Source organism: Nelumbo nucifera, chromosome 2 (assembly GCF_055504915.1).
Source record: "Nelumbo nucifera cultivar China Antique chromosome 2, China Antique-T2T, whole genome shotgun sequence".
In the NCBI taxonomy this organism is placed as follows: Eukaryota; Viridiplantae; Streptophyta; class Magnoliopsida; order Proteales; family Nelumbonaceae; genus Nelumbo; species Nelumbo nucifera.
Window position 1 is genome coordinate 15,428,555 of NC_142650.1, and position 72,089 is coordinate 15,500,643.

The window sequence follows — 72,089 nt, forward strand, 5'->3', positions numbered from 1 at the left end:
TATCATCTTTTAAATATTTAATTATATTTAGTTATACATATATATATATATATAACAATGTCTTAACCATACATAAATCTTGAAAAGTTATCCAAAATAAATATATATACATATATATATATATGTATCAGAGGTCAAAGTTTTAACCTATGAAAATTTGCATACATGTTTAATGTAAACTCATGACCCAGTCATTGGATGGATCAACAGCCCAACTAGATGGCTTTTGATAAAATTCAGGGTTTTACTAAGCCAGACCCAAAATTATGGCCAGGTGACGATTCAAATAATTCAACTGGCCGGGTCAACGAGGGGCTGAAAACAATGGTGCATAGGACCAGCTAAGGGACAAGCAAGTGTGGTTCCAGCGGTTAATTGGTCAAACTTTCGAACATGAGAGTAGATGGGTATGATAAGAGATGAACTTTGACCAATGTAAGGCTGCATTTAGCATTCCTTAGACTTACCTCCTTTTTGCTTGCAATTAAAGCTTAATGATCAAAACGACATTTTAATTCCAAAAAGGAGATAATTCCTTAAAATAAGAAATGTCAAATGCAACCTAAACCCCACAGTGGGGTAACCCCTCAATGGGGTAGTGGGTATTTTCCTGCTGTCGAGAAAACCGAGACCCACTCTTTCAAACAGAGGAGTGGATTATTCTTTCTGTGGACCGACTCCCCCGCAAAAGATGAAGCATTTGATAGTATGTCTCATTTCACTGTCAATGTTTGGCTGATTTAGCTCCAAACGAATGATTTAGTATTCAACATGCATGCATTTAAACCTACTGATATCTATCCTTTTACCTGGACCGATCCAAACCAACCTATAATTTTGCACAGGTAATATTTATTTGATACATGAAGCGTAATGGGCCCGTCTAGGCTTCATTTATCAACCCAAGTCCAGCCCGGACCCGGACCTAACTAAGTAGTCAAACTTTAGTTCGGGCTAGGCTCGAATTGGACAGATTGAGCTTGATATTGGGCTCAGGCCATGGCCCACTTCCTAGGGTTGGGCCTATTTTGACCTTAAACTTGATCCAGCCCACCAAATTTTCACTCCAAGTGGACTATTCAAGCCAGTTCACCAAGAAGATCTCAAAATGCCCCAAGATCTCCACTATTTTCTTCTGAAAAACTTGGCTGTCCTATTAGGCCATAGGCATTCAACTTGCCAACAAGCTGTTGGTTTCCTGATGCATGCATGGAGACAGATTGTGTTTCTTTGGTGACCAATCTGTTTAAGACGAGGCTGATCACCTCCAGCCTAAGATACTTGGTTTCTTGTTGATGATATTTGATCTGAAATTAAAAAGTTCAGCAGTGTCATTTGGAGACAATGTCAATAGAGAGCATAATGGCACTGTTCACTTTTTTTTTCTAATCAAGCCAAGGATGCCAAGTTGAAGGGGAATCGTACCATCTTCTTCCTTAATGAGTTTTTTGAATGTAAACTGTAGTAATCGTCTGGGGTTGGCTTAATGAATTCATCTTTTAACCAAAAATTAAACACTCCAGTATTCTCTATCACCCACATGCCATCATACAACATAGGCATTCTCTTGAAGATTCTACTTAAACGATGGAGTGCTTGATCCGGATTTTCTGCCCACAACTATCTACCCACCTTGAATTGCAAGCATACATCCCATCCCCATCTTGTATTGTGAGATGTACAGGTGCAGTGTACCATGGACCCATGGTTAGGGCGTGGGTAAAGAGAGTGACTACGAAATCTGATGCCATGTCTAACTGGTTGTTCTCTGCACATGATATACGTGTACACTGTACAAAGTGTATTACACATTCGTTTACATACTCCATCAGTCAAATTGTACATCCGATTCTTTTCTAAGGCATAAGGGAATGAAGGGTGGGGCACAGTCAGGTGCACGTGAGTCACAACTGGGGGGTAGTCCAACCCAAGTATAGATGGGATTCAATCCTAAGTCGCTACTACGATTATATATATATATATATTAAAATATATTTAAAATTTTATTTATAATTTAAAATATTTATTTATTTTTTCGGATTGAATTGGATGGGATTTACAAGTTGGATCAAATTTTTGCTAGGTCTAAGAGTGGGATAAAATATTAATTGCCTCGTATTTTATTTTGACCAACAAAAAGCTAGATATGGGCTGAATGGGCTAACGTGGCGAGCCAAAAAACACTATCAACAGCATATAGGCTGGCTGTTGGCCCCAAACAGCAAAAGTTCTCCTTTGACCCCTATTGTTCACAAAATTTATGTTCAGCAACATGAGTCCCACTTTCTCTGTGATCGGCTTCAAAGGTGGTATTGATTATATGTTTGCCAGACACATCCGGTCCGGGTGGTGGGTCAAAGTTGTATTAGAACTCATAGGAAGCTAAGCTCGAGTTTAGGAGTGTAGCTTGATTTAGACCAACCCAAACCCAAGACGGGCAGTCGATTCCAGTTCAAGATGAATTGACTAATTGAGGAAAAGAATTCGAAAAAAGTAGAGGAAAGCAGAAAAATTTAGATTCAAAAGCAATTTTGTTCATCCTAATTGAAAATGAAATTAACTTTCCTGTCCTTGCTAAGGATCAATCCGAATGAGATTTTGGCCGTGTTTAGCAATGTTCCTCTTGTTTATGTTCTTTTAGAAATTCTTATGTTAGAATAAGAATTTTATATCTTGTTTCTCAGGATAAAGACATTTGGCAAATTGTCTTTAAGAATGGATTTTTGTTCTACAAAAATAGAAACAATGTTTGGATTATGAAACTATCACATCATAATCATGTATTTAAAATTGATTGTTGGAGATAGTCTTCCAAGAGGAGATGATCGTTGCAACAGTTATTGATAAAAAAAAATTATAATTTTAAGATAAAAAAACAGATCATCCAATGATCCAATGTAAAAAACGGCAACAAGGAAGACAAGCTTACCTATGTATGTGATTCTTACCAGAAAAGATGATTTTTCGGAGATGAGTTCTGGTCATTGTCCAGTCCTTGGCACAGCCTCAACTTCTGGTTCCCTTGGTTTGCAGCGATAGAAGGTTGAACAAATGAAGATTTGGGGTTAGGGCTTATAGAACTGGAGTTTATAATTATGTGTGAAATGACAATGTTGCCCCTTCTTTCACGCCGAAATACCGTGCACGTGTTCAGAAATAATGGGAGACGTTGTGAGAACGTGTTCTTTAAAGTGTCAATTTGTTACTCTCTAAGAACATGTTTTTTAAATGCTATTCTCACCAGAAGGTTCCATGTCTTCATTGTCATCCAGCACAGAATCCAGATTAGCTGCACTTGTGCAGCCCATCCGGACTCCATCCACCGATATTGTCTGACAGAAATATACAACAGCCGACCAACCGCCCAACCAAGGTAGGGTTGTTCATAAGAAGGGCTAAATCAATCAAACCGGTCCGACTTAAATCGATATGGTCAATATATCGGTTCAGTGTCGGTTTATAGACATGCATAATCCTGATTGGTTGGTTCGGTTTTAATTTATGTATTTGTAAACCAAAAATAACCCAAATCAAACCGAACCGACTAAGTTAAAAAAGGCAAAATATTCAATTTCCAATGTTCAAAATTCGCAATTTTCCAATTTGTCCTCTTTCTAGTTTCAAAAAGAAAAGTTAAAATTTATATAAAAATTGTATTTTACAAAATTTCTTTCCTAGTTTCAAGAAAAGAAGTCAGAATTCATTCAAATTTCAAAAGCTGTCTCACTCCTTTTTGAGGATTGAGCATCAATAACCTGACAGAAAAGAGCAGGAACGGCCAAAGCCAAGTCTTGTACTGGACCCCAAATGAAGGCTGGTATTCAGGTGGTGCTCCTCCCCTGTCACCGAACGGCCAAAGGCAAGTCTTGCACCGGACCCTAAATGAAGGATGGTATTCAAGTGGTGCTCTTCCCTTCTCACCGAACGGCCAAAGCCACGGTATCCATCACGATCGCCAAATCTAGGTCAGTCTCCCTCAAAACAAGTTGGGCAACATGGGCGATCTCCGGGATGTCCCATGGGCCTACCGGCGGCGTAACAAATTTCTTCAATGTGGCGGAGACAATCTCCGAAGGTAGGTTGAGGTTGGTTTGGAGGATTTCAATCCCATCGTTGGTGAGATACGAAGTAGTAGTGCATCATTTGTAGCGGATTGAGAGTGTAACACCCAAGTAATGAGGTCCCACCAGATAAGAGAGGACTGGAAACGGTTCCAAACCATTGTTAGTTGTATGCATTAACTGTACTGTAGAGAGATATTCTTAAAGTTTCCTACTGCATCCAAGCAAAGGTCTCATGCACGTACTCCTTTGATTTGAAGCTCTGCATCAACTTGATTACCTGCAGATTCGGCACATCGATTTTCGGGTGCTTCGCAAGGTTAAAGCCTTTCTTTGCATAGCAAACATCCTCTTGGAAGAGGTACTTAGAGATCTCTCTGCAGTTCTTCTCTGGAATAATCATGGTTGCGAAGGTGAGAGACGGGCGACAAGCGAAAACACCACCTCCGTCGTAAGTTTTTGAAATCGGTTGGATTTAAACCGACAAACCCGACTGTTCAAATAATAGGTCAGTTTTTATACTCATTCAATCGGTTTCGGTTGGCTGAAACTTCAACCCGAGCAGTTCAGTTCGATTGAAAAAAATAAATGCAACCGAACCGACCCATGTACAGCCCCTACCCAAGGGCCCAGCCACAGCCAGCGAAAAGCGAATACAAAATTGGGCATGAGCTGAGTGTGGACAGGAATGTTTGGTCCTTGTATTGTTATTGGTCAGAGTGTGTGGATCTCCGCCTTTAGTTTAGCTATAGTAATTAGATGCAAAGACATGTATTTGGCATTCTTTAAGGCTATGTTTGTTTTGAAGGAAAATGTAGAGAAAAAAAAAAGAGAAAATAGGAAAACTTATACAAAATTTGTAAAGGTTTTCTTACCTTTTCCTTCCTTTCCTTGCTATTTCCTTTAAACCAAATATAGACTAAGCTTTAACTAGGCTTTGGAAAAAGTCGGATTAAATATGTAGAGGAATTAGGGGTGAGTAATCGGGTTATTCAGTTAAAAAATCAATTGAATTAATCAAAATTTTTAAAATCTAACTTTGAAAAGAAAAGTCGAAATGGAAGCCAAAATTCTTTAATATATTAATATGTATATATATATATATGAGTACGTGTATATATTATATAAATAATAAGTTTGATTAATTCAGTTTTTTTCAATTAACTGATTTTTCCAACTTGTCAAATGAAATTAAAACTAAATTTTTCATTTTAACCAAACAATACATTAGATCGAAAAATGCTAGCTAGCTCCTCACGCAATTCATGAATTTGACGTCCTATATTCTCTCATAATGGGAAAATGCAAATCATCTGTGTTCTATAGGCTCAGTTTGGAAGGAGTATAAATACAAATATATATAGTGCAAAACTGAGCCGTGGTATATATATTTGTATAAACTGAGCCGTAGGAACAATAGACATTGATTTTTTGGTACTAAATGAACCTATGTTATTAGTATACGGATTCTCCTTTTAGCCAATATTGTCCCGCAAATTGTTCTTGTGCCAGCATGTTACGTTGTCATCACTGGTATCATATGCATGATCGAACCAAAATTCTTTGACTCTTGTCGACAGAACCAAGAAATGGGCCTGCCCATATCACTACAATTTTAGGCTGTAAATCCAAGTCTTATTTTTGTTTACGCAAATTAGTGGAAGTACAAATTTTTATTTATTTATTTTTGTTTCAGGATTCACTTTATTTTGTTTGTTTGGGTGGAGTAAAATTAGAAATAGAAACATGTTGTTCCATTTTAAATGAGAGAAAGTAAAAATAAGAAAAAGCTTATCCCTGCTCTAAATGAGTATTAATGAAAGTAGGAGGAAGGTGATACAAAATTTGCATTACTTTTTGGAGTCGTTACTCTTTTCAGGAAGAATAGGATCCCAGGGCTGGACATCTGTCACCAGACCATTAGCATTCATTTATTTCAAGTGGGACCCTTCCTTTCAATGCCTTGCATCCTTCATGGAAGGAGCAAAAGTGAGTGAACTCCAATTTTTGGGATGCAAAAGCTCACCACAAATAAATGTAAATTTTGCATCAGACAGATCAATAATGCGAATCATAGTTACAAATACATAGATGCATGAAATTTATTAATGGCCTTTATTGGTGCCTTGGTAGTCAGATAGAGAATAAATTAGAACCATCAATTGTACTCCATCCTCACCGGAGACGAGGATTTACTCCAATTTTTGGCAACAACGCTTAGTGCAATCCTTGTGATTGGCTAGAAAGAAGAACTATTCAGGCTAATCTGTCCAAGTCCAATCGTGGTTACACTTGGATGAATTAGGTTAGGTGATCAATTGAATTCAGACTTCCGGTCCACACGGTGGGTGGGTAGGGTGGGTCCGCAGTAGTTGATGATAATTGATATGAACTTCTCCGTCCAGGTCGTATAGTTGGATGGTTTTTTATTGAATCCCTCAAGATCCAACGTACGTATTAGGAAATCCCACGTACGTCATCTCTTTCTAGCAAAGCAAATGAATGTCCACACGACTCAACTCTTCCCTTCTTTCCTTCTCTCTCTCTTCCCTCTTCGTCTTCTTCTTACATTCATGAACAGGAAGACTCTATCTACTTCGAAGGTTTTAGCTACAAGAAGCTCAAAAGGGCAATAAAGAAAAAAGATAAGAGAAAATTATCTAACAGATGCAAGAGTTGTTCATGGTTTCACTATTGAAACACCGGAAAATACAACAAAAAATGAAAATGAAAACCGGATAAGTCGCAAGATCATCGAATTATACATAAGATGGTAAGAGAAATAGGAAATTCTGTTCAAGTCAAGAATGTTAATAGAATTTTCTGTGGCTAGCCTGTACAATCCAATAAAATTAGGGAGAAGCACTGAAACCTACGATGTAGTGGGGAAGTAATCGATGTTTGAGTTGAGTGAGATCAAACACCATCGTAACCACCACCGTCGCAACTGCAACCGCTGCCGCCACTCCCGCTGGCACCATGTTGGGCAGGTTTAACGCTAAGGCAACAGCACATCAGACCTACCAGAATCATGAAACCCCAAGCCGAGGCCAACGCCTCTGCCCAATTCAAGTAATGCTCCATTTAATTCTCTGTGATCCTCCTCTCTCCTTTCAGGCCCATTCATCGTCTCATTCTCCGTATATCGATCTGCGTGTTATAAAGCACCAAAACGGTTCATCAAATGAATTTAATCCACAGCCGAAACTCCTCTTTAGAGTAGGACCAGTTAATATTATAGCTCTTGGGCGACCACACCAGCTAAATTCATCGCTGTTCCTCCTGTACTACGGCCGTAGGAGAGAGAGGTGCACATGGACTACTGAGCTTTAATGCTTTATGGAGGCTAAAAATAAGATGGGCCAGCCTGTGAATAGAAGAGCCAAGCAGAGACCAGAGAGTTCAGTTTTGCTACGACATTGGTTTTATCGTAGGGATAATCATAAAACCGTAATTCATGGCCTCAGATGTGTTGCTGTGGCCCCATCACGACGTCACTTGATGCAACTCAAACATGGGGCCACGACATTACATGGAGAAGGATCTGATTTCGTGGTTAAACCGTGTTGTAACAAAAGTGGTTTGAATTGTTAGACGTAGACCCACTGGAAGGCCATAAGCCAAATGTGATTCCTGCAGGGAGAGGCATCTTATTTAAATAATTAGTTATGAATATTCGTTTTGACTAATAAATTAATGAAAATTAGCGTAAAGTGACTGGAAAGAGGGAAAAGAAAAGGAAAAGGAAATTTCAGTGGAGTTCGCTTTGTTTTGACACATTGGCTTACTCTAATTTCAGTTCACAATGACCAAGACATCCTTCATTACGCAATGAAATTGCAAGTATAGTCAAAACCGCTTTTCAAACATGCATGTTGCGAAGAGATGTATACCTCTGATGAGTCATCCTTCGTTACGCAATGAAAGGAACCGGAACCGGAACCGTTTTGGCTATTTGATCGTTTTTGGTCACCTATTCGGGAATCTCCGGACTAGATTGTTCATTGTGATTTAAAAAATGGTTAAAAACCATTGCCCGATTTGATAGTTTGGCCACCTGAGTCAACGGATTACAGACCAAATCAACAATTCTAACAAAAGACTGGCTCAGGGGTGAAATAGAATTGGTTGTCTGTACAATTTCCAGCAAACAGTCCCACCGTACGGGTCAATGACAGTTTGAAAATCATATTCCTACCTACTACTACATCCCCCTCCCCTCCACCAAGATAAGATTGAATTTGCTACAAACAAGATATGTAATACAGGCTACTAAACTCAATCAGAAATAAATATATTAGCAAAAAAAATTAATGTACAATAACATCACCAAGATTGAAAATCATAAGTAAAGAAAATGAGAATTGAGATTCTCGTTTCTTAAGAGGTAAGGGTTCCCATGCACAAATCACTTCCTTAAGGGAATTTGAGTTTAGAATGGATTAGTATTAAACTATTAATCTATATCTATACTACTTGTAAAAGTGTGAATGTGTTTGATTTACCCCTTGATCTTGAATTATCATGGGGCAAATTCGTATTTTAACAAAAAAAAAATTAATTAAGACAATAAATCAAATGAACAACATTTGGTTTTTGGAATTCTTATTAACTAAAATACCCCTCCTCTTGAATTCGGTTCATCTTCATTGAGGGGGCAAAAAATGTAATCAAAATAATACTATTAAGTACACTCAATTACCAATCATTAAGTCTCATATTTAAAGCATTAAATAAATCTCATTCTTAAATGTGAAAATAAGAATTACTTTTATTAATGATGAAAATTGAATACAAAATTTAATATCAACTAAAAAAAGCAAATTGGTTTTTCCATCCAAGTGGTGGGTTAGTAGTTCAATTGTCTATGCCAAATGGATCAACACATGATGTTATAATTAAATAATAAAATACATAAAGTTCTAACAAATGTAAGGATTTATAGAGAAATGTGACACATTCTATTATATTATATGTTTATCATATAAAAATAAGTGTAATAAATGAAAATTATTTTCATTAATTATGAAATGGGATAAAAACTAGGAAAAAATAAAAAGCACTAATGTCTAACACATGACCCCATTAACCATGTCAAATGTTTCAATGGTTTAATTAGTTACATTATTATAAATAAGTGGTTTGGTGGTAAACAAGCTTACAATCCTGAATTGGGTGATAAATTAATCAATCTAATCAATTGTTTTGACCATAAAATTAAAAACCAATAATCAAACAATATATTAAAATTGCATTTCCTCCCGGTCAATAAGTAGCTTTTATTATATCATAGGTTAAATAATAAAAAATAAAAAATAAAGAAATATTTGAACATGCCATTAATATTATATATTTTTCATATTAAACAAAAAAATATGTTTGAAAAAATAAGAATTATTGTTAGTAAAGATGAAAATGAAAAAATTAAATAAATAAATAACCGAATTAATGTTTTAACAATGGTTTATTGACTTGGTCAAATAAATTGGTGATTCAATCAATAAGGTCATTTAGTTATTGACATTTTTGTAAAAAAAGTTATTTATGTTAAAACATACTCAAAAAATATGATCAAGTGAAAACATCCAATTTTTTTATTCAACCACGAGTTTTAGGTTGAAAGACAATATTGTCAATATATCCACGAGTATATTATGCTTTGATTACATTTCTTCGTTAAATGAATTGTAATAAAAACACTAAAATATTCTTTATCTTCGTCATATCTTTGAAACTGACACGTCCAATACAAGGCACGTGCACATTTACTAATAACTAAGATCGCATTTCTTTGAAAAAAAGTCCTGAAATGGGTCCATTTATGATCTTATTAATACCTTGTTCATAAATGCATGGTAACTTTATTTTAGATAATCCTTTTCAAATTATCGAAGCAATTGAAATTGATAGGAAGATGTCATTTCAATTCAACTCAGTACGTAGAATGCTATCCTATTCTCAAACGCATTTATGGTGCGAAGCCATGATATCAGCTCAAGGTAAGGTGGGCTTCTCGCACCCCACTACAGGACCCAAAAAAAAAAAATTATTTCTTATATTCACCATTTCTGAATTTATCCAGCGAAAAGCACAGCCTACCAGACCAATTTAGCCACCTGGATCTTCTCAGTTTTTGACAATGCCAGCTCTTATTTGTTCTTTATGAAAAATAAATGTAAAGATGAAAACCATACAGAGAAATGAGAACACCAGAATCCATAAATAATAGACTTGAAACAAAACAAAAGAGTCCATTTCACATGTTTAGTATTTCTAGGGTTCATGCCAATATTTTTTTGAATTGCATCACCGAGACTCATGTCATGCTTATATAGATTAATAGTTGTGATCATCAACCAACACCGCCTAAGAGGGTGTGTAGGATTCGTGGATCAAATAAAAACACTGAATTAAAACCACTACCATTTTCGAAAGGAAATCCAAACCGTTCGCCTTGAATATTAATGCAGCCCATAAACTCCGCCAGGTGGGAAACACCATTTCCATTTCCTATCATGGATGAGAAGATAGAATTTATGCTTTCATCCATTTTTAAAGTGTCTCTTAAAGTGAAATGGACTTCAAATTTTTGCCACTGTTTGGAACCGATAATCTGAAATTTGTTTTTTAGGTAAAGTCTGATGCTTGGTTATATATTTTTCTAAAAAAAATGTTTTCTCAGACCACACCTTGAAAATTAGAAAGGTGTAGTATTTTCTCGTTTTTTTGCAGTTGCTAGGACAACAGTATAGCACTGAAAAATGATTATGTGGCAGCAGCATCAATGGTCCCAAACAGGAAATAAAATGTTTTCTGAAAAAACAGCATGCCAATGCAGCACAGTTTTTTTCAAAAAACACCTTTCAAGAAAAAACAGTGGTTCCAAACATAAAGATAATTAGCAGTTTTCATTAAGACCCTCAAAATCATCTTCAATTAAGGCCATCTAAGAATTCAATTTTTTATCCAATCCAATTAGGTTGATTTGAACATCCTTTAAATTCATGGAATTGGATTGGGTTTAAAAAGCATATTTATTGGATTGAAGTGGATAATTCAATGACCATCTATAAGATCAAATACAACAACGAAGAGAAGGCTTCGGTGGCTGAAGGATGGTATTTTCTTTGTTGTTAAAATAAAATTGTGAACGTACAAAATTTACTCCAACCAGTCTATTCTAATAATAATTACGAGGCTTGCTAAATAATATCACTTTGGCACTACACTTGGTCCAGCTATGACTTCAATTGTTCACTCTACCTTAATAATCATTACTTGTACTAATGTCCCCTTGATGCTGAAATGAATATTGAATTGAATTTGACTCAATTGGATATAAAGTCTTGGTAAGGATCTGCTGCCAACAAAACACTTCCAATACTGTTCGAGATATTCCCAATGTGCAGTTGCAATGGTCTGTTTGGACAATTTTAAAAGTATCGTATTGGTAACAGATCTGAACTCACAAGGGGGATATCTGCTTTCGCTTGAATTTACATCTCCACCCCACAAACGTCCCACAGCACGATGATAGTAATCTCTTTGGCTTCCTGCAGGTCATAAATACCACTTATCATTTGGTTAATACTTAATTGCACAAGTACCCTGGTAATATTTAAAATTCAGATTGAATTGGATCGTTGTACTTCACATTGTAATCAAATCAGATTGGATTATATAAAAATCTAATACATTAACAGCTCTACTTCAACCCGTATTTAAAAAAAAAAAAAAAACTTCAACCCGCACTTTTACTCTTTTAGTTTAACACTTGCCACATGTCACAAAAAGATAAACCCCCTGTGATTGGTTTGGCCTCCCATCATCAGCGGCGAATCGCATTAAAAGAGCCAGCCTTTGCCTTTGCACTTACAAAAGAACCGTCAAAATCTGTCAACAATACCGACAGATCATTTATCTAACAAAAAGAGAAAAAAAAAAGATACGGATCGAATGATGCTTTTTATCCATCCTTGAAAGTTGAAATCACTGTCCATATTTACTTTCAAAAAGTTTATTTTACGGAAAATTCCGGATCAGTACATTGTACTTTGGCTCAAGTGACAATTTGGTCTTAAACTTTAAAATGCAATAATTTAGTATTCAAATTTTCAGAATGTGACAATACAATATCTACCGTTAATCAGTCTGTTAATTAACCGTTAATAACATTTGAAAAGTCAAAAATGCTCTAACAATGCCATCTAATTCTCTTTATCAACCATCCAAACATTAACAATAAAATAAACAGTCCCAAATTTTAGATTCTTATAAACAATCACCAATTTTTTTGAATAGAAGAATCTAAAATTTGGGACTATTCATTTTATTGTCAATGTTTGGATGGTTGATAAAGAGAATTAAATGGCTTTTGAAGAGCATTTTTTATTTTTAAAATATCACTTAACAACTGATTAACGGACTGACTAATGACAAGTACTGGATTGTCACATTTTAATAGTTCACGTACTGAATTGTCATATTTTAAGAATTTGGGTACCAGATTGTTACATTTAGAGTTTGGGGACCAAATTGTCACTCAAACCAAAGTACAGGATACTCATCGGGAATTTTCCCTTTATTTTATAAGACTTCAAAAGATCTGATTGGGCTTTCAAAATCCACCGCAGAGCACTGCAATTCTTGACTTTTGGACAACTGGACAAGTGGTTTTCCGTTTTTCTGGTAAATACTATGGGTGTAGTTAGGGTCAGGTTGGGTTGGGGATTTGTTACATTTTCAATGGGCTTTTAGCCTAACCTTATGTAGTTGAATTTCTTGCACCATGGTAAATAGTTAAACCTGGTTTTTTCTTGGCAAGTACACGTAACCTTAGGGGTGGCAATTTTTCCCATAAAACCAGGCCCCATTCCGCCCCATCGTCGATCTTAAATGGGGATAAGGAACACAGTTGCATCTATAAATCAAAATTTATTCCCACATAACAAAATATAGTCAACATATACCAAATCTAAGAACAGATAATCTCCTGGTGAACAAGAAAAAGTACCCTTGGCTGGCCAATATTTCTTACAATTTCAATTTATAAATTCTAAGGTGATTACCAATAAAATTGGGAGACATTCAAGTTCTACAGAAATAAGTTCTCCGAAAGATTTACAACCAGTGGCCTATACAGATATGTAGCTTCCACTTACAGGAGGGAATCTTCTACAGCAGCTTTTTGTAAGAACATCAGAAGCAGCAGCAGCTGTTAAGTGCCTAAGCCCAACTTCAGAATACCAACTCATAGTTCACAACCAATTGGAAGATTCCTAGGCAAGGGCAAATGCAATTGGTTAGACTACAACATATAGTAGCCGGAGAATGAGTAAAGAGTACCACTTCTATCTGAATGCCAGTTTTACATTCTCAACAGTTTCATCCAACACCCCAATTTGTGCAAAGCAACTTAACTCTTAAACTATGGGCCCGTTTGGGAGGGTAAGCTTAAGATTCAACTAAGCTAGTTCAGCAGCTTTGAAGCACTCCAGATAGGATGTTCAAAAAGGCTGAAGCAGACAGCCTTTAAAATGACTAATAGGCGGCCAATTTGGGCTCTAGATTTTCACCAAAGAGAGCTTATAGGCTATCTGTGTGAGGCCCACCTCAGAAAGCCAGAATCCGCTGCCCTTGACCCCTCCCAAATGGGCACCTCGCCATTGTATGAAAGGATATCCAGTACTAGCAACATAACCTTGAATTTTATTTTTCTCTGCTATTTTTGCTTAGGTGAACTTGGAGGTAGGACTGGGAGAAGACGTAATGTGATAGTTTCCATATATATCTAGGCCAACTATACCCTATTCTTTGTACCCATGTGACATGCAATGCAAAAAATATCTAGAACATAAATGCAATCTGTATCAAGGATATATCCATGTTCAGTCTTGCACCACAATAATTCCAATAACAGATGAATGGAAAATGGTAACAAGAAAATTAAAAAGACAAGGAATATTTGTATTGGTTCTTCTACTCATCAAAAAATAAATACATGCCGGTGTTTGTTACTAAGCAAAAATAAATTGATCAAGAAAAAGCCAAGCTTAAAATAAAAGGCAAAGGTTTTGGACTGAATTAAAACTACTGAATGCAGAAGGCAAGAACACGGGCTACAAAAAGCAATGATGTAAGGAAATATTTTGTCCCAATAATGTGAATCAACTAGAGAAAATTGGTTCAGCCAAATTCAGATCTCTCCTGGCACAGATGTATAGAGCAGAAATATATCAAATAAAAAATGAATGAATGAAGAAATGAAAATTATACCTGTGAGATCATAAAAGGTAAAAGACTGAACATATAGTAACTGATAGGGACAAAATGAACATAGAGTACAATAAACAGAAACCAACATATAAACAGTGTTTTACAAGTGAGAGGCACAAGAAAGGTGCAAGGACCTTTAGTGCCCAAGGCACAAGGACAAGCCTGAATGAAGCAAGGTGCAAATTTAAAAATTAAAAAAAAAAAACAATTAAAACAAGAAAATGAAAACTTGAATTTTGAAGGAAATTGGATGTTTTAAAAAGCTTCTTATCGCTAGTCAAACTACACAAGCATAATATAAAAAATAAAAAAAATAAAAAAAAACAAAGTGAAAGTGAAAGCAAATAAGTGTGGATTGTACCTAAGTGCTTCAAGCACTCGATAATTAAAGCATGAAAAAATTCCAATGTGTTGTTTTTATCTCCTAGTTGCGTTACTTCAAGTGGCTACTGTCATGTTAGACTTCTTGTATTCCTAATCCTAGGAGCTTAGGGCCTTTTACACTGATAGACCTTAAGGCAAGTCTAAACAAGCCTCTGTGGGGGGTTTAGAAGCAATGCCACCAACCCTTTTTTTCTTGATTGGTAACTTTACTGACTGTGATAAAAGAGTAACATGCACAAAGATCTTGATTGGCATTTTAATAGGCTAACACAAGTCACTTGTCCCCAAGTTTCTTTCAGTACAACTAGGTCACCCCCAAGAAATGGTTGTGCCCCATTTTCTAAGGATGTCAGCCTTAGTGAAAGATGTAAAAAAATACACTAATATTTTTATAATTTTATCCAATTGACCACTTTTATAGAGATATTTTCAATGATTGACTCTTTAGCCCAATCTATATATAAAGGGTTGGTTTTATGATTATTAACCGCAGTCCATTATATTTTAAGGTCAAGGATAAAAAATCAGTTGTATTGGTGTTCCTTCTTAAGTGGAAAACTTTCTTAGATCCTATCCACAACCAAAGCTTCAGGTAGTTAAAAGGACTTTGTTTTTGTTTTTTCTTTGAAAGGTTAATACACCAATACTAATGCAGAAGAACCAAGGTAATTTGGAAGTTAATAAACCATTACAAAAGCGTAACCATAGAAACAAACTTACAAAAGGCTCACACCTTGGCCAAAGCACAAGGTGCACCAGGCACACACCCTCTGAAAGGGGCTGGCACCTGGGTTGAAGTGAGATGCACTCCTGTCCACCTAGGCACACCATATAAAACACTGCACATAGCAGTTATGGTGGCAAGTCCATTTCAAGGCACAACTGATATAATGGATGGTCAAAGATAGCAAATCAACATAAAGACTTCAACAAGGTTTTTGTTAAGAAACTTAGCTGATTATCAATAATTCCTGGTCTATATGAACAGGAAAAACGGGTAATTATCAAAAAAAAAGAACGGGAAACACAAGTTTGCATGTCAATGCTTCAGGAAGGAATTATGCTTTGGCTACATGGTGATCTATGCATGTGTTACACTTAAACTAGCACAATGAAAATCCATGAAGTCCATTGCAACATTTTCTCCATCACAGGTTAATTTCACCAAGGAATAAAAACTTTATATGAACACCCAAACACTGCAAGGCTGGGTTTGGATTTGGAGTGCAGAATGACACAGAAGTGGAAAAGAAAGATGGAAGCCAAAAAAAAAGAGGTTCCAGGATTAGTTTTTCAATCAAAACCAAAAAAAAAAAATGAGGATAAAAATCTGCTGCTCTCCATATTACTTGGACTACTTTTGGGGGTCAAACCATTGGTTGCAGAAAGTATCAGATGAACTTTTGATTTACATCACTCGTTTTCCAATCCATCCCAACGCAAACAGTCTAAGTTTAATAGTTTTGATCTTATGACACAATTAGATTTTTTATTGGTATGACAAAAACACATCTTTTTTTATGGACAAATACCTTAAAAACAAGAAGCTTTAAAACAAGTAGGAATAAAACAGAATATATGCCATGTATATATAATATTACTAGGAATGCAAACCAGGGTACATTTAGGATTGGAGACCATAGATAAGTTAATGTGAACCTTTTCTAGTACCTTGGTTTGATAACTCATAACAAGGAGGCATTGAGTAGAGGTGTAAATTGGGCCATGCCATGCCGGCATGACACGATTTTGCAGGTCACCCATGCCTTAGCGAGCCACAGGCCTGGGTGGACCGTGCCTGCCTAGCTCAGAACCCCTAAAAGGTCAGGCCCGGCATGGCCCACTGTCATTCCATGTGCCAGCCCACGGGCCTCAAAACCCAAGCTCAGCACGGCCAATATCGTGCCAGGCCATACCAAGCCGTGCCAGCCCACAGGCGGCATGGCCCACTTTACAGCTCTAACATTGAGGAAGAGGATGCCCATAGAATTAGGGCAAGAAAGACAAAATGGAGGGGTTCATCCGAAGTCTCAAGTGATAGCAAATACTACATAGATTAAAAGGAAAATTCTATAAAACAGTTGTAAGGCCAGTTATGTTGTATGGAGCATAGTGTTGGGCAGTCAAGAAACAACATGTCCAAAAGGATTTGTATGGGAAAAATGTATATACCGAGATGAATGAGTGGAAAAATTATATAGTATAGGATCAGAAATGAAGCCATTCAATGAAAACTAGGAGTAGCTCCAATAAGTGATAAAATGAGAGAAAGTAGATTAAGGTAGTTTCGTCATGTGCATAGAAGACCACCTGCGGAACCCATAAGAAGCGATCTGTTATAAGTTTAAGCTAGAAGGGCTAGGGACAGACCAAAACAGACATGGATCAAAGTAGTAAGAAATGACTTAAGCACTCATAATTTCACAATGGATATGACATTGAACAGAATGGAATGGCAAAACAGGACTCGTGTAGCATAGATGATAATGCTTGGATGATGATTATGAAGATTACAAACAAAAAGTAATTATCAAAAATAAATTACAAACAAAAACTTTGTTTGATGTGCAGGCTTTACTACATAGAAGCTCCTGGAAATCAGCATCTAATTTCATTTTTTATTAAATATAAAATTCTTAACTTAGCAAAAAAACCTATTTAACTGTCAACTTAGAAATTAAGCAGGACCATAGTACATCCCACTAGAAGATAATTATTGGGAATCCATCAGAAAATATAGAACAAAAAAAAAACATCGTAGATTCACAACCAAGAAATCAAGATTGTTATTTCCCCTTGTCCAGGGAAGAAGGAGGAAACACCTAGAGGGGGGAAAATGAAAGAATAAGATACAATTCTACATGCAAATATCAAATTAATAATCAGAATAAAATGAGGAAGGTTCTAAAATATATTACTTACGTCTATGAACTCCACAGGATGCACAACCAGTTACAGTTCACTATAATTGCGCCATACTGCACGGAATTCCTCACGGAATGTGTTAAGGCGTGCTTTCAGATTAGGTGTTCTAAAGCTTGCATGAAGGAGAGTGGCTGCAAGAGATGGCATAGTTAGATGGGGATAAAAAAATTAAAAAAGAAAGTTGAAAGAATTATAAAGAAAGCCAAGTATACCATACCAAGAAGGCCAATGACAAATGCCCATAGAACTGTAAGCAGACCACAAGAAGTGATCCATAGGATGCAACTGGCTGGAAGAGAAAAAGGTTATCAATTAATCAACATTAAGGGACATTATTTCTATTTATGTAGACATAGGAGATAATCTATGTGTCAAATACCTGCTGAAAATACCAATACAAACATCCAACGTGGCCATCCACATATATGAATTGTCCTTTTAGGTGATGGGCGTCCCCGAATAACAGGCCTGGAAAAAATTCAGCTGTTAGATGCAGCAACTCTGTTTGCTCCAAAGACACAAAAAGCATGCAGACCCACTTACGTTACAGGAGGTCTCATCTTTGCAGCTAAATGTGGAGAGAACTGTCTCACAGTTCTTGTTACCTTCTCATTAAAAGTAACTGCAAAGCTGTAAAACCAGTTGTCAACAACAATATATGGACAAAATAACCAAAATGATTTCTACACAGATGATAAATATTAAATAATAACACGGACCAAAGTGATGTAAATGCAAAGAAAGATCTAATGAACAAATGAATAAGCTAATATTTGCTCTCTCTCATTATGTTTCTTGCGGTTGTCCCATTATTGAAGTTATGTTTTTCTTTCAACCCTACATAAATCATGCTTTCTTTTCTTTTTCCAAATTATTTTTACGTTAAAGTGTTTCCCCAATATGCTTCAACACCTAAAGTGTTTAAGAATCTCTTTTTTTTCTTTTTTCTTTTTTGCATTTTGTTTTTCTTTCATGAAGCCTTCCTCCAGAAACCTTTTTGTTATTATAAAAGAAATAAAAAGATGGTAACGAATGATTAGTTGGCACATTTTTCCACATATCATAACGAATAATGAAGTTAATGCATTCAATGATCCTGATTAACGGCTCTAACCATCAATGTAGTATAGATGTTAGCCATGTATAAACATGTCTAAAGTATTGGACAAAAGATTTACACCAAAATTTTAAGTCTACAAAAGACACAGAACCATATTGAAGCATTCATGTCATTTATCCAGAAAAAATAAAATAAAATATTGAAACATTCATGTAACAGAGGTTCTTACTTTTTATTTTTGAAAAACCGTAACGTATTAGTATAATTTGTGATTTGTAAATCTGCAGGAAAAAGGAGTGAGGGGGGGAGCTCCTCTTTCCTTCTAAAATCATCAAGTACCATTTTGAACTATTACAAAATCATAATCCTAGCTTCTTCTTACTTCTAATTGGACTAGGCCTTTCACCACCTAAATCTAAATTTTCTTCCTCTCACTTGGTGATGGCCCCTCTTGACCTCACTATTGCATGGGATCAAGGCAGCAGAATATCTATCAAAGCAAAAATGCAGTAGTAACCTAGGGGGGATGCATCTTAGAGTATACAATTTCAACGTGCACATGCACCCAATTAATCACACAGATTAAAATTATGATATAAATTGATATACTGAAAGAAAGCTTTTCTTTCAACAAATATTCAAATTTCACTAATATTACTTGTGAATTGCTATCATCGTCATCTAAGCCTTGTCCCAAGTCCCAACATATGTTACCCAGATACATCAGGGAAACAGCTGGATACGGTATCAGATACAAAAATTACACTAAAAATTGAAGTATCCTACATGATATGGTGTCAGCTATGTAAATCCTGTTCCACCATTCTGTTCTCTTCAGTGGCATACCCATTGTTAAATTTTGAGAATGCCTTCAAGTTACCTTCTTTAGTGAGCTTACTGGAAATGTAAAGAATTTCTAAAATTCTTTTTTTATTCAGTAGAATTTCTAAAATTCTTAAAATGCTTATGGAAAATTTTTCCCTTATAATGGCAAATGGGTCCCAGTACGACGAAAGGCCATTGTGTGCAGATAAATTATATGCTCATGAAGCAAAAATACAAATTCAATCGGGATGTTGAATACCTCCAACTGAGCATTGGAACATGTCACGATGGTCCACTTAATTAGAATTGATCTTTTCTTGTTTTAGTAGGAGAAGTTTGATTAAAATGACTGCAATAAACACACACTCAACTGCTCATTATACTCTGCTCTAGCTGAAACTAGAGCCAAAGAGAGAACACAGCAATGGTTATATCCCTTTTCAATGCTAGAAGATATATCTGATATGGTTCTTAATGATTACTTTTGTTGGACAATTATCAAAAAATAAAATGATTACTTTTGTTGGAAAGCAATTGGCTATTACAAGAGACCAGAACAAAGATGGACTGATTCAATCAAGGAGCAACGTGGTAAAACAAACATACAGAGAGCAAATACGATACCTGTCATTCAGGAAAGCAATGCTCAGTGCTGTTAAAAGAGCAGCAATAATAGCAAGTGGCCGCCTTAGAAATCCCATCCCTGCAGTAAATAAAGTATAAACAGCAAATTAGAAAGATATCCAACACAGCAGTTAAAGGCATTCTAGCAATCATAAAAACCTTTCTGATCTTACCGATAATGAAGATTATCATGATGAAGTAATTGGTCCGATAACTGCAAATACACGTAAAGAATCAAATAGCAAGTTAGAAAAGCGATCGTCGAACGACAGACATAAAAAGCAAATGATCGGAAATAAAATGCCGACAAATTTTCAAATTACATGGAAAACGAAATTGCCTAAGAACAAGGGTTTTTGACCGGATTGCAAAACCAGTAAAGAAGGGAGGAAAAGGGGTCGTACTAGTAGAGATTGCATTTGAGGCGGCTGTTCCATTTAGCATACGATCTAGGGACGGTGAATTTCGAGAAGAACTCTGTGAGAGGGCGAGGAGGTGATGACCATTCCACTTCACGAAGCGCATCGATCAGATCTTCCGCAGTTACGTTTCCCCAATCCATCTATGTTTCAGTACAAAACCCTAGAATTGGTTCGCCCAACTCAAAAAATTCAACGCAACCCCTAAAAGATTGGCAGATAACCTCGATCACAGTTGCAGTGCTTTTTTCCCTATAAATTATTAACTGGGAAAGAAGATTCCGCGATCAAAATTCGCTTAGCCAAGGGCCGTCTTCCAACTTCAAATTTGAAGAACGTAGGAAAGAAAAGTTTTCTAAACGCGTTGGATGATTTCGCATGTTAGGGGACAGTTTTGATGTTTGCACTATGCAAATTGCAATTACTAAAATGCCACTAGACTATCAATGAATTTACTAAAATGCCACTAGATTGTATTTTCACATAAATGCCCCTCCTTAAATTTGATTTGTTAAGCAAAATTTAGTTTATTGAAACGCATAAATTGTCTGATCACGGGTTCGAACCGGGGACCTCTAATGTGTGAAACTAGCGTGACAACCAACTACACCACCCGAACTTGGTCACTACGGTTATAGGGTACTGTTATTTGTAATATGAAAACTGTAATTACTAAAATACCTCTAGACCATCAATAAAATTTCTAAAATGCCACATCCTTTGCATTTTCACAAAATTGCCACTTCTTACACTACTAAGCATGCACATGGTAATTCTAGATGATGATAACAATAATAATAATGCATTTAAATTTTTTTATAAATATGTATTTTTTTATTTTTTATATTATTTTTGCTTTTTATTATTAATCAGATGCAAATTGCAAAATCCAAATCTGATTACGATATGTCACACTTACTTTGTGTTTAATGTGATAATTAATGAATAATATACATGTGCCTCAATGATTATTTTTGCAACACTTATGTATTTATGACATTAAATGTTAATACATTTGACCTAAAAGTTAAACTATTGATCTTAACCAAGTAGTAAAAAGTAAAATAATTTCACTTTTTGTCAATTCTAAAGTATGTATTTCATTTTCATTATCAATAAAAAAATATTGTTATTACACTTATTTTTTTAATTTGATTAATAAAAGTATCATAAATGTCTCTAATTTTTTCTGCATTTTTTGTAATTTTCTATATCTATTTCTATTTTAAAAATTGTATTACCTAACTATGGCTTCATAGATTTATCAATTTGATTTAAATGGTTTAATTGATTGGCCTTCACTTGGATAAAGAAATGTTTTTGTTTGTTAGCCAGTTTTAAAATATATGAGTTTACATTGTTAAAAATATTGACATAGATTTAATTAGTACATTTATTGGTGAAATATAACATAATAGAAAATGATAGTTAATACCTTTGAGTATAAGACTTAATGAGACGAATTAGATAAGGTGGAAAGTAATAATTAAAGTTACATTTTCAAGCCTTATAATTATAAATTGATTAAATACATATATATGGTCATTATAATAGCCATTAAAGCTATAATACATTTACACTTTTATATATAACTAATAAGTGTACACGTGCTTTGTACGTGGTAATTCTAAATGATGATAATGATAGTAATAATGTATCCAACTTTTTCTATAAACTTTACATATTTTTTATTTTTTGTTTTTTATTATTATTCGAATGCAATTTGTAAATCTAAATCTGATTACATAGACACCTCATTCAAATATGTGATAATCGGATCGAGTTGTGAAGTTTCAAATATCATTGATAGGCCTGCTTGCTTGGTTATATTTTTTTATTGATATTTAATCTGTTTGGTGTAACTTTTTTTTGGTTAATTTATCAAAAAAAAATGTAAGATTTAAATAGAAATAATTGAATGGGTGAAAAGTAAATATAGACTAAATTTAAAAATGAGTATTTTAGTCAAAAGAAATTTCTATAATCTTATTCATATTTTTAATGGTAGTGTAAATATAGAATTATAGATGTGTTCAATTTTTTCTATAGATTTTTTGTATTTTTGTGTGTAACAATAATTCTAATATGTCACACTTACTTCTTGTTTACCATGATAAATATATGATATTATACACGTGCTTAAATGTTTTTTTGCAAAATTTATGTATTTTTTTCATTTTTGTATTATTATATTTTATTAACTTTTATTATCTATTTATGACATGAAAGGTTAACATGTTTTGACCCAAAATTTGAACTATTAATCTTTGCCAAATAATAAATTTATTTAATTATTTATCATTTTTAAATTATGTATTTCATTTTCATTACCAATAAAAACAATTATTGTTCTTATCATAAAAAATATTGTTTATTAATCATAAATGTATCTAATTTTTTCTGCATTTTTTGTAAGTTTTTATATGTATTTCTATTTTAAATTTTTTATTACCTAACCATGAGTCTATGACTTCATAAGTTAATCAATTTGGTTGAGATGGTTGAATTGCTTAGCCACCACTTGGATTAAAAGTGTTTTTGTTTTTTAGTCAAATTTAGAATATGAGTTTATATTGTTAAAAATATTGACACAAATATAATATATATAGGAATGGTTTCAGGCCAAAGCCTCCCCCAGTCAGACATGTGGTTCTCCTCTATTCAGACACATATCATTCCAAAGATTTAAACAAAATGGACACGTGTCAAATTCTGATTAGTGGTAGTTCAAGAAAAGAACCCACTAACATGTAGAGTGGAGCCCGCCACCATGAAGAGTTGTGAGAAGTGGGAAGCTTCCACTTTCAATAATTTCCTAAAAAAAATGAAATTGTGTTATTAATTACTCTTAACTACTAAACTAATTAATTAATTCCAGCCATTGATTACTAATAATAATTAATGTTAATTACTCCCGATTAATTAATTTCAGCTATTAATTACTAATAATAATTACTCAATGATAATAATTAATTACTGAAAATAATTTATTTTAATAATTATTGCTATTACTTAATTGTTGATAATAATTAATTAGTGATAATATTGCTCATTATTAATTCAGAAAAATAATTTCTTATAATAATTACTGCTAATACTTAATTACTGATAATTTATTATTGATAATATTGCTCATTATTAATTTGAAATGATAATTAATAAATATTTTCATAATGGTAATTAAGAGCAGAGCTCTATAGGCTCGAGCTCGGCTCGTTGTCACCCCTAATAATAATAATACTTTAATATTACTGATTTTAAAATCACTACACACATAATAAGAATATATTATTAGTTAATAATAACAATAATATACTTATTATTATTACTGATTTCATAATTATTAATTTATTCATAATATTGATTATTATTAAAAAAATGTTAATAGAAAATTTTAATTATTTAAAATTATTTGTTGAAATTACCCATTTTGAATCAGATAGATAATTAATTATTAATTTTAATTTCTTAAAATTATTATTTACTGAATAATTTTAATTATTGTTTGATTAATGACATAATTTTTGAATAATTGGTTTTTTATGTTCATTTTTTTTTGCAAAAATCCAAATAATTTTTCTTTTGAAATGCTAACCATTTTATTTTTTTCTTATTCAGTTTTCCAAAAGATAAAAAATAAATTAATGATATTTATCTATTTTTATCAAATTATGTATTTATCAAGTTGTTGTCATTGATGATGACAATGGTGATGAGTCAACTTTTTGAAAGATATGGGTATACTAATAATAATTAATGACTTCTAATTAATTAATTCCAGCTATTAATTACTAATAATATTAAATCACTAATAATAATTTCTTATAATAATTATTGATAAGACTTAATTACTGATATTAACTAATTACTGATAATATTTCTCATTATCAATTCAGAATGATAATTAACTAATAATAATTAATAACAATTTTCATAATGGTAATTAATAATTCAGAAACAATCATTTTATATTTATATTAACTCATATTAATTATTTTGAAAATAAATAGTTAATGTTAATTACTTATATTAGAATTATTATCAAAAATTATAATTCATACATTTATATTAAATAATTAATTATATTATTGTGAGTAATTATAATTAACACTTATATTAATTAATATAATTATATTATTATTATCAATAACTATACTTAATTATTACTAATAATAATGATTCTTGATAAAAATTAATTACTGATAATTAATTCCTTAATTATAACAATGATAATTGTTACTTTGGAATGTTAATTAATTAGTGATAATTAATAAGTATTTTAATAATTTTAATTATTAATTGGGATATAATCATTTTATATTTATACTAATTCATATTAATTATTTTACAAATATATAATTAGTCTTACTTATTTACATTATTATTATAAGTATTATAATTAATACTATTATTATTCTCAAATAAATATTTCATTTAGTGAAATCTAAATTATAAACTTTCAATTATTCATTATTGTTAAACTAAAAGAATTATAAAAGCAATTATTATTTCAGGAATTAACTAGAAATCGTAATTATAACAAATTAATTACTTCATAATATAATAATAATAAGAAGAAGAAGAAGAAGAAGAAGAATAATAGTAGTAGTAGTAGTAGTAGTAGTAGTAATAATAATTTAATATTACTGATTTCAAAATCAATACACACATAATAAGAATATATTATTAGCAAATAATAGTAATAATAATATACTTATTATTATTATTTATGATTTCATAATAATTAATATATTATTAATCTATATTACTCGATAAAGATATGGAATAAAAAAATATTCAAATTACCACTAAATGAATGAACTAAAAATCTATGAGTATTCTAATTGACTTGAATTTGGCACATTAACATGCCCATAATTATAATCTTAGCCTACATTTCTTATTTTTATCTCTCAATCCCTATAATTCAAACATACCATTAGGTTATGTATAGGTTTCCCTACCTTTTTCTTATAGATAAATTCTACTCAGTCTACGTGCATTGTGGGGAGATTATACTTAAAATCCATAACCATGATCGACCAAAAGAAGCATTGCCACCTAACTCGAAGGTGTCTTCCATACTCAAGAAGATCTCATTTTATCATTTCTTTCACGTTTCCTCTATTGGATGGGCTATGGAGTCCTTATTTATACTATTAGTTGATTGTAACGATACATGATGATGATTTGATTGTAGTCATATATTTTTCATCTCTTACTTTAGAGGATTGATGCATTTGCAAATGTTGTTTGGTATCGATTGTTTTTCTTAGTAGCTCTTTGAATGATTTTCTTAATTATTTGTCTCTTTGAATGGATATCATTTAAATGCTTTTTATCCATTCATATGTCCCTAACTATTAAGCAATATTGGTGATATTGTTGTAAACATCCATCTAATTTTACTATTTTATAAATAGATTAATGATTTCAAAGTTACTGATACTATTTTGGGGGTGGGTTGCTCAAGAAGACATTGATTTTTTTATTGTTAAATAGTAAATTTCAAATAAAATGATACTTTAGTTGCCCCTTACTTAGTTTGGGGTCATTGTCTAAATAAAACATGGTAAGTCTCTTAAATCAAATAAAGAGCCTACCCTAAATGTCTATTATAAATAATTAACAAAATGAAAAAAATCAAATATTTAATTGGTGAAAATTACTGAACTAAGTAAATAATAATAATAATAATAATAATAATAATAATAATAATAATAATCAATTATTTATAGAAATAATTAATAATAATAATAACAATCATCAAGTACTTAATTAAGTAAATAATAAAAAATGAAATAACAATCATCACTTATCATTAATGTTTATTCAAAGCATGCCCCATAATAATTAACAAATGCAGTAATTAAACCTTAGATAATAATCAATATTTATTAACGGTCATTAAAATTGCTAAGCCAAATCATTAATGTTTATTCTTAAATGCGAATTATGAATTAACAAATCTATTATATAATAACTATACTTGGTTGAAAAAATTATTTTAAGTAAATATTTAAATAATTACAAACTTAGTAATATTATTACTATATAACAAAAAAATTAAATTAAATACTAAACTAATAATAATAATAATGGTTAAATTAAAGTAGTAAAAAGTTAAAGTTCAATTTAATGACCTGTATAATTTTACGGGTTTGACATATAAGGGTCAATTTATGACCTATAGACTGTATGAGTGTCTTAAAAAATGACAGTTTATAAACAATAACAAATAATGGTAATAAAAATCATTAATGTTTATTCATATATATATATATATATTAATATTATAATTAACTTCCTCATACTTAGTACGTGGTCATTCACTAGTATAATTTAATAAGAGAAAATGAGAGTTAATAACTTAAGTGTAAGACTTAACTAGTGAATGACCCTGTACTAAGTACGGGGAACCAATAATGTTAAATTTGCATTACGGAATCAATAATGCTAAATTTATATTTGTTAATATTTTAAATAATTATTAAAATTTCAATAAATAGCTTTTCAATAATTATTAGAATATGGATTGAAAGTGGTTGTGGATAACCACTTTTGCATTTTTTGCATTTTTTTTTTAGGAATGGATTGAAGATGGTGGTAGTGGGTTGTGGGTTTTAGCAACAACTTATCAGAAAATGCCACATGTCTACCTTTCTAGAAAAAATGAGAAGGCCATGTGATGGTGGAGAGTCGTAGCCTAGTAGTGGGTTGTGGGGTTTAGCAATAATTTATCAGAAATTGCCACGTGTCTAACTTTATAGAAAATGAGAAGGTCACTTGTGTGAATGGTGATAGTGGGCTATGGGCTTTAATAGCAACTTCTCAGAAAATGCCATGTGTTTAAATTTGAAAAAGCCACGTGTCTGAATGATAGGGGCTATAGCCTGAAAGCCTTATTATATATATATAAGATAAGAGGGGATTAAATGAGGTAGGAATTAATAATGGAAGTTAGAGATGGAATAAATACACAATTATAGACATTTTAGTAGCCATTAAAGTTGTAATAAAATGACTTTTATACAATTTATCAAACAAAGAAGTAGAAGGTAATTTTAGTCCAAAAAACATTTCACATTGCATTCACACTTAGATGGTATAGATTTGTGTTATTACGGCTGTGTTTGGTTGCAGTGCAAATTTATTTGCACTAATACAAATGCATGGGAAAGCAAATGCAAAAAATGCAACTTTTTGTTTAATTTTGTTTTGAATTTACTTTATTCTACTAATGTCTTAATTTACTTAATTTGTCTGCAATCAAACAAAATAAGCTAAAATTTGAAACAAAAAATAGGTCAGAATTTACACTCAAATCATTTGCACTGTCATGATTTTGCATCAGTGCAAATTTATTTGCATTGCAACTAAACACAGCCTACGCAAAAAATAGACTAAAACAAATAAGTTGTCTGAGCCCGGTTTCGAACCGGGGACCTCTAGTGTGTGAGACTAACGTGATAACCAATGTTTTAACTATGCAAGTTGTAATTTACTAAAATGCCACTAAACCATGAAGGAAATTACTAAAATGCAACTACCATTGTATTTTCACTGAAATGCCCCCTTCTTACATTTGCTTTATTACCCCAAAAAACGCATAAGTTGTCTGAGCCCGGGTTCGAACCGGGGACCTCTAGTGTGTGAGACTAGCGTGATAACCAACTACACCACCCCGACTTAATTGATAAAGACTTCTTGTTCTTTCCCTATATACATGGTGGCACAACTAGGAATGGATGTAAAGATCATCCTTTATATATATATAATAAATATTATAAGGATTGCTATTAAGCCTTCATATCCTGTCCATATGAGAATTAGAAATTCCTGGAAAGAATAGCCATTTCCATTCAATTCAGTGGAATTCAAGCAGGCATCCAACTTCACTCTCCATTGGTACAGATCATCATTGCTTAAATGGTAAGGAATGATCAGAAAGACAAACATGCATCTTGATAGAGCACAACGGCAGAACAAAATTCACTTAACCGACCCCAAGTAGTTGAGATTTAAGGCTGAGTTGAATTTAATTGAATCACAAATACAATCAGCTCCCATCCCAACCTCATTTTAGACTGCAATTTTACCCTTGAAACTAAAAGCTTAGAAAATGGGTCAAGAATACCGCTTTAAAGATAATAAAAGCATGGAAACAAAGAGTGCTAAAATTTACAATGAGAATAAGATTAACAGTTACTTTTTTCCCTTTTTCCCTTTTTGTTTGAAAGATAAGGTTAGCAGTTACTATTAGAAATATCATAGATAGATGGAACCAGCAGTGGTAAGACCAGGAATAGATCAGTGGCAATTCAGACTTTTTTCAATTGCCATCATCAACACCCAAATACAAGTACAACACTAAGGAAAGGAGGACTAGACATAGTAAATAGCCTTAAAGGCCTAAGCAACAGGAGGCCTGAGAACATGATCTTGAGTGGTATCCCAAGATGCAGATGGCATCCATTGCCACATGGCCATTGGTGACAGGTAGCTTGGCTGATAGGGAATGTTCTTCCCATTGACAGAATAAGTGGTAGTAGCTGCAGGGAATGTATGATGTGGCACAAAAGGACATGGAACACACAGGCCCTTTACCATCTGCTCCATCCTCTCTTTCTCTGCCTTCAACTTCACCTTCTCATCCCGCAACTCGACCTTCTCTGTCTGCCCAACATAAGCCCACAAGAAGAAACTAGTTCAGTACCATGTATAACATTTATTTCAAACATAAATCCCAGGAAGCATGGGAACAGCCATACACTTGTCCACTACATAGATATCCTGGTATTTGAGATAGTTGCCTCTCTGCTGTCATCTATTTTTCCAAATATGAGAGAGGGTGGGTATAAAGACCTCTTTTCTACACAATTTATCCTATATTTTCATTATGAAGAAATAAAATGGCATATTTACATCATTTCACTCCCCCACTAACCCTATAGCCCACCATTTATAGGAGCTTTCCTCAAGTGATACTACCAGTCTCGCTGCTTCATTACAGCAGAGACCCAGATCAAATCCCATTGCCACCAGGTTGTGGGGGGGGGGGGGGGGGGGGGGGGTTAAGGGGATGGGGGATGGTCTACACCCTGTTGTGTAGCCCCAACAGAAAATGTGCTACTACCAGTCTAAAGCTTCAAATTCTGAACTAAAAATTGCCCAATGACTAGGCTAGGTTTTGGCATTTGGAAAGGGCTTCTAAAAAGAAATTTGCAAATTAGAGCACAAGAGCAGATTTGGTTCTCAGACACAAAAGCCACCAAGTGGACTAAACAACAAAAATAAAGGAAAAGTATTGGCAGCAGCAATTGAGTTTAGCTAGTACGAGGGGCAAGTGCATAAAAGAAAACATCAGTAGGAATGCATCGTATAACCACCTTGAGGTTTTGTATTGTAACTTTAAGTACATCATTTGTTTCTTTAAGCTTTTGTGCTTCAAGATGTAGCTGGTTCAAAAGACGAGTTGCATCATTCAGGATGACAACCTTGTCTGCCTTTGGCAGCCTCCCTGGCTCCAGAATGGAACACAACTCTAAGAACCTGAGAACAGAATATTGCATTTTCATTTAGATTGTGGAGAACACAATTATTAGTTGACAATCATAAAAAGTGGAACACAGATTATCATGCCTATCATTGAGCCTGTCCCGTCGCATCTTTTCACGGCAAGCTTTGGTTCCTGGCCCAGCAGAAGACTCTATACGACCTCTGTCAAGAGGTGATATTTAGTCAGGGAAAGTCATGGAAGCTGAGCTTGACAAAAGTCCAATTCTAAAAATCCAGATATCCATAAAATCATAAAATTAAAAACCAAGCTAATGTTTGTCGGTTAATAAAGGCTAAGGAGATAATCTGAGCTAAGAGCTAAAAACTTAGAGTGGCCCAAATTATGTAAATAAGAATAATTATCCAAAAGCAGTGCTGCATAAATACATTGTAGTAAACTGATACAAGCAATTCATATTGCATCAGGATATTAGAATATTAGATCCATGTCACGATCCCCCATTTACTTTATAAAAACCCACAAAACTGGAAAATAAAATTAATAAACAAATTGATTAGGATTCCAAATAATGCTTTCTCAGTAAACACTAAACAGTAACATAAAAGTGCAGAAACTAGTTTCCAACATTAATATAAACATTGTAAGTTTGACACCAAGATCTGGCTCCAATTTATGAATGACTTGAAGCCACAAATCAATCAAAACAAAGACAAGTCAACCAATATCTGCAATAAAGATTCCCAAAACTCCCTCCTCCCAATGCATACACATACGCATGTATGCGTGTGCATGCGCATGCACAGATCAAAGAGAATAAAAAGAACTTCATATAATAGCATAATTAAACATATAAAATAAAAGATATGCATCTATAATTGCATAACTAGTCCTCATACAAGGACACCAAGTAGAATTATCCCACAATTGCCACATAGGCATTTATTTTACTTAACAAGGGTCAGCATATCCAACCAATCCAAAGTTTAACAGATCTAACAGTGAGTTATCTGCTTGCTGAGTTACAAGTCATTTGTTAATGCAATGGAATGGACAATATTTACCTTGAATAATCCATGCCATTACATACCTACAAGACTATTTTGGTTAAGGATATTATAACATATCAAGGATGTCATAGAAAACTCCATCTACGAAGCTGAAACATGTAAGCAACCGCCTGTCATTGATGAAGATTCTACAGTTCTACTGGAATTCCGGGAACATCTATATATGTAGACGGATAGGGAGGAGGAAGGAGGATGGAGAGAGGGAGGGAAAGAGAGAGAAAGTACCAATTGCCTGTCTACCAACTTATTTAGATTATTCTCCACCACACCAAAATGATATATTGCAACATTTTTTCAGGAAAAATGATTCATAAGATAACCACATGACAAATAAAATAAGACTATTGGAAAATATGTTCGTATTTTTTGCACTAGTTCAACATATAGTATTCCAATACTGTTTGTATATATGCTAACCTGCATTTCTTACACTTCTTAATTTTTGCTACTGTATTTCCTACACTTTAGTGGCATCAAGTAGCATGATGAAATCCATCAGTAGTCAAATAGAATTTGGTCTTCCAATCAGAGGACTCATCAGACCCTTTGCCATGAAATAAATTCCAATTTTAACACATCAAAACCTATCAAGAGCGACATAGAGTCTTGTATCATGTATGATTTGTTATTGTACGCAGTTCCCACACTCGATACTAATGAGTTTGTTTTGCAAAAGTGATGATTTGAGTGGGCATTAGCAATTCTATTTCAGAACCAAAACGTGTACAAGCTACAACTTCAGAGTGAAAGTAACTTATTTTCATTTCTTTAGCATCTAAACACACATCCTTTGAGTCCTAAGCAGCATCTAGATAACAGAGATATCCCAACCAAATAATCAAGATAATAGAGATATCTCAACCAAATAATCAAGATAATAGAGATATCTCAACCAAATAATCAAGATAATAGAGATATCTCAACCAAATAATCAAGATAATAGAGATATCTCAACCAAATAATATTTATAATTAATCAACTAAGAAAGAAATAATAGAGGCTAGCATCCTTTCGACTTGTCAGCCCTCATATTATTATTTACAAATGAGAAAAATAGGAGTTCACTAGAAAGATAACAGTAGGAGAAATTAATAATACCAGAAGGAAAATAAAAAATATTTATTTAACAAGTAAAGAACTACAAGAATCAATGAAATATTGACATGTACCGCTTCTTCAAGCATGACTTTTCAGCACAATTCTCATCCTTCAGCAGAACTTCAAGTCCAAGGCCCAAACTGCAGAACAATTTTTTTAACTCAGAAGGCATTTGTAACAGTTCAGCAGTCCATAAATAATTACTTCCAAGCATAATAGGTAAACGTATCTAAATTCTATAACCAGAGCAGAAGGGGAGGGGCAGAAAATGAATACTCTACAAAGATAAAGGCTTGAAGCAAGCAATTTGTATTAGTAGAAAAACGGAAAAAGAAAAATTAAAACACCGAACAATCAGTAAAAGGAACAAGCTCTTTTTCACCACCATAGACCTGGTCCTCCCAAACCCAGACTAAACCATTATCCGTATCAATCTTGATCAGAAATTAAAGAGACTAAAATAATAAAAATAGATAGAAATATTACAAAACCCAACTATAATAATAATAAAGATAAAAAATCACAAAGAAAATAAACGAGTTACCCTGAGACTGCTTGATCGCTAATAACCTGAGGAGGCCAAAGATATTCAGCGGCTTGAACATCATCCATATATTCTACAAACCAACTACAATTCTGATCGGAATCCATCTTCACAGATCACTCAAGCAAGCTAAATTTCAACTGTAACTGAAAAAAGAAATAGCAGAGATATTGACCCATATATGCAAAGTAAACAGAGAGCAAAACAAGGAATTCAATCGAAGAAGGAAGACTTGGTTGAGCTACCTTTGAATAATAGCCATGGTTACAGAGAAGGGGGAGACCAGATTTTCCAAGAGAGAAAGACATCTTGAACAAGGAAAAGGAATGATAAAACCCGAAGCCGCGAAAGAGTTCACGCCATATACTCATATCCGAACAGCAACTCGAATGGACACCAGTTTTTCACTGAGAATTATTGCTGGTTCCCACGAGCTGACCGAAGCAGACTCCCTCCCTCTCTCTCTTCGAAGAATTTCACTTTGAGGCATGATGCAATGAAGAAGCTCTCATCATAACAGAAATGAGGTACAATCTAAACTGCCACGTATTAAGGTAGAAAAGATCAGGACGCACCATTTTATGGGCCCACGCTAAATAATATTTAGAATTTTAACTAAATAGAAACTCTCAGACCAGATGGCTGAAATTTATTTTTAGACAGAAATGATACCTATTTGATGTTGAGTCGAGATTCTCTTGCATGAGGCAAGTTGCAACGGGCAACCGAAAGGAAGACTGTTGCAGTGGCGCCCGAGTACATTGCAATGAAATACAGCCTAATGTACAGCTATAATGTAATGTGGGTAGGAGATCTGATTTGTATTGTAGGTACTGTACAGGTTCTCTCCAACATCAATTAGAAACACCCTCTATACTATAAGGTCTGTGACAAAGATTCTCCTATATTTTGTTTTGGGACAAAGACCTTCTGTACATGATCATGAAACAAAGACCCCTTGACCGTTAAATCAGATAACGAAATACGTTAAATTATCAAAATATTTTATTAAACTTTTTCTATTTTTTTGCCTTTTTTTCTCTTAAAACTTATTTAATCTATTATTTTTCCCTTATTCTCTTGTTTTCCCTCCTTCACCGTCCTCTTTCATTCTTTCTCTCTCCCAGCTCTCCGAAATGAAAGGACGGAGAAATCTCCACCGCTGCTACAATGGGCACAGGGAGGGAGAGAGCTGTCGCCCATGTGCTGAAGTCGGTGGAGGGAGACGCTGGATTTCTTTTCCAACGTCGCCCATATGTCGCTTCCCATTCTCCGCCAAACTATTTATGGATGGAAACACGACTGGATTTCTTTTTCAACGTCGCCCAAACATCAGCTGCGCGGGTTTGGACGGCTCCCCTTTGCCGATGGCGATGGATGAAGTTGAGCGGAGAGAAACATCAACTGGATTTCTTTTTCAATGTCCAACGTCGCCCCATCGCCACCGTTTCCCACTCTGCTGCAACACCGTTGGTCCATGTTCACCTCCCTACTCTCCAACTTCGGAGACGACGCATACGGTGGTGTGGCAGAGGAAAATGAATTGCTTGCCTTGTGGCAGTGGTGCCGCTTCTGCCAAGATATGGAAATCGTCGCACCGAGAGGATAAATATCGCCGTACGTAACTTTCCATGTAAAGAATCTGTAAGGGTCTTCGGCATTGACGCAAGAAAGAAGAAAAAGGAAGAGCGGGAGAGAACAGAGAAGCCTGTTGTCCCCCACTACGTCCTCCTGTTCTCTCTGCCAGACCTTCGCCTCTATAATAAATGGCTAAATGGGGTTGAAATAAATGGGGAGATCTATACAAAAGAGAGTCTCTAGTTGCTACGGCACCATTAAAAGGGTTACCGATGAGAAGGGCGGGAGAAGAAAACAACAAACAAAGAAAAATAAAATATGGGAGTCCCCCCTTCTCTCTGTGTCTATCCTTAGTGTGCCTCTGTTTTGTTCAGAGGTAATGCATGAAGAAGTCGGTAAGCCTGAAGTATTCGATCTCTGATCCACAAGGGCCTTTTGTATTCGGAAGAGAGAGAGTGTGTGAGCTGTCAGTGTTGTAAAGAAGAGGATAACTCTCCGGCCTCCGCTCCACTTCCAAGGCTTCGAACGGAGTGAGCGACGAGTTCAACAGTTTTTTCTTGGGTATTACAGTTTTTTTTTGGCTATTAAGCATTGCAGTTTTTCATCATCGTCGGCGACGGTTATAGAGACGAGATTGAAGACGGAGAAGAGAAGAAAGGGAAGATGAAGAGAGAAATCGGGATTGAATTAAATGGGTTCAATCACGACGGTGTTAAGGGAAAGGGCAAGAAGAGAGATCGGAGGAGACAAATGTGAAGGAACGACGAGTAGTACCGAAGGTTGGGGAAGATGAACATTGTTTTTTTTATCTAGTTATTAAAAGAGTAATATTGGGATTAAAAAATAGTGTAACGGCCTTTTTAGATAAGATAGAAGGCTAACGGAAGGAGGTCTTTATTTCACGATCATAGTATGAGAGGTCTTTGTTGCAAAACAAAGTACAGAGAGATCTTTGTCACAGACCCATAGTGATGAAGGGAAATTTGGCCCGACCTCGCGATTGCCCGACACGTGGCAAAGGCAAGTAGCTCGGGGCAGTAGAGCGCCCAAAGCGAACATTGGAAGCAAGTCCAAGCTCACTACCGAGCCCGAACTCCAGACCGCTGTACTTAGTCCGAGCTCCTTGTTAAGAGCGAGCTCCCTGTTAAGGGTCCGAGCTCCCTAAGAACCCGAGCTCCCTAAGTCCGAGCTCCCTACTAGGAGCCCGAGCTCCCTGTTAAGAGCGAGCTCCCTGTTAAGGGTCCGAGCTCCCTAAGAACCAAACTCCCTAAGTCCGAGCTCCCTATTAAGAGCGAGCTCCCTGTTAAGGGTCCGAGCTCCCTAAGAACCCAAACTCCCCAAGTCCGAGCTCCCTATTAAGAGCGAGCTCCCTACTGAGAACCCGAGCTCCCTGCAAGGAGCACGAACTATATTGGGCCCCAAGCCTCACGAAGCTTACCCGAGCTGGCCCATGGCAGCTCGGAACACTCAAAACCGAACTCAAGACACCTCGCTCGCCACTCCAACACTTCACTCCCGAAGCACCAGGCCAGCCAAACGTACCCGACACCAAGGACGTCTGTATCCAAGGGCGACGTACCTGACTGATTTGGGATCTGACGCCTGACAGCCGCACTTCAAACGGCTTCCTGCTACCGCCACCTGCAACCGTCGTCACTAGCCGCAGAGACGGCTCCGACAAAAGGAACAGTGGCGGTTCTGCCCGGCCAGAGGAAATGACATCCGAACTGGCAGGGGTTCAGAAGTAATCATGCCCGACCTGACGGAGGCCTGGAAGTGAGTGCGCGAGGTGGTTATAAAAAGCTTCTACCCCCCAGGAACGAGGTATGCTAACTTTCGCGCTATCTGGTTTATCTTGCCTTTGAAGAATTCTAATTTGAGCTTCAGAACCCTCACGCCGGGTTCTCCCCGGAGCTTCTCTTCTCCCTCCTTTTCAGGACCCTGTTACTCAGTTCAGAGGCAAGATCATCGACAGCTAAGACCGGCCAGATTGTGCATCATCACATAGTATAGGTGGATTTTTGTAATCTCTTCGGATTTTGTTTTCCGGGCAACAACTCCAAATGGTTATCGAGAAAAGTTGTTTGGATAATTTTTAAATCCAATGTCTATATACTTCATCACTTGGTGTAAAAAAAATATAGGTCATCACTTATTCAGATAATGCGTGAGACAAATTTATTTTCTATAAAACGCGTAATTAGGAATGACAATTTTTCTTATTTTTGACAAAGGCCCGACTTTCCCGACCTAATGGGGCTTAGAATTGGATGATTTTGACAAGTCAGGGATAGGGATAAAGATCGAAGACAGAGATTGAAATTAATCTTAAAATCAGATCGGGACGGAGAATATAATCTCTACCCCGAACCCGCCCCATTGCCCTTCCTACCGTAATATCACGCAAAAATGCAAAGACCCAATTGACTAACCCCACAACATACCAATAAACGAACTTAAACCAGTTTTATGAAGCGAGAATGTTTGCTTTCATACGAAGGTTGTCCTCGTATGGGTTCGTTTGAACTTTGGAGATGGATTTTATCGCCATGGAATCCTTCTCACACGCATCTTACAGTACTTGCAACCGTGCATTGGGAATGAGATGCTCGAATGCACGGCTGCAGCCCGGAAAGAAATTCGGATTCGTTCATTTGAACTTTGAACATGTTTCCAATGGAATAATAATTGTTATTTATTTATTTACTAATAAATTAAATTGTGAATAAATAATATTTCAATGAATTTTAGACGGGTTGATGAAATAAGATGGTATTGGTATTCCATTAAATAATATGAGTTTAAACCACAAAGACCAGTTTATACCTAATGAATACTTTGTAAATAATATAACATATCTTTAATCGTGTCAATTTTAAATAAAATAACGGGAAAATGACCACCCATAGTGTGGAAAATGACTATTTTAGGTCAATTTGTTATAACGGAAGTATATATATATATATATATATACATATATAAGTTGGATGTACATATTTCAAGCCTAACCTGAGTTTTTGAACTTTAAGATGGGCTTGAACCAGAAAAATTTAGGCCTAAACTAAACTCAATTTGAGCTTAGGTTGAGGCCTCGGGTATTGATCCGATGCAATTTACGTTTGTCCAATAATTTATGATATATCTATATATTATCAGTCTATTATATCTAGAAATTGAGCTAAAATGTTCAATATGCCCAAGCCCAAGCCTAGCCTGGGTAGGGATGGAAATAAAGTGTTGAGAAGGGTTTTGTAAATTCTAAATTCTATCTGTCAAGTATGTTGGATTTTGAAAATCCAAACCCTCCCTGCACATGAAAATGCAAAACCCTCAGTATATTTAAGGGTAGGGGTGGGTTGGGTTTAAAACTCACATATAATTTTCTATTATTTCTTATTATATAAAAGTAATAAAAAAGTAAAATAACATAAATAAACAAAAAAATTCAATTATTTGATTAAGATGTAAATGAACACATAACACTATCAATCATCCTTTACATCTAATTCAAAATATTATTAAATTCAACACCTACTGCATAAAGTTTAGATGCTTTCAAGCAATACGAAAGTTGAGGGGTCAGGTTTAGCCTAATACCCTACCCTACTCGTAATGTACGAGTTGTAGAATCTCAAAACTTGACTTGCCCCAAAACCCATAATTCAATAATAATAATAATAATAATAATCGCCTCGTCGAGGTGGGTAGGGGTGGATACCCATCGTGTAGGGTAGAAACTGTCATCTCTAAGCCCGAGATGCTTAGTTAAGGTTGAGTTGGGCCTAGGTTGGTAAGCTCAAGCTTAACTTTGAATTGGACCAAGCTTGAGCTTGAGGGTTAAGACTTACGATTTGATTGACCATCAACCCGACCCAACCCACTCAAGTTGCACCTAGTAGGGACCCGTGCGATACACAGGCTTTATTAAGCGAAAGAAATAATAAAAGCACATAAGAGTAGACAATTGTTTTATATTTTGAACCTTTTAAATAATTAATAATTAGTTATAAAGAGAGAATATTCCTATTAAAGGTTACTAAAACATGGTTTTTTTTTTTTGTAATGTGGATGGATCATCATCACCATCATCATAGCCTTATCTTTTATATGGGTCGACCACATCCAAAATTATAATTTATCAATGCTTGTAATGTGGATGGATGATTTGGCAAATTTGTGGGGGGGGGGGGGGGCTTGCCGGTATGTATGATTTTGTTTTCCAAATAAAAATCACAACCTATTATGATGTAGCAGTTGTTTTTGAAAAAGACAATTATGCATACGAGTGACTACCCCGTGGTTATATCCATATTTTAGTGTCATTATTTATGTTAATGCCATATGAGTCACATCCACATACCATGGAAATGGTATCCCTTAAATGAAAAAGTAAAATTAACTGTTTTTCTATTCCATCATCCATGGATCTATTTGGATAGCTTTGCTATATAAAATGTGGATGGTGCCACAAACACGTCTTAATCATGGTAAATGCATTGTTGCACCATAAAAGCTTACCTCATATAGCATAGGGGTGACATCCAAAGTAGGCAAATTACCAAATACAGGGGAGGTTGTAAGTTCATGGGGTGTATGGTTATATGAGCATGTTTCTAACCCACTTTTCCAAATACCTAAATAATCTCTCATAAATTATCTTTAATTTCTATTTATCCTCTCCCCTACATTATATATATATATATATATATATATATATATATATATATATATATATATAATTATGTACTAACAATTTAAATTATGCTTTTCTGGATTATCAATTTAAATGCTTTTAAAATATTTAATAATATATAATAGCTTTAAATAAATACAATTTAAATAACAAAAAAATTAAATATTTTATAGATTATTTAAATATTTAAATAATTAGATATTTATCATAACTATATTTTAAATAGTTAAAATAACGAGATTATCTAATAAATATTTTTATATTTTTACAAAATATATCACAAAATTATGTACTAACAATTTAAATTATGTTTTTACGGATCATCAATTTAAATGTTTTTCAAATATTTAATGGTATGTAATAGCTTTAAATAAATAAAATTCAAATAACAAAAAAAATTAAATATTTTATAAATTATTTAAATATTTAAATAACTAGATATTTATCATAACTAGATTTTAAATAGTTAAAATAACGAAATTATGTAATAAATTTAAAAATATTATTTAAAGCAGAAAAATAATTATAAATATTGAAATTAATAATAATAATTTAATATATTACAAAATTAACAATGAAATTATGTAATAATAGTATAAATTATGATTTTATGGATAATTAAACTCCATAAATAAATAATATTTTACATATTATTTAAGTATTTAAATTACTGGTATTTTAAATAACAAAATATTTAACATAACTAGATTTTAAATAGTTAAAATAAATAAATTATGTAATAAATTAAAAAATTTTATAAAAAGTAGAAAGATAATTATAACATAATATTAAAATTAATAATAATTTAATATTTTTACATAATATTGTAAATAACTAATTTCACTTATATCAAGTAATAATTCGAGAAAATAACTTTCAAAAAAATTAATATTTATTATTAATAATTTTAAGCTCTTAAATTTGTATTTATTATATAATTATATATACTAAAATTAATATTTATTGTATTTCAGTAATTATTTATTGTTTTGTGATAAATGTATTTTCAATGATTATGTATAAATTTATCTTGTTTTGTTATTTAATAGAAAACTTTCAATAGTTATTGGAGATTAAACTACTATTAGTGAAAATTTTAAATTTAATTTATTGTACTATTGTGTTTTTGTTATAACTTATTGATTAATATTTATTAGAGATTGAACTATTATTTGAGATTATACTATTTATTGACTAAGTTAATATATTTTTAGTACTTATTGTAATTTTGTAATTATTGTATTTTTTTCATTATCAATATATTTTCAATAATTATGTATTTTTCCTATAAATTTTCAATAATTATTAGAGATTAAACTATTGTTATTTATCAAAGATGAGACTATTAATTTAACTGAAATTATGAATGTTAATGAGTTGGTTTGGTTCGGTCGTAGGCTCTTTGGCCAACCAAATTGACTTTGTCAGGTTGGGGAGTTGGTCAAGTGAAACCGACCCACTCAAGTTGTATTGGTTTGGGTTAATTTTTTGGTTTGGTCAATCGGTTCAAAAGATTTAAACTTAAAAATTTAATTTAATTTTAAAAATTATAATACAATTATTAAAAAATAAATTTATTATATAAAATATTTTAGACTAAGAAATATGGGAAATTTCCACTTTTCCATATTTAAAATATAAAATATTAATATATATCCATGGTTAGGTCATTCGATTTTGATTGGTTTACAAATAGCCAAAGTGAAATTGATCCAACTTGGTCGAATTGGGAAATTTTGAACCAAAGTCGACCTAAAATACTAGAAAACCGACCAACTCGGGTTGAGTTGACCAGGTTGGTCAATTTCATCAGTTTGATGAATAAACCTAACTGAAATTAATTATTGTTATTTTTGTATTATAAAAAATTTATTAAAAATAGTATATAAAATATGAATAGTTATTAATTATTTAAAAAGTTGAAAATATAAAACAATTGTCTACTCTTATGTGATTCTATTAGGGTCGTTTACTAGAACACATCTTATAGTTTTACATATTTACTTAAACCTACCTTATAGTTTTCATTTTATTAAAATATCCAATATATTTTACAACTTATTTACTTAATCGACCTTTCATTAAGGAGTGTTTGTTTTGCCATTAGGCCTATGATTTTTTATTCAAAAAATACCATTAACACTTTTTTTTTGTACAAAAAACAAAATTAACCAAATATAGCCAATAGAATGGTTACCCGTGTCTTATAAAGGGCAAAAATGATATTTTTATTTTTCTTTTCTTTTGATTAAATTTATTTAAATGAACATTGGGATCAACACTGTCATTCTCCACTGTCATCTAAGGAAAGATTGATTAAATCCATTGCAAATTATAAGTGGTTTTTTAGTAAAATTTTAACTAAAGGGTAAATTTTAGTAAATCCATAAAACTATAAGAGGTATTTTAGTAAATAACCCTTTCTATTATTTACCTTTTGCTTAATAAGTCTCGTGTATCGCATGGATCCTCACTAGTTCCTTATAATATGAACAACTTAGCAATAGGAGATAAATTTCATCAGTTCTCTGCAATTGGCAAAGATAATAATAATCCGCCAAGGAGGAGAAGAGGTTTCCACTTGATGCGTCATGATCCGGGCACTCCTAGCTGGCTGCTAACTGGCTCCTAACTGGCAACGGACGGGACCTGAAAAGAGGAAGGTGAAGGATTCCCGGGGGATTCGCTCGGCAGGAATACTCCGAAGCTTAAGTTAGAACGTTGGGGGAGAAAGTAAAGAGTGTAAAGAGGCTAAGAGTGTAGGTTACGCTAGATCACTGAGTTCTCAAGATTAGCTCAAGAGCAAGTAAGATGACTCAAAATCAAATTCGATCAGAGATCCCTCTCCCCTTCGACAAAGGGGCTTTTATAGGGGCGTTCTTGTCAAATCGGGCATAACCGCCACTGGGCTTCTGTCGCAGCCGATACCTGCTAGGGCTGCGCATGTGACTGTTGCAGGGTACTACCCAATTGGATGGGTGACACATCGCAGGAGGACAGGCACGCCACCATCTGTCGAGAGACGTGGGTACAGTCTGCCGAATGGGCAGGGACTGCGCCGTCAGTAAGGAGACGTGGCGCAGTCTGACGGGTACGGTCTTGTTAGATAGAAGCTTCCTGAGAGTATTGCGTCACTTAGTCGCGAGCTACCTTATCGCGCAGCGAGCTATCTTGTCGCGAGCTACTTCGTAGCGAGCTCCCAGGGGTACTTCGTGGTGATCCTCATTGAGATTGTCTTTGGAGCAGTCTTTCTGCCTAAGTGTTGGAGTGAGCTGGTTACCCTAGCTCGCGAGTTGGGATTGTCTTGGAGTATTCCCTTTCAGTAGCTCGGGGGACCTCGAGCTCGCGTTGTAGCCAGTTCCCCCTATAGCAAGCTATGACATAGCGAGCTGTCCTACAGGCTCGTTACTTAGTTGTAGTCAGGTTGTGGCGCTGAGCTATTGCTTGTGCTGAATCAGGTCCATGTGTCATTGTCTCAAGGGGTCGGGTCAAATCATCCTCTATCAATTACCCCCCACTCCTCGGGCTAAGAGTGCGACCTTAGCGTGAGGAGTTCATGAAGTGCGACGAGTGGATTTGACCGAAGTTCAAACTTGATTGACTGCTCGCATTAAATGCGTGCACAGAAGTTAGGGGATTTCTGACGTTTCGAATGCCGAGAAACGCGTCGAAGTGGCTCTTAACTCTGGATGTCGTGCATTCGTCATTACCTTAATCATGGGAGACGTGCAGCCAGTCACATTTCGGTTTCAAAGGACGTGCGATCAGCTTGACTACGAACCGTCAGATCTGTCTCAATCTGGACTGTTGATCTAGGGGCACAGTGGCTATAAATAAGAGGTCCCCCAGGCTTCATTTTCTTTCACGCTAACTTGCTGTGTTCGGATTCTGAGGTCGCGCATCCATCTAGTCTGCCCGAGCTCTTCTGTTCACACCGTTTCATCTTTCCGGTGAGTCTTATTCATTCTGTCAATCATGTCAGGGTATCTGTACCACGTTTATCCCCAAGATGGCAACCAAGACGACGATGCCGCCTCGTGCCCAGGGAGAGCTTGGGAGCAGGCTTCGGAGGCTCGGGAGGCCTCCAGCGATGTGGCTTCTACTTCTCGGGGCAGAGAGCCCGACACCTTCGGTCCCTCCTCTATGACGATGGAGAGACTCAGATCTCTAGTCCACTACTTTCACCTTCCCAGGGACCTTATCTACGGTCTCTCCTCTGGTAACTTTCCCTGGGAGCATGGTCCCAATGACATAGTAATTTTCTAGGAACAACTCGAGGTTGGCCTGCGTCTTCCCCTGCACCCCCTAATATTGGAGGTGTTGAATCATTTTAACGTCACCATTGATCAGCTCCATCCCAACGCCATCCGAAATGTAGTTGGGACCATTTCCCTGTGCTATGAGTATTGTCTTCCCCTTGATCTTGATATCTTTTCTTCCATTCTCTGCATTAAGAATGCCACTCTCGGAGTGCCTCCGGAGAGGCGTTCTTATTACTTTTCTCCCCGCCGCAGCTTTAAGCTCCTGCACGACCTGCCGAACAGGGTTCCCGCCTAGAAGCGGGACTATTTTGTGGTCCATAACCCCGAGGGGTGGCCCTTCCCAACCTCTTGGAGGGGCGCCATCCAGGACCCCGGGGTTGAGTTGGACTCTGAAACTCGGAAAACGCTGTTGTCCTAGGCAGTTGTAGGCCTTCTCTGTTCAGATTACTTGACCGAGGAGAAGCTCGCGCAGGCTAGCCTGAGTCCGAGTAGGTTGCCTTTTAGGTCGCGTAGTGCCTTGTAAAAATATATCATATGTGTAGACATATATTTTCTTTTTTACTGGACTAATACCTTGTGGTTTTTTGGCAGCCATCATGTCTAGTGTTGACGCGCGCCACCTTCTTTCCAGCAACTAGAAGCGTAAGGCGAAGAGGTCGCATCCTGACCGAACTCCTACTTTTGGGGGCACTGAGTTCGAGTCTTCTGAGCCGGACTTTGTTTCTCCACCACCTGAAGTTCCACCGGCCCCGTCTGAAGGAGGTGCCGGAGAGGGTGGCCTCGAGGAGGGCGAGCTCCCAAGGCAAGGGGTGATTCCTCCTGGTCCTTCCCGCCCATTCCCACTACCTCGTGGCTGGGCGGAAGAGCCGAAGGGCGATCTGCTACGAGGAGGTCGCTAAGTGGGGGGAGATGGAGCCCAGGTCGCTCGTCGCACTCGCCGCCTCTCACTGTATGGTGGTAAGTGGTCCTTCTTCTTTTCTTCTCATTCTATCCTTTCTTTTGTTGTTTTCTGACCTTAATCCCTTGTTTGGCAGGTGAACTCCACCATCCACGCCATGGCCCTCCAGACCAACATCCACTCCGGTGACGCTCGTAATCAGAGGGTCCTCGTTCAGAAGCTCCAGGGCGAGCTCGACCAGGCCCGAGGTGAGCTCCTCTAGACTCGCAAGGGGAGCGAGGCCCAAGAGCTGCTCACCCATGACCAGGAGGCACAGATCGCCAGACTTTCTAAGGAGAGCGCGCGCTACAGGGAGGAGTCGTCGAGGGTGGCAGCGAAGAGAGAGCTCCTTCGCCAGCAGGTTCGGGACTTGGAGTCTACACTTCTAGACTGAACTCGGAACTTCGACACCATGGTGGAGGCCGAGCGTGCTAAGGCAGTCTGGGACTTTAAGGACTCCTAGGAGTATCACGACCTCCAAGTGGAGTATGGCTCGAGCTCATACCGCTCCGGATTCAAGATCTGCCGCTGGTTAGTCCGAAAGAAGTTCTCTGGGCTCAACCTCGATGGCATCACAATGAAGGGCCTGGCTCCGGAGACGGCGGACCATGCGGAGGAGGAGGAGCCTGACTCCCCGGAGGACGAGGACGAGGTGGAGGAGGTGGACCCTTGAGGCTGGTGGCTCTGTTTTTTTGCTTTTTTGACTGATTTCTGGTGGTTCCCGGGTGCCAAAACCCAGTTTTGAAAAATCTTCTTCTTGGGCAGTTGTGCCTTTTTTTTAACTTCTGGTTGAACTTTCCCGAGCTTTTTTAGCTCAATTTTTATTTATTAGTAATGAAAATTTTCTTCTGCTAAGTATGGTGTGTTCTTTTATTTTTTGCCAAAGTGATCTCATCACTCGAGCTATTAGAGCTACATACCCGAAATAGGATTTTTCGGTAATTATTACCCCGAGCTATCCCTTAGTGTTTTGAGGCATTTTTATAGTATATCGCGAAGTAGTTACCGTGTATGACCAAACTGTATGTTTGTAGGTTGTACCTTATCCGGTCCAACTGATGTATTGAGACGAGCTATGCTTCGTAGGGTTCAAACCCGAACTGCTTACGCCTCTGATACTTCATACTTTGCCTTCGCTGGCAAAGCGGCTAAGTATTTCATCGTGCCGTGGTCTTGGTTAGCTCGGTGTTTTTAGCCCTTAGGCTGAGAGGGTGACTTATAGTCTACCCATAGAGTCCGCCCATGCCGTGGAGGCGGCTGGGTCTCATTGCGACGAGGTCGTGTTAGCTCGGCATTTCGGCCCTTAGGCTTTGAGAGTGACGCATGGTCTACTTAATAGTTACAGGTAATACTGCCTTGACAATATTCCATGCCCGAGGTACTTGTTTCCCTTCAAGAGTTTCGAGCTCGTATGTTCCTTCCCCGAGTACCCGTTTCACTCGGTAGGGTCCTTTCCAATTCGGTCCGAGCTTGCCAACGCCGGGCTCTGGTACCATAACTTTACGAAGGACCAGGTCACCGACGCGGAGGTCCCGTTTCTTGACCCTGACGTTATAGTACCGAGCTACTCTTTGCTGGTAAGTTGTGGTCCTGATATATGCGAGGTCCCTTACCTCGTCGAGTAAGTCGAGGTTGGTACGTAGCTCGTCTTCATTTGCTTTGTCATCATATGCTTCCAGTCATAGCGAGGGAACCTCGATCTCTGCTGGGATGACTGGCTCGATGCCATAGGTGAGGTTGAAGGGAGTCTTTCCTGTGGCGGTCTTCTCGGTGGTTCGGTAAGCCCACAAAACACTGGGTAGCTCGTCTGCCCATAGTCCTTTAGCTCGGTCTAACCGTGCCTTCAGTCCGCGGAGGATAGCTCTGTTCGTGACCTCTGCTTGACCGTTTGCTTGAGGATGTGCGACCGAAGTGAAGTTCTGTCGGATCCCCATGTCTTGGCACCAGTTATAGAATTTGATGTCCTCGAACTACTTACTGTTATCAGAAATCAAAATCAATACCCGAGGTAACCCGAAGCGGCACACTATGTTCTTCCAAAAGAAGTTCTGGACGTTTCGGGCTGTGATCGTTACAAGAGGTTCAGCTTCTACCCACTTGGTGAAATAATCCATTGCTACCACTAAAAACTTCCTCTGGCGTGTCGCTGGTGAAAACGGTCCAAGTATATCGATGCCCCATTGCGCGAAAGGCCACGGGCTAGTGAGATACTTGAGATCGGCAGCGAGCTGATGGTGGATATTGGCATGATTTTGGCACTTGTCACACTTTCTGACGAGCTCAATAGCGTCTGCTTTCATTGTTGGCCAGTAGTATCCCTGTCGTAGTGCTTTTTGGGCGAGGGCCCTGCCCCCCAAGTGTCCGCTGCACAGGCCCTCATGAGTATCGCAGAGTACGAGCTCGGCTTCGGAAGGTCGCAAGCAGCGCAGGTAGGGGAGCGTGTAGGATCTTTGGTACAGCCGTTCGTTTATCCTGACGTATTTGGCCGCCTGACGCTCTACCCTTCTGGTAGCATTGCGATCTACAGGGAGGGTCTCGTGTAGCAGGAAGCTCGCGAGCGGGTCAATCCAGCTCTGCTCTGCTTGAATGACAGGAGCGACCTCCTCTGCCCCCCCGAGAATACTAGGCCGAGGCAGGTCCTCTATGTACACGGTTCTCATGCTGTTATCACTGGTGCTGGCTAACCGGGATAGGGCGTCGGCCTCAGTGTTCTCCGACCTCGGGACTTGCCTGATGAAGTGTGACTAGAAATCGAGCAAAGCCTCTCTTACTTTGTCTAAGTAAGCAATCATAGTCGGTTCACGAGCTTCGTATTCTCCTGTGACCTGATTGACCACGAGCTGGGAATCATTGTAGATGATAATGTGCTTGCCTTTCATTTCTTTGGCTAGAGCTAGCCCGACTATCGACGCTTCATACTCTACTTCATTGTTGGATGCCGCGAACTTGAAGCATAGTGCGTACTCCAGTTTCGAAGCTGGTTCGAGAAGCCATCCACGTGAAGGATCCAGGGCTCCTCATCCCAGTTCGTGCTCTCACCCGAACTGGGGGCCTCATGCTCAACCGGCCTGGGGACTTCGGAGCTAAAAGTGCACTCTGTGATGAAGTTTGCTAAGGCTTGGGCCTTAATAGCAGTTTGTGGCTTGTATTGGAGGTCGTACTTGCTGAGTTCAACGGCCCACTTCGTCAGTCGACCAGAGACCTCGGGCTTGAGTAGGACTTGCCTCAGAGGTTTGTTGGTGAGGACGATAATAGTATGAGCTTTAAAGTACGAACAGAGCTTTCGGGCTGCAATAACCAATGCATAGGCCAATTTTTCTATCTCCGGATATCTTGTCTCTGCTCAGTGCAACACTTTACTAACATAGTAGATAGGTCGTTGGACCCGATCTACTTCTTTTATTAGTACCGAGCTGACCACTTCGTCACTTGCCGAGAGGTACAACTCTAAAACATCGCCCTCTTCGGGCCGGGTTAAGACCGGTAGGCTGGCGAGGTACTTTTTGAGCTCGTCAAACGCGAGCTGACAATCTTGGGTCCATTCAAACCCTTTGCTTTTAATTGCTTTAAAGAAAGGTAGGCAGCGATCTGCCGACTTGGACATGAAGCGGCTCAGAGCGGCTATTCGGCCATTCAGCCTCAGAACCTCCTTCACTTTTCAGAGTGGTCTCATATCTAGGATGGCCTTTATTTTGTATGGGTTAGCTTCAATGTCGCGCCAGTTAACAATGTATCCTTGGAATTTACCCAAGGTGACGCCAAAGACACACTTTCAGGTTTAGCTTCATATTAAATCTACGCAAAATTTCAAAAACTGAATGCAAGTCTTGTATTAAGTCACACGAAAACTGGGTTATGACGACCATGTCGTCTACACGCCAAAGACACACTTTTTGGCCAATCAATGGCTCAAACACTTTATTTACAAGTCTTTGAAAGGTCGCCCCAGCATATTTTAGCCCAAAGGGCATGACCTTGTAGCAGTACAGGCCAAGCTCGGTTATGAAGACAGTCTTTTCTTCATCTGCCGGGTCAATCCTGATCTGGTTGTAGCCCGAATAGACGTCTAGAAAGCTCAACAACTCGTGCCCCGAGGTCGCATCCACCAGACGGTCGATCTTGGGGAGTGGAAAGCAGTCCTTTGGGCAAGCTCGGTTCAGGTCGGTGTAGTCGACGCACATACGCCATTTACCGTTAGCCTTTTTCACCAGAATGGGGTTGGCCACCCCGCTCGGGTAATGAACTTCCTTGATAAAATTGGCTGCAAGGAGCTTCCCGACCTCCTCGTCGACTGCCCTTCATCGCTCTGGGGCTAGGTTGCGTTTCTTCTATCTAACGGGCCTAACTACAGGATCAATATTAAGCTTATGAGTTATGATGCTAGGGTCTATACCAGGCAAAAACATCTAAATTCTCAAGTAAAAAGCGTACCAGTTTAGATCGCAGAGGCTCCTCGATGGAAGCACCGATCTGAAGTGTCCGGGTTGGGTCCTCCGTCGAGGCTATGATGGAGACGGTCTCTTCTGTGGGCGCAGCTCGCTCCTCGCTCTGCTCCGTAGGTCGCTCCAGCTCGAGGTCATCGGCCACCTTGGCTTTTCCCTTGAGGGCGGCGACGTAGCATTTGCGAGACTCAAGCTGGTCACCTCGCGCTATCCCGATTCTGAAGTCCGTGGGGAACTTCATGGCCAAGTAGTAGGTGGACATCACAACCCGTAAGGCACGGGTAATCGGCCGACCTACTATGGCATTATACGGGGAGGGGGTTGCGACCACTAAGAAATTGTGGTTGAGCCTCACTATGCTAGGCCAAGTGCCGACCTCCACGGGTACTATAATCCTTCCCAGGGGCCTGACTTGCTCCCCGCTGAAGTCTAGTAGGGGAGTGTTCGCAGGCTTTAGGTCGCTCTCCTGAAGCTGCAGTTGGTCGAAGGCTGCTTTGAAGAGGATGTCCACTGAGCTGCCTGAGTTGACGAGGACGCGCCTAACTTCGAAGTCGTTGATCTTCACCTTTATGACGAGCGTGTCATCATGGGGGTAGTGGACCCTGCGCGCGTCATCTTCTGTGAAGAAGATGGGATCTTCCAACCTTGGCCGCTTTGGGGGGTTCTGCTCTTCCCTGGCGGCTTCGCGAGCTGATGCGCGAGCTGCAGCTGAGGTACAACCCGCCACAATCGAGCTTCCAACTATGACGTGGATGGTCCCCCAAATTGGTCTCTCTTCGGGGGGCTGCTTCTGCGGCTGTTCCGCTTGCCTGCTGGACTCGGGAGCATCCCTACTCTGCTCCCCTTGCCGACTTGCTTTATTATTATTATTATTACTTTGTACAAAATTTCTCAGATATCCGCGACGGATGAGTTCATCTCATCGCGGAGTTTTTTACAATTTTCGGTACTATGACCGTGATCTTTATGAAAGCTACAATACAGATTTTTATTTCTAACATTAGGGTCCACCTTTAGCCGAGGTGGCCACTTCATGTACGGTGCGTCCTTGATCGCCATGAGGATCTCGGCCCGCTTCGCGGTGAGGGGTGTATAGTCCCTTTCTGCTGCTGGAAATCGGAAAGGCTGATTTGGCTTTGCCCCCCGAGATTGGTCCTTCTTCTTCCTGTTGTCGCTCTGAGCTGGGGGCTCTGGTTCCCTCTTCCTTTTCTCAAGGGTCTGCTCGTCCTTCTGGTTGATTTCCTCCTCCGTCCCTATGAACCGATCCGCGAGCTTGAGGAACTCGGTCACGGTCTTGGGTTGATTGACAACTACGTGCCACTTGAACTCTTTGTGGGTGATACCTCGCTTGGCTGTGGTGAGGTGAACTACGAGATCCAGGTCGGGTATCTGTAAACAAGCGTCGTTGAACCTCTTGATATAACTCCGAATGGACTCCCCTTCCTTTTGAACTATGTTGAGGAGGCTTTTCTGAATTCTTAGGCATATTTTGTTGGTAACGAAGTGGGAGGTGAAAAACTGCATGAATTGCACCCATATTCTTATCGAATTAGGCGCGAGGTTACAGTACCATGTGCGGGCTACCCCTTTGAAGGTGGTGGAAAAGGCCACACACATGCAGGATTCACTAGCTCTTGCCAGGTGCATCTGGGACTGGAAGACATCCACATGATCATTTGGATCGAAGGATCCGTCATGCTTGTCCAGTGGAGGGAGCTTGAAGTCCCTTGGCATGGGGATAACAGGGAGTTCTGGAGATAATGGGGAAGAAACTGAGAGGAGAGGGGTAACTTTCACTTCACCTGAGCATACCTCCTCTTTTCCTTTGAATTCGGGAGAGACTCGGGTAGCAGTTCGGCGAGCTTGCCGGCGTCTTCGTTGCTGCTTTGCTGGATTGGCGTTGGTGCTTGATGCTTCAGTGTCACCGAGCTCGTCAGGCTCAGACTGCTGGTGGTGGTTTTGAACTGAAGGGCCATGCCTATAGTTTGCGGCCAGAACCTCAAACGGGTTCTCTACGAGCGGGAGCTCGAATCGCGAAGGCTGGGGCGATACGGGCTTGGTTGGTTGGGAGGCCCCCGACCTGCCCACAGGCTGCGAGGTGGGGGTGGCTGGACTCTCCTTCTGGCTACAGAAAGAGGCTTGGCTCTTGGCGGGATCCTGGGCCTGGGAGGCCTCTCCCCGGCGAGGTCGTTCACTCCGGCGGGAGGGCTTGGTCTGCTTCGTGGCTGGATGCCGAGGGGGAAGCGACGGCTGGGCCTGAGGCAGAGAGGGAAACTGCTGTTGATACTGGTATTGGGAAACCTGGTGCAGCATGTGTTGTTGATAGAGTTGGAATTGTTGAAATTGTTGCATTTGAGCTTGCATGGCTCGCATGCACTGCATTAAATCCTCCAACAGGTTCGGGTTGACCGCTGGGGGCACAACCGAGGTTTCAGCAAAGGTTTCTCCAACTGTGGAAGGGAGTGGAGCGATCGCGGGTGCCACTGTGAGAGGCACGTTCAAACTGGGAACTCCGTCCACGGAGAGGGGGACGGTGAACTACCCAATACAGACAGTAGGAAGTTGGGATTGCTCCCCAAAAGTGTTCTGGCTAGCACCACGTCCGGCGTTGCTGGAGGAAGCCATGAATGCTGAGTTTTCAGAAAAGGAAACTGTAAAAGCTTAGAGAAAGGCTTCTTGAAGTGTTTCTCACAGATGGCGCCAAATGATGCGTCACAATCCGGGCACTCCTAGCTGGCTGCTGACTGGCTCCTAGCTGGCAACGGACGGGACCTGAGAAGAGGAAGGTGAAGGATTCCCGGGGGATTCGCCCGACGGGAATACTCCGAAGCTTAAGTTAGAACGCTAGGGGAGAAAGTAAAGAGTGTAAAGAGGCTAAGAGTGTAGGTCGCGCTAGATCACTGAGTTCTCAAGATTAGCTCGAGAGCAAGTAAGATGACTCAAAATCAGATTCGATAAGACATCCCTCTCCCCTTCGACAAAGGGTCTTTTATAGGGGCATTCTTGTCAAATCGGGCATAACCGCCATTGGGCTTCTGTTGCAACCGTTACCTACAAGGGCTGCGCAGGTGACCGTTGTAGGGTACTACCCAATTGGATGGGTGACACATCCCGGGAGGACAGGCACGCCACCATCTGTCGAGAGACGTGGGTACAGTCTGTTGAATGGGCAGGGACTGCGCCATTAGTCAAGAGACGTGGCACAGTTTGACGGGTACGGTCTTGTCAGATAGAACCTTCCTGAGAGCATCGCGTCGCTTAGTCGCAAGCTACCCTATCGCGCAGCGAGCTATCTTGTCGCGAGCTACTTCGTAGCGAGCTCCCAAGGGTACTTCGAGGTGATTCTCATCGAGATTGTCTTTGGGGCAGTCTTTCTACCTAAGTGTTGGAGCGAGCTAGTTACTCTAGCTCGCGAGTTGGGATTGTCTTAGAGTATTCCCTTTCAGTAGCTCGGGCTCGCGTTGTAGCGAGCTCCTCCTATAGCGAGCTATGACGTAGCGAGCTGTCCTGCAGGCTCGTTATTTAGTCGTAGTCAGGTTGTGGCACTGAACTGTTGCTCGTGCTGAGTTAGGTCCACATGTTATTGTCTTAAGGGGTCGGGTCAAATCATCCTCCATCACCACCAATATAGAATAGATCACTTGTAAAGTATCACCCTCGAAAATAATATAGTTTAGATTGCAACTCCACTACTAACTTGAGGGCTTCCAGCAAGGTTTTAGGCTCATTTTCCACCGAAGAACAAATGGGAAGGGGGACAACCCTAGCAGCCACAGAGGACCCACCATGATCCCTAATTACGATACCTGTACCAACCCTATTATTAGAGATTGCACCGTCAAAATTAACTTTCAGCCAATTAATTGGAGGCCTTAACCAAAAAGCTCGCGTAATGAGGAGTGGGTTCTTCAACTTGGTCAGAATGCAACTGTAGAATTGACTCGCGCAAGTCAAGGAAGTGGGCTTCAATAGAAGAACATGGGCCGGGTCAAAATAAGCATTGTCCATTATCACTTTACACTGGGCCTTCCAAATAATCCAAATAATAATGGGGCAACGGGCTAGAGTTGAAAAGTTATGAGTAGAGGTGGGGTCATTTGTTTGGGCCCCAAATTCCAACGATTGTATAAGATCCCACTCTGGATGGGCCTCAACCCGAAGCCCAAGGGGAGAGACTAGCCCAATATGTTGAATAACTGAACATCTAAGGAATAAGTGATTGAGAGATTCATCCTCTTTGATGACAAATGCTACAACTAGTACCCAAGCTGATATTCCTTCTAGCAAGAGCCCACCTGAGTATAGCACATTGAGTGATACATTTCCAAAGGAATAAATGGACTCGAGGAGGTATGTTTTTAAAAGCCCAGAACTGTTTCCAGGAAAAAGGAGCCAAAAGCCATACAAGTTCTAGAACATTGTGGAGAATCCTTCCCAACATAATAGACTTGTAGAAGAGAAAGAGAACTCCCCATTGGTTGTGAGTTTCCAAATCAACCGATCTGGAACTTGTGAAGCATGTAAACGTAATGGAGTATGGATGATACTTTCTACAATTTCAGGAGGAAAAAGAGCCTCTATGACATCAGTTCTCCAACAATTATGTTGATGTCTTGATGGTCAAATAGAAAAGCAACCTTCCCATCAAAAGCAACTCCAGCCTGTGCAAGAGCTTCATGACTCCAACCACTAGTATATGGGTCATGGAGGGTATTGATATCCCATCCTGAACCAACCACCCAGTGGTTATCTCTCTTTGGGCTGCGTTTGGAAGCGATGCAAATAGAGTGTAAATCTCGGTTTAACGTAAATTTGCATTCTGGTTCACTTTTGCCTGTATTTGGTAACATTACATTTATACATTGACAAATGACATACCGATGTATATTTACATTGCAAATTGAGCATAAATATCAATGCAAAATTAACCCAATTTCACAATGTATATAAACCGTTTTACACTCCACATATTTGCATCATTTCCAAACACAGCCTTGGTGAATTCCAAAATGAGTTTGCATGTTTAATATATTTAGAATAGAGTACGTGTCTCCACAAGTGATTAGAGTTGAGAAACCGCCAAACTAGCTTCATAATAAGACATAGATTCAGCAACCTTGCTTTGATTCTATGGGCAATGTCATCTTCAAATCTATTGCAATTAGAGTAACATTGAGCTATCGCTTGGTCTTCAATCAATGTGCACTTATATTATTATTATTATTATTAAATTTACATCACATATATCATGATATAAGAATGAACTAAGATTATACAATTATGTTCCAAAAAAAGCTTCTACAATTAATTTGGAAATTAATTGAGATATCCACAACAAAAAGTAAAGGCATCAAAGTGAAAATGATGGAAACAAATTGATGAAGGGAAATTTGGCTCGACCCCGGAATCACCCGACACGTGGTAAAAGCAAGCAACTCGGGGCAGCAGGGCGCCCAAAACGAGCACCGAAAGTAACGAAGTCCAAGCTCACTACTGAGCCCGAACTCCACCAGACCGGACTCTACTGGGAGTCCGAGCTCCCTACTGGGAGTCTGAGCTCCCTATTAAGAACCTGAGCTCCCTGCAAGGAGCCCGAACTATCTCGGGTCCTAAGCCTCACAAAGCCGTGATCCGAGCTGGCCCATGGCAGCTCGGAACACTCCCCAAACCGAACTCAAGACATCTCGCTCGCCACTCCAGCACTTCGCTTCCGAAACACCAGACTGGCCAAACATACCTGACACTAAGGACGTCCGTATCCAAGGGCGGCGCACGTGACTGATTTGGGATCTGACGCCTGACAGCCGCACTTCAAACGGCCTCCTGCTACCGCCACATGCCACCGTCGTTACCAGCCGCAGAGACGGCTCAGACAAAAGGAGCAGTGGCGGTTCTGTCCGGCCAGAGGGAATGACATCCGAACTGGCAGGAGCTCAGAGATAATCATGCCCGATCTGATAGAAGCCTGGAAGTGAGTGCGCGAGGTGGTTATAAAAGGCTCCCTACCCCCCAAGAACAAGGCATGCTAACTTTTGCGCTATCTGGCTTATCTTGCCTTTGAAAGATTCTAACTTGAGCTTCGGAGCCCTTACGCCGGGTTCTCCCTGGAGCTTCTTCACCCCCTCCGTTTCAGGTCCCCTGCCACCCAGTTCAGAGGCAAGATCGTTGACAGCTAAGATCGGTCGGATTGTGCATCATCAATTGGCGCCGTCTGTGGGAACGCTTCAAAAGGCCTCCCTCTAAACTCTCATACACCTTTCTTCTTCTTTGAAAAACTCAACACTCATGGCCTCTTCCAGCAACGCCGGACGCGACACAGAGACAAACACCACCGGGGAACAGCCTCAAGTTCTCGTGGTGTGCGTTGGGCAGTTCACCATCCCCCTCTCGGTGGACGAAATTCCCAATCTGAATACGCCACAAGCAGTGGCGCCTGTAAACCTTCCTGCCGCAAACATCCCCTTTCCTCCTCCCCCCATCGAAACTACTTTCGCTGAACCAACCGTCGTCCCCCTGGCAGCTAGCCAAAATCGGTTGGATGACCTGATGCAGTGCATGCGGGCAATGCAAGCCCAGATGCAACAGTTCCAGCAACACCAGCTTCACCAGCACCAAGTGTTGCACAACCTCTCCCAGTATCACTATCAACAGCAGTTCCCCCAACTGCCACCGAACCAACCACTACTTCCACCTCGCCACCCTGCCCCGAAGCCGGTCAAGGCCTCTCCGCAGGATGGGCGCCCCCACCAAGGAAAGGCCTCCAGGCCCTATAACCCCCCAAACAGCCAGGCCTCATCCCCAGGCCGGAGAGAGAGAAAAGTCATCCCCGCCTCGCAGCTCGCAGGCGGGTCGGGAACCTCGCCCGCGAGATCGGCACCTCGGGGCTCCAAACCGGAGTTCCCACTCATGGAAAACCGATTCGGCGCACTGGCAGCAGCGGACTACCAGCATTCCGGGCCCATCGAGCTCGGCAACACGAAGGCGCTGTCGAAGTCGATGAACCGCCACCCGAGTCCTATCAGAGCTCAGAGGCAAAGGCGAGACGAGCTCGGACGAGGTAGGAGTTGCCCCGATTCTCTCAGTTCCTTCCCCCCTCGCGTCAGAACTCCTGGCAGTCCCCTTGCCCAGAGATTTCAAGCTCCTACCTCTAGACAAGTATGACGGGTCCTTCGACCCCAACGACTACGTTGACGCTTTCCAATCCCAAATGCACCTCGCCAGAGCCAGCGAATCATGCATGTGCATGGTTTCACCACCACCCTCAGGGGGGTAGCCCGCACTTGGTACAAGAACTTGGCCCCCAGGTCGATAAAGTGCTAGGCTCAGTTCATGCAGGTCTTCACTGCACACTTTGTCACCAGCAAACGGTGCCCCAGAGCAGAGGAAAGCATCTTCGGGGTAGTCCAAAGGGAAGGAGAACCCATACGGGGCTACATCAAACGATTCAATGAAGCATGCTTACAGATACCGCGGTTAGACCCCACGGTGCAGTTCGCGGTAGCAAAAAGAGGGGTGACGCACAAAGAGTTCAAATGGCACATGGTAGCTAACCAGCCCGCGACCGTGGCCAAATTTCTCAAGCTCGCGGACAAGTTCATGAGGACGGAGGAAGAAATCAACCAACAAACCGAGGGCAGAAACGAGAAAAGAAAGAAGGATGGCGAGCCCTCTAACTCAGTCGATCGAAAAAACCCAGCCCGGGACCCAAAACTGAACCAGTCGTTTCGAGCTCCCCTACCAGTTCGGACGGATTACACGCCACTGAACACAAGGCGGACCGAGATCTTAATGACGATCAAGGATGCCCCATACGTGAAATGGCCACCTCGCCTAAAGGGAAATCCGAACGAAAGAAACAAGAATTTGTATTGTAGTTTCCATAGGGACCATGGTCACAGTACCGAGCAGTGCAATAATCTCCGAGACGAAATAGAGGGGCTCATCCGTCGCGGATACTTGAGAAACTTTGTACAGCACAACAATAATAACAATAAAGCAGATCGGCCGGGCGAGCACGAAAAGGATGCCCCCGAATCTAGCTGCAGGCCTGCCGAACCGTTGCAGCGACAGCCTCCGGTAGAGAGGCCAATTCGGGGAACCATCCATGTAATTGTGGGAGGTTCGGTGGTAGCAGGGTGTACCTCGGCGGCAGCCCGGACTTCAGTTCGCGAAGCGGTCCTCGAGGAGCAAAACCCTCCGAAAAGGCCAAAGACCGAAGAACCAATCCTCTTCACGGAAGATGACGCGCGAGGAGTTCGCTACCCCCACGATGACGCGCTTGTCATCAAACTAAGGATCAGCGACTTCGAGGTAAGACGCGTACACGTAGATTCGGGCAGCTCGGCGGACATCCTCTTCAAATCAGCGTTTGATCGGCTACTGCTGCCGAGGAGCGAACTAAAGCCCGCAAACACTCCCCTGGTGGGCTTCAGCGGAGAGGAAGTCAGGCCCCTCGGAAAAATAACGGTACCTGTGGAAGTCGGCACGTGGCCTTGTGCGGTCAGACTCAACCACGACTTCCTGGTGGTGGCGACCCCCTCCCCATACAATGCCATAATAGGACGGCCAATCACGCATATCCTACGAGCGGTGGTCTCCACCTACTATTTGGCCATCAAGTTCCCTATGGACTTCGGTGTGGGGGTAGCGCGGGGCGACCAGCTCGAGTCCCGCAAGTGCTACGTTGCTGCCCTAAAGGGAAAGACCAAGGCAGCCGGCGACCTCGATCTAGAGCGGCCCGCGGAGCAAGGCGAAGAACGAGCCTCGCCCACAGAGGAAACAGTCGCGATTCCAACCTCGCCTACGAACCCAGATCTCACACTCCAGATCGGTGCTTCCGTCAAAGAACCCCTACGGACCGAACTGGTAAGTTTTTTACTTCGAAATTTAGATATTTTTGCATGGTCCGCGGCCAATATGCCCGGTATTGACCCTGGCCTTATAACTCACAAACTTAACACTGACCCTTTAGTCAGACCCGTTAGGCAGAAGAAACAGAACTTAGCCCCAGAGCGCTGGAAGGCGGTCGACGAGGAAGTCGAGAAGCTCCTCGCGGTAGACTTCATAAGGGAAGTCCATTACCCGAGCTGGGTGGCCAACCCTGTGCTGGTGAAAAAGGCGAACGGCAAGTGGCGCATGTGCGTCGATTACACCGACCTGAACCGAGCTTGCCCGAAAGACTGCTTCCCCCTTCCTAGGATCGACCGCCTTGTGGATGCGACCTTGGGACATGAATTGCTAAGCTTCCTGGAACAACCAAATCCGGATGGACCAGTCCGACGAGGAAAAAACCAGCTTTATAACCGAGTTCGGTCTGTACTGTTACAAAGTCATGCCCTTCGGATTAAAAAATGCCAGGGCGACCTTCCAAAGACTTGTAAATAGGCTGTTTCGGCCCCTGATTGGCACGAAGATAGAGTGTTATGTAGACGACATGGTCGTCAAGACATGGTTTTCACAAGAACTAATAAAAGACTTGGATTCTGTCTTCCAAATCCTGCGTCAGTTTAGCATGAAATTGAACCCCAACAAATGTGTCTTTGGCGTCACCTCTGGCAAATTCCTAGGCTACGTTGTCAATTGGCGCGGTATCGAGGCCAACCCGGACAAGATAAAAGCCATCCTAGATATGAGACCGCCTCAGAAAGTAAAAGAAGTTCAGAGGCTAAACGACCGCATAGCCGCTCTAAGCCGCTTCATGTCCAAGTCGGCATATCGCTGCCTACCCTTCTTCAAAGCAATCAAAGGCAAAGGATTCGAATGGACCCAAGACTGCCAGCTCGCGTTTGACGAGCTAAAAGGTTACCTCGCCAGTGTGCCAACCTTAGCTCGGCCCGAGGAAGGCGAAGTCTTAGAACTGTACCTCTCGGCTAGCGACGAGGTGGTCAGTTCGGTACTAGTAAAGGAAGCAGGCCGGGTCCAATGACCCATATATTATGTTAGTAAAATCTTGCAGGGAGCAGAGACAAGGTACCCGCAGATAGAAAAGCTAGCGTATGCACTGGTGATAGCAGCACGGAAACTCCGCCCGTACTTCCAGGCTCACACCGTCATCGTCCTGACCGACAAACCTCTGAGACAAGTTTTACTCAAACCCGAGGTTTCCGGCTGACTGACGAAGTGGGCCATCGAACTCAGCGAGTACGAGCTCCAGTACAAGCCAAGAACTGCCATTAAGGCCCAAGCCTTGGCAGATTTTATCGCAGAATGCACGTTTAGCCTCGAAACCCCTGAGCCGGTCGAGCCCGAGATCCCCAGTTCGGGCGAGCTCGGAGCTCCCAAGTCAAACGAGTCCGAACCCCATGAAGTAGCAGCCAGTGTAGCATCCCTCCTGGTTAGACCAAGCGCGAACTGGGATGAGGAGCCCTGGATCCTTCACGTAGATGGCTCCTCGAACCAGCAAGGCAGCGGGGCTGGAATAGTGCTACGCGGCCCGAGCGGAACAAAGCTGGAATACGCACTACGCTTTGAGTTCGCGGCATCCAACAACGAGGCGGAGTACGAGGCACTGATAGCCGGGCTAAACCTAGCGCACAAGGTTGGAGCAAAGCACATAGTTATCTGCAGTGATTCACAGCTCGTGGTCAACCCAGTTACAGGCGAATATGAAGCGCGCGAGCTCACAATGATTGCATATTTGGCATAAGTAAAGGAGGCTCTGCTCAACTTCCAGTCACACTTCATCAAGCAAATCCCGAGGTCAGAGAACGCTGAGGCCGACGCCCTGTCCCGACTGGCTAGCACGAGCCACAACGCCATGAGAACCGTGTACGTAGAGGACTTACCTCGGCCCAACATTCTCGGTGGGGCAGAAGGGGTCGCTCCCGTCACTGAAGCAGAGCCGAGCTGGATCGACCCACTCACGAGCTTCCTGCTAGACGGAACCCTCCCCGCGGACCGCAACACAGCCAAGAGGGTGCAGCGCCAGGCAGCCAGATACGTCATGATAGACGAACGGTTGTACCGATGATCCTACACGCTCCCCTACCTGCGATGCTTGCGCCCAGCCAAAGCCGGGTTGGTACTCCGCGACACTCATGAAGGCTTGTGCGGCGGACACCTGGGGGGCAGAGCCCTCGCCCAAAAAGCACTTCGACAAGGATACTACTGGCCAACGATGAAGACAGAGGCAATCGAGCTCGTCAGAAAATGCGACAAGTGTCAGAAGCATGCCAACATCCACCATTAGCCCGCTACCGACCTCAAATACCTCACCAGTCCTTGACCCTTCGCCCAATGGGGCATCGACCTCCTAGGGCCATTCCCACCAGCGACAGGCGGGAGAAAATTCCTAGTGGTGGCAGTAGATTACTTCACAAAGTGGATAGAAGCTAAACCCCTGGCAATAGTTACAGCTCGAAACATACATAACTTCTTTTGGAAGAACATTGTATGTCGCTTCGGGCTACCTCGGGTATTGATCTCCGACAACGGCAAACAGTTCGAAGATATCAAGTTCCAAGAATGGTGCCAAAGTATGGGAATTAGTCAGAACTTCACGTCGGTCGCACACCCACAGGCAAATGGCCAAACAGAAGTAATGAACAGAGCCATCCTCCGCGGGCTGAAAGCACGATTAGACCGAGCCAAAGGTTTGTGGGCAGGCGAACTACCAAGTGTTCTATGGGCTCACCGAACCACGAAAAAAACCGCCACAGGAGAGACCCCCTTTAACCTCACCTACGGCACCGAGGTGGTGATCCCGGCGGAAATCGAAGTACCTACGCTGCGACTAGAAGCATACGACGAACAAACAAACGAGGGCGAGTTACGCACCAACCTTGACCTACTGGACGAAGTAAGAGACCTCGCGCACATCCGAACTGCGGCCTACCAGCAAAAGGTAGTTCGGTATTATAACGCGCGAGTAAAGAAGAGGAACTTCCGCGTCGGCGACCTGGTTCTCCGTAAGGTCATGGTGCCCGAACCCGGCGTAGGGAAACTTGGACCAAACTGGGAAGGACCCTACAGAGTAAAGAAAGCACTCGGTGGGGGGGCATACGAGCTCGAAACCCTAGAAGGAAAACAAGTACCCTGAGCATGGAACGTCGTCAACTTAAGAAGATACTACCTATAAACCACCAAGGCAAGTACCCCGAAGCCGATGTAAAAAAACAAACTAAAGGACCGAAATGGTCAGTTCGGCAAAAAACGTAGCTCGAAGACAGGACAACCAACACTTAAACAAAAAAGCCATTTCATTTCAGATAAAGGTGTACATTCAAAAAAAAAAAAGCCATTTCACTTCATCTTTTACAAGTCAGGGGCTACTTCATCATTATCAGAAGCCACTTCGACAACACCCGAAGGACCTGCCTCCCCCTCGGAGTCCGGTTCGGCATCCGCAGCATTAGCCATCTCTTGAGTAATGCGCGAAGTGGATATGGCGCTCGTATCGAGCTCGGGGTACGTATTCCGGATCATCCACCGGCTTAGCTTGAAACCCCTCCTGTAGGAGTCCACCATCAGATCATCGAAATCCGGCGAAGCAATATAATCACTGACAGCTTTTTTCTTCGCGTCTTTGATGCCTTGAGAGAAGATCTGAGTCCTCTCCCTGATATCCTCCTGAAGATACTCGACCTAATGCTGTAGGTCCAGCTTCAGTTCCGCCATATGCTTCACCACCACTCCCATGGCCTCAGCATCTCTCTGAGACCTCGCCTGCCTAGAGCGTGCGAGGCGAGCAGCCTCCTCGGCAGCTCGCGCCTGCCTCGAGCACCTCTCCACCTGGTTCGCCAAGGCGTGAATAGAAGAGTTCACCTACCAAAGGGAAACAAGGGATCAAAGGAACGAATAGAAGAATAAAGGCCGAAGAACTCTAAAGAAGGGAGCACTTACCAGCATGGAATGGGTAACGACACGGCAGGCCACTTGGTGCAGAGGGAGCTCGGTCCACACCGCGACTTCCTCGGGAAACATGGCCTCCTTACTCCGTTGAAGAGCGTGAATAGGCGACAGCACACTCCTGAAGTCCCCCGGGGCCTCCGAGCCTGACGGCCCAGCTCGCGTATGGGCAGACTCGGAGTAAGCGGGAGCCCCTGTGTGAGTAGTTTCGGCATAAGGAGCCCCCGCCGGCTCCTGCATAGGAGGAACCATTTAGGGCTCCATAGGCTGATCCTCCGCTGGGTAGTCCGGCACCTCGGGCTCCGCACCCTGGGGTGGCTCGGCGCGAGCTCGCTTAGCCACCCGTTTCCTCCTCTTTATGCCCTGGAACAAGTGCCCACCTCGGGTCCCTCGAGAGTCCATCGTACCTGTGAAAAGGAGTTCGGCATCAGTAAAACAAGTAAAAGAAGAGCAAGACAGGATCGCTAGGAGAAGAACCTACCCGAACTCAGGCCAGCAGCAATAAGCTTGGCCTCCGTCAGATACCGTTGACACTCCAGCCCAAGCCGCGCCCATTGCCGGAGGCCCTTTGCCGTCTCTTTATCGAGTGTGACGCCGGAGTCGGGAGCGGCCATCCCCCAGCCGGTCTGAAACGGCCACCCCAGCGCACTTCGCACCCTGAAATAGTCTCGCTTCCACGCCGGGACCTTATTAGGGAGTCCGTGTAAGAGCTTGAAGCCTGGGCGAGGAGACAGGTAGTATGCCCGCCTACGCCCAGGAAGGGGATCCGCTTGCTTTTTCAGCATTAAAATAGAGGAGAAAATCTCCAAATCCAAAGGAAAGTTCTCGTCACAGAATAAGGAAATCGTCCCCACTAAATTCCTAATAGAGTTCGGGTGAAGCTGGCCGACCGTCACACCGAAGTGGTTTAGAACCTCGACGAGAAGAGGATGAAAAGGCAGTCGCAGCCCCGCAACGAGCTGCTCCCGGAAAATCACAATCTCATCAGGACCGTGTTCCCAAGGGAAGCTACCCGTAGGGATGAAGTAGGCGTGCTCCCCGTGCAAGTTGTAGTAGTCTATGAGGGATTCAAGTCCCTCAGGCATCATAGTCGAAGGGCCGAACTGATGTAAAGCCCGGCCACGACGGGAGGTGGACGCCGACCTACCCGAGGCACCTCGACCTGTAGGTTCAACCTCTTCCTCAGGACCTACATCGGGCTCACTTGAACTACCGGGGGACGCAAATTGGTTCGTAGAACCTGCATCAGACCTGCTTGAACTGTCTGAACCCTCCGAACTAGACATCAGGGAATGGAACGGGATTCCAAGAGCACTCACCCGGGAAGAAGACTGAAGTAGACCGCGAAAGCTCGAACAAGCAAGGAACCTGGGACGCGAGCTGAAGAGCCTGGACGCGAACTGAAACTTAGGCGTGAGCTCAAGAGGTACAGTAGCAAGGACTGCCCCCCCCCCCCCCCCCGCTATTTATATCAACAGCGGCCGGAAAGCGACGGCCCAGATCGAAGCCGATCCAACGGCCCACAGCCGCGCTAAACCGCACGTCTTCCGAAGCCGACCAGCGCACGTCTTTCCGAAACTGACGAGGCGTCGCGCACGTCCTGTCAGAGGATGGGGCGTCAGCACGCATCTTCTCGAAACTGACAGGGTGTCAACGCACCTCTCCTCGCAATAAAAGCATCTGCAGCATGACTCCCGAACGACTGCCATCACGTCTCCCAAACGCGCGCCCTTTTTTGAAATCAAATTAAAGCGAGCGCCCTCAGTGCGGACCAAAACCCTCCTTCTACCTTACGAACTCCTCGCGCCAAGACAGGACCCTTGTCGCAAGGAGTGGGGGGCAATTAATGAAGGGAATTTTGGCCCGACCCCGGAATCACCCGACACGTGGCAAAAGCAAGCAACTAGGGGCAATAGGGCGTCCAAAACGAGCACCGAAAGTAACGAAGTCCAAGCTCACTACTGAGCCCGAACTCCACCAGACCGGACTCTACTAGGAGTCCGAGCTCCCTACTGGGAGTCCGAGCTCCCTATTAAGAACCCGAGCTCCCTGCAAGGAGCCCGAACTATCTCGGGTCCTAAGCCTCACAAAGCCGTGACCCGAGATAGCCCATGGCAGCTCGGAACACTCCCCAAACCGAACTCAAGACATCTCGCTCGCCACTCCAGCACTTCGCTTCCGAAACACCAGACTGACCAAACGTACCTGACACTAAGGACGTCCGTATCCAAGGGCGGCGCACTTGACTGATTTGGGATCTAACGCCTGACAGCCGCACTTCAAACGGCCTCCTGCTACCGCCACCTGCCACTGTCGTTACCAGCCGCTGAGACGGCTCCGACAAAAGGAGCAGTGGCGGTTCTGTCCGGCCAGAGGGAATGACATCCGAACTGGCAGGAGCTCAGAGATAATCATGCCCGATCTGACAGAAGCCTGGAAGTGAGTGCGCGAGGTGGTTATAAAAGGCTCCCTACCCCCCAAGAACAAGGTATGCTAACTTTTGCGCTATCTGGCTTATCTTGCCTTTGAAAGACTCTAACTTGAGCTTCGGAGCCCTTACGCCGGGTTCTCTCCGGAGCTTCTTCACCCCCTCCGTTTCAGGTCCCCTGCCACTCAGTTCAGAGGCAAGATCGTTGACAGCTAAGATCGGCCAGATTGTGCATCATCACAAACAAATAAGGAATTATTTTGAGAAGCTTCTCTTGATAGATATTAGATATTTTTTATTTACACATTTCTATTATATGCTATATATATAGAGAGAGATATTATAGCATGTGTTATAATATATATACCCAAAGCCCAGCCCAACCAGACCCAGAGTGTAGGTTATGCCAGGGTCTCACAAACATGTCGAAAAAAAAACACTAGTGTGACAGAAATGTATTCAATAAACATGTCGAAAAAAAAAACACTAGTGTGACAGAAATGTATATGTTGAAATCAATGAGTGCGGAAACTAAAAGTATAAAATTAGCAATGGAGTCATTATGTTAAAAAAAACGAGAAATTAGACCGATATAAATTGGTTATATGTACAGAAGCCATCAACAATGCCCATAATTTTGTTAGAAGTTGACATGGTTGAAAGGATAAGGATAAGGTGTCAAGCAAAAAGGAAAAACAGGAAATAGGTTGGAGTAGTAATAAGTAATTTAATAGCTAATAATTTAACAATGGGTATTTATTACTATTATAAAAGGATACTCGTCTTGGTTTTGGTGATAAAAGTTATATAATTGTCCTCACTATTTTCTTCTGTTAGTGATTTGTCCTCACCGTTTTCTTGTTTGTAGAAGATGTTTAGATCCTCCTTCATCCATTGTCTTATTTTGTTCTCTTGAGAAATTATTCTTGGGTTTTCTGATTGGTCTCATCGGCCTTTTTTTGTATCAATTTATTGATTGAATGAAATATGATATTTATGAGCGATTTCAAAAAAAAAAGATAAAAGTTATATAATTCGGCATTGTTATCTTTATTTGCACGCATGATAACCATGCTATTACACCAATCTCCACCTTTCTAACCCACCCACCACACAAAAAAAAGGGTAAATTGCTGAAACACCTCCTAAAGTTTATGATTGTTATTGAAATCTCTTATGAAGTTTGATAATTGTAATAATCTCTCTTGAACTGTTTAATATAGTTACAAATAGACTCTTTTTGTTAGAATTCTCTAAAAAGACATGAAAATGTCCAAAATACCTATGTAATTATTTTGGCCAAAATGTTTATTTCTAATTTGTTTATTCATATGAATCACTAGCCCAAACCCTTCCAATATTTCTTCTTAAATTGATTTATTTTCAAAAATTTCTGTCATACCAATCATTCAAAGGTAAAGCTACGACTTTAAATTCTCTTTTATTTTTTTATTGTTTATAAAATTTGTATTGTTTTTTAGGTAGAAAACAAACTCAATAATTGCTGTATGAGTATGTTAGACATTTTCATGCATTTTTTAAGATTCTAAGAGAGGATCCACTTGCAACCTTGTTATACAGAGGAGGTAATTGCAATTATCAAATTTCAAAAGAAGAGATTTCATCAATGGTCAAAAACTTCAGGGTGGTTTAGGCAAACTACTCAAAAAAAACTCTTATCTCCTTCGCGCAATTGAGCATCCTCATTCCTGTTATCCTGTATTTTTTTATTCATTTATTTTTTCTATTTTTTGTTCAATCCGTATCATACTCGCTAGTCGCTAGTCGCTTTGCCACGCTTGAGAAAGCACTTCCATTGATGTAAATCTGTGCCATACCGGCCCTTAAAGCCGATGTAAGATACTGTACCGTCAAAACTTTGTAATTTTCTTTTGAAAAAAAACAAGGTTTTGGTTTTTCAAGGGATGGTCAAGATTTCCCGTCGGTCACTCTTTGTGGTGTTCGAAAATCCAAACTCATCCTGATATCCGCCACCCTCTATTAAATACAGCCTACAAAGTCTGCGTCCTTTGTTCTTGTATCTGTAGATTTCTTTCTTCTTCCCTCCAGGGCCGAGCCAACATGTCAGGAGGTATTACGCTCGCTTCTCTCTTCGTGCGCTTATGCTGTTGCATTCCCTCCGTTAGTCGGATGCTCAATCTTGTCAATTCAGAGATTTGAGTCGGATGGCTTGTAACAGAAGTTGAACTCCTGTTCTTGATTTGTAATCGTTCTTATTCAATAAGTTTCGTTCTGTTTGCTTTTGTGTATCTGTAGGTCACACTGAATTGCCTGAGCAGAAACACGCAGTATCTCCATATGAAGAGGCCCTGGAGGCGCTCTCCTCTTTGATTACTAAACGTACTCGTGCGGATCGATCCAACAAGGGAGATCGATTCGATATACTGTTCGATTATTTGAAGGTGATTATAGCATAATTGAGGTTTGTTAGATTTGGTATGTAGTCTGGATGAGCTTATAGCTTAGTGCTTTTTGCACTGTAGATGCTGGAGCTGGATGGTCCAATTTCTGAGATGAAGGTTATTCACGTTGCTGGCACCAAAGGGAAGGTATCATTTCTGTGTTGTAGCTAAACTTAGTGCTCAGCTGAAAACCATTGTCCGTGAATACATTCATCCTAACTGTATCTTTAAGATTTGTGGATCAATGATTCTTTTTTCGGTGTATGACAAACTAACAATATACTGTTGTTACATATGCCTGAAAAAGGGATCAACGTGCACGCTTACCGAATCTATACTGCGGAATTGTGGATTCCATACTGGGCTTTTCACGTCTCCTCATCTCATTGATGTCCGAGAAAGATTCCGGTTAGATGGGTGAGTTCTGAATTAGTAGATAATTTACATGAATTTCTACTTGGCATTACAATTGATAATATTCAAATTCTATATAATTTTGTACATGGCATTTAGCTTCCAAATTGTTTGTGTTTATTTCAATATCATAAAACATATACAGGAGTTTCTACTTCAAGTTGAAGGAGTCTAGTTGTTTTCTGCAGGACAACCATGATTTCTTCTAATTTTCAGCAATTTCTGATAACTGAAAAACTGAAACAGGACTGAATTGATATGACCAAATTTTGAAGTTGGTCAAAGTCAGAAGTAAAGCTAACTGTCAAAATTTTGTTCAAACTTAAGACCCTAGATTCAAGGAGCCCCGCTAAAGAAGTTGATTGTCCTTGGATTTTTAGTTTCTTTTGATGAGATTGACTGGTTAAATTCTGTTGTTAGATTTTCAGTTGAACTGGGGCAGGAAGGTTTGAAATATTGTTTTCTAGCTTTAGCTTAAACTAAATTATTCAGTTCAGTTGCTGGAACATTTATATGTTACAAACCTAGTGCACTTTCCTGGAACATTTGATTTATTTTTATTCCATCAGATTTAATATCTTTTTCTTGTTATGTGGAGTTTTATCACTGGCAATGTAACAGCTAAAAGTGAAACATTTTTGCATGTAAGTCTTATGAAATTTCTGATTGTTCCAATTTCTGATTTGCTATTGCAGAGTGGACATATGTGAAGAAAAATTTTTAGCTTACTTCTGGTGGTGTTGGGATAGACTGAAGGTATAGAACTCTGGATGTCTCAATCTATTTATAATGATAGGATGTTCTTGTTTAATGAAATCTTGAAGGTGTTTTGAGTTTTTGACCAAATTTGTTATCTTGAATATTTCAGTCATTATTTTTACTATTTTTTAGAAAAGGTGAAGTATCAATTCAATTAATCAAAAAGGAAAAAGCCTTTGTACAACCAGAGGCTGTACATCGGACGAGTACAAAATTTTATGTGCTTTCTAATCGTTTTTTCCCCAGAATTTAGAACTTCTGGGATTTCTTTCTGGTTTGTCCAAATTTAAGGGAAAGCTGGAATTTAAAAACATGAAGTGACGTTGCACCATCCTACAATAACCAATAATGGTTTATGGCAAGATTTATATTATTGGAAATACACCACACAGCCCTCATCCAATAGGATATTGACAGAATGTAGGAAAAATTCTAAAAATTAATGGATAAGATTGAACGGGTCTGGTAATCAATACCATAGGTTTGTTATAGCCATGCATTCAATTATACCATCTTCTCTATGTTTGATAGTGAATACCCATTTACACCCAGCATGCTTTTTTCTCCCTTTAGGCATATCAACCAGTTGCTAAGTGTCATTCTTAAGAGTATTCATCTCCTCTTTCATGGCTTCTCTACACTCAGGTATAGACAAAGCCTTTGCTGTATCATGAGGAACTGACACAGAGAATAGCAGAACTAGATGTACAACATGATGGTTGAATGAAGAATATGAAAGAAAGACATATGGGATGATGTCTACATTGGCACGTCCCTTTTATAAGAACAATAGGAATATGTAAATCATTGAGGAAGCAGGAGAAGAATTAACTTCCTCAATCATTTCAAGCCATAGCTCACACAGGATGGATTGGACAAATCCTCATTAACTCTTTGAGCACTAAGAGTTATCAAGGCACCTTGTTGGACTAAGAGCCAAGAGGAAGTTTGAATTTAATTAGATTCAAAAGGTAGCCACATCTTCATGTTTGAGTGTTGCTAACAACTTTTAAATCAACTTATTGTAGGCAGATTCATCTAAAATTTGCCCAAAAGGGTGTTATTACTGGAGGTGTTGGAGCTATCATTTGGGATAGATGGCTTGAATTGAAGCAGTTCATTAGTAGTAAGAGAGTTGGAAAATTGATTTGTTTTTCCATGGATTTTTTGACCAGTAATGGAAATATTTCATTGAAACAGAACATCAGAACACCTTACCGGGTGTCTCACCCAAGAGAAAAAAAGGGAAAAATAATTTTACAAAAGCAGCCTACAAAAAAAAACAGATTACAGGTTAGCACCCGGCCCTGGGCATCCCCAATGAAACCTTCCCTACCCACCCTTATATATATATATATATATATATATATTGAAAATGGTAAAGTAATGTATTGTATTAAGTATCTCTATAAACACCCTTGTAAGTATTAAGAAGGGTATTAAGAAGGGCCAAAAAAGTCTAGACAAAAAATAATGGCAAAACTTTCCTCTGTAAGTATTGTTAGCAGAGAGCCAGTTCCTAATCAAACCAAAAGCAGAATTAATTACAGACTCCATTGAGCTCTTCTTGTTTTCAAAAAGCCGAGAATTTCTTTCCATCCATTTAACCCAGATTATGGCCAAGGGAATTACTACCCAAGCTGATCTGCCTTTCTTGCTCATATTCTGAACATACCATCCACCTAAAAGATCTGCAATAGAATTAGAATGACACCCTTTTCCAATGGATTTCATTTTGAAAGTGAGCCCACAAGCTTCTAGGAAAGTTGCATTGAATGAACAAATGGCTAAAAGATTCCAGGTGCTCTTCACAAAGGCTACACACAGTGCTCTCCAAATCCACACCTCTTAAATATTCTTTAGTCTGACATTTATCCAGCACCACCAACATTGAGAAAAACTTAATTTTAGAGGGAGCCACATTGCCCCAAACCTCTTTAAATGGAAAAGCTCTTGGCTATGCTTCAGATAGATGCCTGTAGAAGGATTTGACAGAAAAAATACCAGAATTGTGCCACTTCCATGTTTTTGAATCCCTCTCCTCATTGCTATAGGTCTGATTCTGAAGTAAGGATAGCAGATAAGAGATGTGCCTCAATTCCCAATCATTGAACTTTCTCCTGAAAACAGGATTCAAATAAAATTGTCCCTTATGATGTTATAAGAATTACCAATTTTTGCATTCTTGTTGCTGGCTAACCTGTACAGATCTGGAAGCAGAACTTTCAATGGGCAGTCATCACACCAAGAATCTCCTCAGAACCCAACCCTGCTCCCTTCACCCACCTTGTATCTTAGACCTCTCAGAAAGTGGGGATAAGCTTTATAAATGCCCTTTCAATGGCTGCAGTCATAAGAGATCGTATTCCATCCATTATCATGGAGGCTATATTTTCCCATAATTATCTTTCTCCAAAAGCTTTCTGGTTCACTAAAGAGTCTCCATAGTTAGGGCTGCAAGTAGGTGTGAGTTTTAGCCGAGTCGAGCCAAATATCTAGCTGTTTGAACTCGGCTTGGCTCGAGCTCAACAGTGAGCCAAGCTTCATATAAAAATAAAAAATTATACATGTAAAAACGTACACATATAAAAATTATTATTATGGGGGTGTGGATAGTAGAGCGTTGACCCTCAATTCAGTTGGGTCCCTCACTTGTAAGTCTTTATTTTTTTTTTTTTTAACTTCCTTGTATCTTTCTTACCCTCCCCTTCTCATACCTTCCCTGTTAAGGAAATTTGGTACTCTTCCATCCCTCCTAGAGTCTGTGCTTTTTGTTGGGAAGTGTATCATGGCTGCATTAATACCTGTGATAAACTTCAAAGGAAGAGGCCAAACTGGTGCTTTCTCCCAAATGGTGCTGCTTATGCAAGCTTAACGGTGAGAATGCAGTTCATCTCCTTCTTTCCTGCCCATTTGTTGGTTTTATTTGGGACTAGTTTGCTTCGTCATTTGTTGCAGTTGGCTTCCTCCTATTAACTTGGGAGAATTGTTTAGCCCTTCTGCTTGTGGCTGTCCTACTAGGAGGGGCAGTTTGATGTGGAAATGCACAAGGGCAGCAGTGGTTTGGACAGTTTGGGAGGAAAGAAACTCTAGAATTTTTGGGGGAAAGGAAAGAACCAATGAGGCATTGATTGAGGTCATAACCCTAAGAGTTGCACAATAGGCCAAGATCTCGGTTCTTTTCTCAGATTTTAAAGTTGATGATTTCTTCAGATCTTGGGGGGCTATAGCTGCCTCTTCTTCTAGAAGACAGATTGCAGCAGTGGATTGGTCACCTCCGCCTTGTGCCTGGTTGGAACAATTTTGATGGGAGTTGTGTGGGCAACCCAGGCCCCTCTTGAATTGAAGGGTGATTAGGAATGAGGAAGGTAATATTTGCACCTTATTTTCAGGTCTAGTTGAGTAAAATGATGTGGCTAGAACAGAAGTTTTAGCAGCTGTCTTTGGTCTTGAGAAAGCCAAGGAAATGGGTTTTGAAAGGCTAATCATTGAAGAAGATTCCAAAATAGTGGGGGACTAGTTAAAGAAAGGGGAAGGAGTCTCTTGGCATCTAAGGAACAACCTTAGGAGGTACAATTGGCTTTCTAGGGACATGTCTATTCAAGTCCAATGCGTCAGAAGATCTGCAACTGTTTGGCGGATGGTCTTGCTAAGCAAGGAGTACAAAGACAGTCTATATTTTAGGCTCAGTTGTAGTGCTTGGGGTTTAGACACAGGGTGTCTATTTGTATCCTTCACAACTTCTTGTTGTACTTCATTAATTTTTCTTAATGAAATCATTTTCTGAGTTGCTGATAAAAAATATTTATTATTATACATATCAAAATTAAAAATATTGTATATAATAAGCTTGAGCTTAGCTTGATTAGCAAACGAGTCTGTAGCTCAACTCAAAGCTTGGTTTAGACCGAGCCAAAGTGAGCTTTTCACTAGCTGAGCTTGAATAGCTCGTGAAAAAAGCTTGGTTCGTATCCACCCCTAAGTGCAAGTTGGGATGGGCTAGGTTGGGTTGAGGTCAAGCCTAACCCAACCTGAAGTTCTTTGGGTTGGGTTCCAAACTTCTGGTTGGGCTCAGGTTGGCCTGGCTTCTCTACTTTCTTTCACCAAATGTTCTTATTTCTTAGGCTCAAGGGTTGAAGTCAATTCAGTTTTAGCATTATTGTAAGAGGACATGGTTATTATGCTTTTGAAAAATTTTTCCTTTAAACTTAAAATTGTTAACATACACGGATACAATATTGCATATAGATACATTCATGCATGCATTATACATAAGTACTTACAAACATAAATAAATATTTATATAATATTTATACATACAAATATGAGGCTAAGTCAAGTTCAGGTTCGGTTGGGTTGGTCTCCACTCTCCTTAACCCTAACCCTAACCCGAACTCAACTCAACCCAACCTAACTTTTTTGGGTTGGGTTCGGGCTAACCCAACCCAAATTGTAGACTTATCCACAGCCACCTACCACCAGGTTCTATATGTTTTTTAAATTAT

The 72,089-nt window shown here is 39.8% G+C and overlaps 3 protein-coding genes and 1 non-coding gene across 7 annotated transcripts in view; 1 reads left to right on the top strand and 3 right to left on the bottom strand.

The window, feature by feature from the left end:
- Positions 1-12,975: 12,975 nt before the first annotated feature.
- On the bottom strand, positions 12,976-20,996 carry LOC104597086 (PRA1 family protein A1-like). The gene is made up of 8 exons (XM_010258482.2): positions 20,559-20,996; positions 20,328-20,368; positions 20,155-20,233; positions 18,189-18,275; positions 18,025-18,113; positions 17,863-17,934; positions 17,643-17,776; positions 12,976-13,339 (listed from the first exon to the last, which is right to left on the bottom strand). The coding sequence occupies exons 1-7, from the start codon at positions 20,714-20,716 to the stop codon at positions 17,673-17,675; spliced, it is 630 nt and encodes a 209-aa protein (XP_010256784.1). The 5' UTR covers positions 20,717-20,996; the 3' UTR covers positions 12,976-13,339; positions 17,643-17,672.
- Positions 20,997-28,188: 7,192 nt separating this feature from the next.
- TRNAV-CAC (transfer RNA valine (anticodon CAC)) lies at positions 28,189-28,262 on the bottom strand. The gene has a single exon. It is a non-coding gene; the product is annotated as a tRNA-Val (tRNA).
- Positions 28,263-28,693: 431 nt separating this feature from the next.
- LOC104597085 (transcription factor ILR3-like) lies at positions 28,694-33,208 on the bottom strand. Its single transcript, XM_010258481.3, has 6 exons — positions 33,048-33,208; positions 32,803-32,948; positions 32,330-32,398; positions 30,216-30,293; positions 29,963-30,125; positions 28,694-29,249 (listed from the first exon to the last, which is right to left on the bottom strand). The coding sequence occupies exons 2-6, from the start codon at positions 32,907-32,909 to the stop codon at positions 28,986-28,988; spliced, it is 681 nt and encodes a 226-aa protein (XP_010256783.1). The 5' UTR covers positions 32,910-32,948; positions 33,048-33,208; the 3' UTR covers positions 28,694-28,985.
- A 32,231-nt stretch (positions 33,209-65,439) lies between these two features.
- Positions 65,440-72,089, top strand: part of DFB (DHFS-FPGS homolog B) — a 16,028-nt gene continuing 9,378 nt past the window's right edge. For 3 of the 4 annotated variants that reach the window (XM_010258477.3, XM_010258478.3, XM_010258480.3), the window contains exons 1-5: positions 65,443-66,080; positions 66,266-66,411; positions 66,493-66,558; positions 66,719-66,828; positions 67,521-67,581. In XM_010258477.3, coding sequence (XP_010256779.1) covers positions 66,071-66,080; positions 66,266-66,411; positions 66,493-66,558; positions 66,719-66,828; positions 67,521-67,581 — 393 coding nt within the window. In that variant the 5' untranslated portion in view covers positions 65,443-66,070. Of the gene's footprint in view, positions 66,081-66,265; positions 66,412-66,492; positions 66,559-66,718; positions 66,829-67,520; positions 67,582-72,089 lie in introns of all 4 variants that reach the window. The other variant, XM_010258479.3, reaches the window with a different exon arrangement.

Excerpts from the sequence above, each read along its gene's own strand:
- LOC104597086 (XM_010258482.2), bottom strand. The coding sequence starts at position 20,716 with ATGGATTGGGGAAACGTAACTGCGGAAGATCTGATCGATGCGCTTCGT. Across the intron at positions 18,114-18,188 it reads AAGATGAGACCTCCTGTAAC|GCCTGTTATTCGGGGACGCC; the intron begins GTAAGTGGGTCT and ends AATTTTTTCCAG. Across the intron at positions 17,777-17,862 it reads ATTTGTCATTGGCCTTCTTG|CCACTCTCCTTCATGCAAGC; the intron begins GTATGGTATACT and ends CATCTCTTGCAG.
- LOC104597085 (XM_010258481.3), bottom strand. The coding sequence starts at position 32,909 with ATGGATTCCGATCAGAATTGTAGTTGGTTTGTAGAATATATGGATGAT. Across the intron at positions 32,399-32,802 it reads AGCGATCAAGCAGTCTCAGG|TTTGGGCCTTGGACTTGAAG; the intron begins GTAACTCGTTTA and ends ATTGTTCTGCAG. Across the intron at positions 29,250-29,962 it reads TTACAATACAAAACCTCAAG|ACAGAGAAGGTCGAGTTGCG; the intron begins GTGGTTATACGA and ends TATGTTGGGCAG.